General features: G+C 38.6%; 1 protein-coding gene across 2 annotated transcripts; it reads right to left on the reverse strand.

Moving 5' to 3' along the window:
- Positions 1–18,184: 18,184 nt before the first annotated feature.
- On the reverse strand, positions 18,185–21,463 carry LOC109238007. 2 transcript variants are annotated; one of them, XM_019404431.1, is made up of 3 exons: positions 21,110–21,463; positions 19,309–20,060; positions 18,185–18,780 (listed from the first exon to the last, which is right to left on the reverse strand). In XM_019404431.1, the coding sequence occupies exons 1-3, from the start codon at positions 21,413–21,415 to the stop codon at positions 18,246–18,248; spliced, it is 1,593 nt and encodes a 530-aa protein (XP_019259976.1). In that variant the 5' UTR covers positions 21,416–21,463; the 3' UTR covers positions 18,185–18,245. The 2 variants fall into 2 exon arrangements, with proteins under 2 accessions (XP_019259976.1, XP_019259977.1); XM_019404432.1 differs by having other exon boundaries at positions 19,309–20,046; positions 21,110–21,265.
- Positions 21,464–72,089: the final 50,626 nt, after the last annotated feature.

The raw sequence follows: 72,089 nt of genomic DNA on the forward strand, positions 1-72,089 counted from the left end.
CAACTTTCCTGCGGGAACCCCGAATGCACATTTTGCGGGGTTCAACTTTAAGTTGCACCTCCTTAACCTGTCAAGGAACTTTCTTAAGTCTGCTATGTGATTTGCGGCCCTCTTGGATTTGATAATGACGTCGTCAACATACACCTCTATTTCTTTGTGTATCATATCATGGAAGATGGTTGTCATGGCTCTCATGTAAGTAGCCCCAGTGTTCTTTAGACAAAATGGCATCATCTTGTAGTAATACACCGCCCATGGTGTAATAAAAACTGTTTTCTCTGTCTTCTTCATCCATCCAGATCTGGTGATAACCCACGAAGCAATCTACAAAGGATTAGAGCTCATGTTTGGCGCAATTGTCGATCAGGATGTGTATATTTGGTAGTGGGAAGTCGTCCTTGGGACTTGCTCTGTTTAAGTCTCGATAATCAACACATACTCTGACTTTCCCACCTTTCTTCGGAACTGGTACAGTGTTGGCTAACCAGGTTGGGCATTCAACCACCCTGAGAACTTTGGCTTTGATCTACTTAGTAACTTTCTCCTTGATTTTCAGGCTCATATCTGGTTTGAATTTTCTGAGTTTCTGCTTCACTGGCGGACACATTGGATTGGTGGGGAACTCCTGAGCCACTATGGATGTGCTCAGACCGGTCATGTCATCATATAACCATGCAAATATATCTTCGTACTCCATCAGGAAACGAATGTATTCTTCTTTCTCTGTCGGTGATAAGTGAATGCTTATGCGAGTCTCCTTGACGGTTTCAGCGTCTCCCAAATTTACTGCTTCGGTTTCATCCAAGTTGTACTTAGGCTAATTCTCAAAGTTCTCGACCTCTCTGACAACTTCCTCAGGTATTTCATCTTCTTCCACCGAGTCACTATCCTTATATTGCGTTGTCTCATTACATGTCACAGTCACTGGTTCATCGGGAAAAGTAATAATAATGCTGTAGAAAGAAAAGTGTGGTTTTGAAACAAATGAGTCTTTAAAACAAAATTACTAAAAATATCTTAGATGCCTAGCATGGCTATAGAAATAAAATTAGGTTGATTGCCAAGCTACCCAGGGACTCGGCGGGCCCGGGATGGTGTGGCAGTCCAGTTTCTGAGAACAGCTCCCTTCTCCACGGTCTGAATGGTGAGGCCTTCTTCCTCGTCCTCCTCAATTATTGCACTGCAATCCATATCCTCGTCCTCTAGGAACAAATTCCTCAGCCCAGCTAACGCTTCTTCCTCTGTCGTTCCCTATATTGTATCAGCCTGTGAAAAGTTTGACCCAGATGTGGCACTGGTTGCTCGAGCGGGTAATAAGTTCCACGCCATGGAGGCGACCAATCATCATACTCCTGCCATGTATACTGGTATCCGAGCCCGAAGGTAGTACCATGACGTTTCAGCTGTAAAGGTTTAGTAATGCCCTGGAGATTCTTCCCAAGCCCTTTGCCGGGTTCATACCCAGACCATGCTAGTATGCTTTCTATTTTGTTACTCCACCATTTGTCTTTCTCAACGACACTGACATGTTCGATATGATGATAAGTTTCCCCTCCTAGCCTTCTTCTGTTCCCGATAACTGGGATGGTTTGACTTGTGTAAGTGAGGTTACTCCCGTCTCCGTGAATGGCCACCTCCTGATGGTTCCATTCGAACTTCACGGCCTGGTGTAATGTGGAAGCCACAGCCCCAGCAGCATGTATCCAAGGTCGGCCCAACAGAAGATTGTATGAAGCTGATATGTTAAGCACTTGGAATTGAACATCGAACCAAGTTGGCCCTATCTGTAGACAAAGATTAATCTCCCCAATCGTGGCCCTTTGAGACCCATCAAAGGCTTTCACGTTCATGCTTCCTGCCCGTATTTCATAGAAACCTTTGCTCTATCTTTTCAGAGTATCCAACGGACAAATGTTGAGGCTTGAACCTCCATCGATCAGGACTCTAGCAATGAATTTGTCTTCAAATTGTACCGTGATATGCAATGCTCGGTTATGATTCAACCCTTCAAGTGGTAGTTCATCCTCGTGGAAGGTTATCTTATGACTTTCCAGCACCTACCCTACCATGTTGGCCATCTCTCCGCAGGTGATATTGTTGGGTACGTAAGCTTCGTTTAACACCTTCATCAAAGCATTCTTGTGCGCCTCTGAATTTTGTAACAGTGATAGGATGGATATCTGAGCGGGGGGTTTTGTTCAAATGATCAATGACGGAGTATTCCCTCGCCTGTACTTTCCTCCAAAGATCATCCGGCCCTGTGTCAATGACAGGCTGCTTGGTAGTGGCCTCCTTTCTTGATCCTCCCAAGTGTTCAGGTGTATAGACCCTTCCGGTCCTGGTCATTCCTTGTGCAGCATCAGATTCTTCCATCTTTGCCTTTCCCTTTCGCCTAGCTTCAGCAACGTAATCCCAAGGTATTGCTTTTGAATCGAAAGGGGGTGTGGTTGATACTGTCACTGTGAAAGGTGTGGCCACTTCTACTTCAAATGGAATAGGTGTGCTGCAAGTGGTGCTACCTCTACCTCAAATGGAACCGATGCGGCTACCTCAACCTCGATTGGCGACTGCGCCTGTACTACAATAGGAGTGAGTGTGACTGCAGGTTTAAAGTCATCGCCTTCTCGAATGAGTCCGATTGACCCCTCAGGATCCCATTCTTCATCTATCTCTATCACATGTATTCCACCGCCCCTATGATCTGGGAGAGGATTGTTGCGGACGTTGGGTGCAGCTTCTTTTTCATGTATGACCTTGTTGTCAATCAATGTCTGGATTTTATCTTTTAATGTTCGGCACTCGTGATAGTGTGCCCCTTCATACCGGAGTGATATGCACAGGTATTGATTGGGTTGACCCATTGAGACAGGTTCTCCACAGCTACAGCGGGAATAGGAGTGACGTAACCAGCGGTCTTCAACCTTTCAAATAGCTGGTCGATGGGTTCAGCTATAGCGTTGTATTGTCTGGGTGTTTTGCGGTCAAAATTAGGTCGCGGTATTGGGTAGTTTTGACGAGTTGTAGGTGACTGGAAATGAGATGGTTGGGAATTATAGGTGTGATAAACAGTGGCAGGTTGGGAATATCTGGGAGATGAGGATTGATATGTAGGTGGAGGTGTTTGGTATGTGGGCGGAGGTGTTTGGTATGTGAGTGGAGATGTTTGGTATGTGAGTGGAGATTTTGGGCCTTGGGCCACCATTACTGCCCCCACGTCTTTCTTCTTTGATATGCTGCCTGATTGTAATGCTTTGTTCGTGGCCTATAGTTCCTCAAAGTTTGTTACCATCCCGCTTTTGATGCCTTCTTCGATCCTTTCACCAAGTTTGATGATATCAGAGAACTCATGGTTTTCAATAACCATCAACGTTTCATAGTATTGTAGATCCTGTGCTCTTACTATGAATCTGTTCATCTGTTCCTCGTCCAATGCTGGCCTGACTTTGGCCGCTTCTGACCTCCAACGAGTAGCATACTCGCAGAAAGTCTCGGTGGGCTTCTTCTTGAGGTTCTGAATGTAGAAAACATCTGGTGCATTTTCTATGTTGAACCAGAATCGGTCCATGAAATCAGACGCCATACTCACCCAGTTGGACCATTTCTTAGGATCCTGGCTGATGTACCAGGACAAAGAATCTCCCATAAGACTCCTCATAAAAGTTTCGTCTGGATATTTTCATCCTTTCCGACCTCGACAAGTTTGCCACAATAGGTCCTTAGATGAACCCTGGGATCACCTATACTATCAAACATCTCAAACTTGGGAGGTTTGTAACCCTCTGGAAGTTCTACATCCGGCTGTATGTATAGGTCTTCATAATTCAAACCCTCTATCCCTTTGCCTCCTTCGACACCCTGAAATCGACTTGTCAATTTCTTGAGTTCCTCAGCCATGTTCTTGATGAGCAGGTCCTTCTCAGCGGATTCTGGTGTATAGAAGATTAGTTGAGTAGAGTGAGGTACAGTTTCCACATATATAGGGTTGTTTTGGTGAGTGCCAGGGACTTGGGTGTAGTGGTGATCGTTGGTTGAGTTTTGAGGATCGGGAATGGGTTGTGGTGTGTTCTGAGGAGTGTGATACGTAGCGATTGGTGGGTATTGGATTGTTTGATGATGGTGTTGTGGTGAGTTGGTATCGGTAAAGGATTGAGATTTTGAGGTGGAGTTGCATATTGATGCGGTGCAGGAGGGTTTTGTGGATGCTGGTTTGGTGTGTTTTGGGGAGGAGCTGGGTTTTTGGTGTTTTGTTGGGTGACATCGGGGACATTCAGGGTGAGGGATAGGTTTGCTAAGTTGCGAACCTGCTCAAGTTCTCCCTGTAACTCTAGTATCTTTTGTTCTAACCGTAAAACCGAATCATTTGGTGCCGGAGTACTCCGACCGTCTGAAATTTCCGCATTCTCCGTATTTTCCTTTCGAATACCACTTAAGTCATCAATTTTAGCTTTCCCTCTGCTCTTTGTATTACTTGGAGGAGGAGGAGGTGGAGGGCCTCTAGATCTGGTGTGATATGCTGATGATGCCAGTATGTGCGAACCAACCTTAGGGGGTGGGAGTAATAAAAAAAAAGAAAAACAAAAGGTAAACAAGTTAGTAAGGGTTCTGAAATGTTTGCAGTATTTAAACACATATTACGGGAATGTAAATTCGTGCCCTAATTTGGGAGCCTCTTTGTGCCCGAGGTAGGCCTAGCGACGAATAGATTTTGAGAAATTTAGTGCCAATAATTGCCTCATTTCATTAATGTTAAAAATAGACGATCCAAACGACACTAAATAAGGTAATGTTACTAATGGAACTTGGCCTTATTATATTTAAAAGAAAAGCAAGTAAACCTAATCTACTTGGTCCTAGAAGGACCCTCTCCAGACCGGATGCTATTATCGATCAATTCCCCTAGTTCGCGCAGGTTCAGCAGTAAGAATGCCCTTGTCAAATGTCCTCCTTCGTTTCACTCAACGTTCTGGCAATCGGTGACCCTCTTTCTTATTTTCCCTTCCAATTCCATTAAGTTGTACTCCAGATATTCCAACCTTTCGCTGGATTTAACAACTCTCTCTTTCCACTCATTGATCATTTCCATGTTGGCCTTATGCTACTCCATATGCTCAGCTTCAGACTCACGAACTCTTTTGCACAGCTTGTTATACTTCACCTCTGCTTCGGCAACTTCGTCTATGACCCTGTTTCCTGGACCAACCCTTGGCTCGAAGATCCCGGCTATGTTATCATCCAACCCCCAGGGGTAAAAGTATGAGTGACCCGCATGATATCGGTCAAGCTCGATGGTATCCTTCTCCACGATAATCTTCAAAGTCCACATATGTTGTGCCTCATTCTTATATGGGATGGTGTCACCTTGAAAATCAGCTATGAAGTGACTCATTTTAGCGGCTCGTGGTATGACAGGTCTCCTGCCTGCCTGTCTCATAACCCTGAGGGGAGCATAAGGGTATATCCCCCTTAACCCAATCAACACCAAGTGTGGGACATCCTTGGATCTGATGATGAATTCGTCGGTGAGGAACCACTCGAACATCCACTGGACCTGGTCCTCAGTTAACTTGTTGAAAAACTGCACCCATCCTACAGCATCCTTAGGTTGAGCAAACATGTCTGGAATATAAGTCATTCTCTTAGGGTGATGGAAAGCTATGTGATCATTCTACGGCCTTCATGGAAACTCTTGGCGGTATTGACCCCTTTGGAGATGCTCCAAACAACCAAACCTGTAACACCAAATTGCAACCTTCAAAGAATCCGAACCCCTTCTGATAGTGTTCCATGGCCCGGTACATATCTGTAATGATCATAGGGACAATGGTATATGTCTGCCCCTCGATCCCATCCATCAAAGTTTTGGCCACCATGGCCAGCCTAGTATGGATTCTGTCCCCTTGGATTGGGAATACCAGCATGCCTAAGAAACACATAATGAACACGAAGACCTTATGATGAACCCAGCCCAAGGAGGTGATTGAGAACTCATCATCAGAAATACGGTAAGAGCTACTGTGACCGTATCGTTCATAGAGGAAGTCGAAAGGTATGTAGGAGTTCTTCAGGCACTCCAAATCATCATTTTTCTTCAGCCCCATCATCTGAAGAAATCCTCTAGCGGTGCGATTTTCAGGTGCTAATAAACCAGGGCTATCCCAAGGCAACCCGGCAAATCCCCCTATTTCTTCTAGAAGAGGAGTCATTTATATGTCCCCAAAGCGGAACACTGCCCTTTCCTTGTCCCAAAACATAGTGGCAGCCTCGATTAACATTTTGTTTGGCTGAATGATCCAACAGAGAAGTCAAATTTCCTAAGACTCGTTTCACATGATTTTGGTCACTTGAGGGAAGATCCCTCCACCAATCTAGCAAAAGTGAAGGTACGCTACTGGCCATGTCGAACCGGGGGACTTCGTGCCTCATTTCTGCAAAACAAAAGATGGTTAGACCCTTTCCCCCTCCAGGTTCATCTATTTATACAATAATGATTAGCATATTGGCACTTATTTCTCCAAATTAATGCACAAAATTGTGGTTGCGTCCGTTGGGATTATAGAAAATCCGATGGACTTTTGGGTGAGGCTTGTCTTAAATGTGTGGACAACATATTAACCCGACTAGGTTTGACCATGATGCATGTACAATTAATCAGAGTAAGGTTGCTATAGAGGTCTAGACTGGGACCCTCAAGTGGACAACTTGAGGGGGAAAGGCACGGAACCGTGGAACGCACCGCTGATCGACTAGTTTTACCGCAAATACGCCTTTCCGAATTTAAAGGGTGATACATAGGAAGAGCGCAAACACTCATCTAGCGTTGCTATAGTATTGATAACGCACGAGTGGAATATGATGTTGAGCATGATTTATGCAACAATAAATAGCATGTTTTCAAGTATTTACACATTTTAAAAAATGATAAATGCGGTAATTAAATAATTGAAAGACAGTTACAAAAGGAAAACAAGGAAGCAAGTCAGTTTCGGGAAATAAAGGAAATCATAAATGCTTGAAAATAAGCAATTAAATCTAAGTAAAGGGGAAAAGGGAAAGGGTGCGCATGATAAAGCATGCTTAAGACTAATTCACAAAAACAAGTTCGTTATGGTAAGAGCCTAAAATGTCCCCAGCATAGTCGTCATGCTGTCGCGCTTCCTTTTTCCTCGCGGAGTCCGGGTTTCGACACTCATTGGGAACAACTCGTTTCCTTTTGAGAATTGGGTATTTGAAGAGTCGCCACCTAACGGATTAAGGTGCGTTAGGGCACCTAGAGCAATTAACTCATATAACTAGTTTGCATTACCAGAGATTAGGATAAGGGCTCAAAATAACCTTGAGGGGAAGGTGTGAGGCACCCCTCGCGGTCCACAACGATGGGTCTCGGCCGAACTCAGTTATGTGAATTAGTCATTTAACAGGTAGGCAGTCTAGGCACACATTTGCAAATAAAGGAAGTCTAGGGATAGGTAGTCTAAGCACACATATATAAATAAAGAAAGGGAAGTCCTATGTTGGTTAGCCTATAGGATCACATCTGTACAATACCCGGTAAGCCTTCCTCAAATAGAGGGGTTACACATGGCATTAACGCACATGTCATCATATCCTTTTACTACCCATTACCCTCCCCTTAGCGGTTATATAAGCGATTTTTAATTAACAAACTCTAAGCGTGCTTTATCCGTCCCTTCCTTATGGTCCTGGAGGTATTTAGGACCTCTAATTTTAGGTAGTTCTAGACTTTCTTAAGGTGTCTAAAGGGTAAAATCTAAGCGACAACAAAGAACATATAGGACTATCAAATAGATAAACAGTTAAGGGGGCTCATATTTACCTCTACGCATAAACAAATAAGCAGCACGTCTTAAACACAGATTTCAGGTAATTTCAGAGAAGTGGTAGAACAGGGTATCTAAATGAGCATCACAAACATAGAATATGCAGCATTGTTTTAAAGCAAGGTGATATAAACCTAATCAGTTTGCCTACTGATTTTAAAACCTGTTGAACCTGGGCAGTTTCACACATAAACAGAGCAAAATTTCACAGCTTTATAAGACCATTTAATTACCTAAGGCTTGCCTAGCCGTGGGCCTATAATACCCTATAAACACGCAATCCTAATTCTGGGGATTAGATAAAACAGCTTGAGTTTTATTAAATCAAATAGGCATCCTGGTCTAGGTGCTGATTGTTACAAGAGTTGATTTCATGCGCATTTGTACTAGAACATGATGTCTATGTTTTGGGGCTGTTTTTAAACCTCTTGATAGACATGATTCGAAGCAGATGCAAATACAGTCCTAAAGCAGGATTTCTAATGCACAGAGAGAGATGGTCATTTATTAAGCGTGATTACAGCAGTAGCTTAACGACAGGATTTCCAGGTGATGACAACTTATGCAGAATCAGAAATGAAGTGATGAACTATAACATGTTTTCTAATATGCAAAGGCAGTAAACGTGAGTATCCTAAGGCAGGATTTCTAATGCAAATAACACAGACCAATGACATGTTTCTAATGCAAGTAACATAACATATAGACCTAAAGCATGAATCCTATTGCAGATAAGCACAACATAATCCTAAAGCATGATTTCTATTGCAAATCATCATAATATAAACCTAAAGCAGGATTTCTACCCGGTTTCCCCACAAAAATCATATAGGAACCTTCCCCTTTTTACTAATTACCCCAGTATCTGTTTACAAGAAATTATTATTACAGACCAATAGTGAATAAATTACATAAATGTAAACTATGCTATAGGGAGCCTGAATCAGGCCCAAAATAAACCTAGGAGTGCCAAGCCTTCAGAACAGTCTCATATGCCAAGAATCTCATAGCCAAAAGCATGTCCTAGTATGTCAAAGTTCCCTAAGGACCTCAGGGATCCCGGGCAGTGCTCACACCAAGACCTTTCTTAAAATAAAGAACTGGTTATGTGCATTGTGGAAGGGCCAACCCCAGTATGCCAGAGTTCGGAGAAATCTCATGGATTCCTAGGCAGTACACACATTGAGGGGCAGAACTTAATAGTCTAAGAGTAGAGTGGGAGTGCTTGACATAGTTTTGAAAGACTTAGTAAAAACAGTATAGAGATAATTTTTATAAGTGGAAAGATTTTCAGGAACAGAAACAGTTTAAGAAAATACTAAGAGAGGAAAACAGTTTTGAAATCAGTTCTGAGAAGAGCAAGGATACAATCACACAGATTTAGAATGCTTAGAATCACAACCATTTAACAGGCAGTTTACACACAGGGGTGAAGGGGGTTGGGAACATATAGAGTTCATATCAGGGATACATGAAGGGGGAGGCATATAGACAACAAATGCACAGAACACTTAGGAGTCTATTGATTCAGAGACTTAACAAGTTAGCCATGATAATAGGCAGTTAAAACATAGAGCAGGAATATAGAAAAATCATGTTGAAAACAGGGGTGCATTGGACAGGATAAGCCATACAATTAGGGTCAATCAAGTTCATTAGGAGACTAAGTTGCTAACATGATCACACCAATTTGAAGGGAGTAAACAAAGACTAATAAACATGCTGGCCAAGTATTAAACAAACGAGTGAGACTTAGACATGTTGATTACACACTTGAACAAGAGAGGATAGAATTTAGACTTGTTGAATAAAGCAGTAAACAAGAAGACAAATTGAACACATAGCCAATTAAACTAGTGCAGGAATGGAACACATAGAGTTTGAGTTTCAGAATTGAACTAGGGACATACCAGTTAAAGAAGCAAAGTGCAGAATGTAAGCAAGTATAGTTCCACTATCTAGCCTTGGCTTTCAACCGGCTAGACCAACAATTAGCACAAGTAGCAGAGAAAGAAGAGAGAGTTTGAATATGTGTGTGTGTGTGTGTATTCTGAACTTAGTTCCTGTCTAGAGAGGTAAAAATAAGGGTGTATATATAGCAGTTTAAGAGCAGACCAAATAAGGTAAAAGGAATCAGCATTCAATCAATTAAGAAAATCACAAAATCCAATCGCATAAAGGAGTTTAGAATAGACCCCTTAATTAAGTGTAATTGATCAAACGGTAATAACAGGGGTCCAATTAAGGAAAGAATCTCAATCATACCATGTAAAGGAATCGGTAAAAATCCATAATTATACGGGCAATCAAATAAGGCAGGGATGACCAATTAAGGTCGTAAACAAGGAAACAAGCAAGAATTAAGCACACAAATTTCTAACAGAGTAAATCAATCAGCCAAACTTTCAAAATAATACCGATTTCTGGAAAGAAATATCAACTTCCATAAATGGAAAAATGGACTAAGTAAAACTCCACAGAAACATAGAAATTAGTCGGAAAATATAAATTCTAGCCCTAATAGAGACTAATTAGGGCAAAACCACAGAATAATGGATTTGACAAAGAAAAAATGTTTAGGTCCATGAAATAGAGCAAAGTAATATGGCTGGTAACACAGAAATTACCCAGAATTGGAGCAGAGGTTAGAAAATCAGAGAATCAACTATGGTTTAAGTATTTTTGCACAAATCAGTCATGAGGACGAAAAATAACTAATCAAACACTTTAGGAGTCAGAAAACCTTTGAAAACAACTTGGGACGAACCCTAGTTTTAGGGAAAAGCCGGAACAATCAGTTAAAACCAGATATTTTCAAAGAAAACAGGTAATAGTGCTCGATTTATCTCAGATCTATACAGATCTCAAAAGGATCAATAATATCAGACTAGGGTTTTTTCATGAAAGTAATAGAGGTGAGAGAATAGGCCAAGAGACCATAGATTCGTAGCAAAACAAGAGGAAACTCTTACTCACAGTCGAGAAAATAGCCCGAGACAGGCTAGTAAGCAAAGTGTCGAACCAGAGCCGCTTGGGTTCCTCGAGATCGTCTCAAGGATCTAAGAAGTCAAGGAGCCATGGTGCGTAGAAGGCCAGGACCGGCCGGAGAAGACATGGAAACATCACAGGCTTGAGATACATGCCGGTAACGGTGTTTTAGAAGTAGGGTTCAGTCGAGAGAGTTGAGAGAAGAGGGAAGGGGTGATGGCGGGTGAGAGGAGTGAATGAGAGGGGTTTGGGGGATTAGGTCTAGGTTTAATTAAGGTAAGGGAAATGTGGACCATTGATCATTATTGAGTGGGGTATTGGGTCGGGTAGGTCAGATTTGGGCCTGGGTGTGTTTGGGCTAATTTTAATTGAATTGGGATTGAAATTGGGCCATTTAATTAGTCTAGGTATGGAATAAAAGGGGTCATTTGTTAAATACTCATTTAATTGATAAAAATAATTTTTTAAAAATAGTTAATAAATTATAAAAAATGATTTTCATGCCTAGAAATGTTTTAAAATAACTACTTAATGTTCTAAAAATATAAAAGGCTATTTCCCGGTAAAATAATGTAATAATGCATGCATAAGCTATAATTGCAAAATAATTGCAATTGTAACCTTAAAAATACAAATGTGGCTATTTATGCAATAAATGAAACTCAGTACAAATGCAAATGATAAAATTAAGCCAAGAGTTATTATAAAACTATTTGTAATGCAGTCAGTGATTGTTTTATAAATAAAATGCTGGGATAAATTAATTAAAATCTTTTTAAAATGCAAATTCTGTGTGAAAATTATTAATTGATGCCAATGCATAATTTTGAAAATATTATAGGGAAAAATTAGGTATCAACAATGTTCCCTCCCAGTTAATATTTTATCGTTCTACTTGTTATTTCGCCGCTTCATGTATATATATAAGGGGGTGGGGGGAGGGGATTTGGGTAGAAATTGAAAATTTTATAAAATTGAGATTTAGACCACAATTGAGGTCGGATTACAAAACAAATCACATAACCGGTCTCGGGGATGAATGGGTAATCGTATTTTAGTTTGAACCTCGGGTTTTGACCAAGCGAGCCCAGGGTTGACTTTTGTTGACATTTTTAAAAATGATCAAAATTGAACCTTTTTCATTGATGGGTAGTTTCTAAAGCTTATTTTGAAGCATTTGACCGATAATTTTCTAGATTTGGTTGGTCTGGAGGTTTGTTCAAAAGGCCAAGCCATGGTTGATTGATTTCTTCGATTGTGGAGCAAGGTAAGTGTCGTAGTTAACTTTGACTTTAGAGATTAGGACTTGTTGACCTATTTGCTACATGTTTTATGTGTGGGGATAATGTATATGTGAGGTAACGAGTATTTATGCATTTTCATTGGGTTAGAGCATGCGGATGAAAGTTGTTTCTTTATATTATATTGTTTCATTGATTATGTTTTCCATATTTAGGTTAGAATGTTAATTCTTTTAATTATTCGTTTCGTATTTATTGTTTATTTCAAAGATGTCAAATATTTTGAAAGTTGAGTTTGATATCATGGTACTATAATTGAAGTGAAATTGTTTCTCACCTTTTTTTAATTATTCAGATATGTATTGTTCTTTGATAAGGAAGGGAGAAAAGCACGAAGGGTGTTGCAATGCCTTATTTGCATTCATTATCATATATTGAGAGATTTGAGAGTAAAAACACGCAGGTTTATACCGTGCAGGTAAGTAAAAGCATGAAAGGTGATGTCGTGCCATTATATTCATGATATTACATGGTGAGGACGAGAGTAAAAGCACGAAAGGTGATGCCATGCCATTTATCATTTCATTACCTTGTTTGATTTTTGGTTTTAGTGATTTTCCTTGGTTACATTGTTGCTTATTTCGGAAGATGTTATTTTGCAATTTCATACGTCCAGATTCAATGATATCTCCCCCTTCGTATGTCCCCTCCCAGTTAATATTTTATCATTCTACTTGTTATTTTGCCGTTTCGTATGTGTGTGTGTGTGTGTGTGTGTGTGTGTGTGTGTGTATATATACTTTTTTTTTACGTAAGTGTCTTGCTATAGCCTCGTCACTACCTCATTGAGGTTAGGCTCGGCACTTACGAAGTACATGGGTTGGTTGTACTCATACTACACTTTTGCACTTCTTGTGCAGATATTGTTATTGGTCCCAACGGTGCTTAGAGAAGCATTAGCTCGGATCACTTTGCTTCGCAGACTCGAGGTAGATCTAGTGGCATTCGCAGACCCTGAAGTCCCCTTTCATTCCCTATCTTTACTGTTTATCTCTTTCGAACTTGTATTATTTCAGACTATGCTTGTATACTTTTAGTTGCTCATGTACTTATGACTCCGAATTTCTTGGAGTAGTTAGTATCATGTTGCTTATGTTCGCACTGTGTTAAGTTTGGAGTTTATTTCTCGTGTAAGGTCATTATATAGAATTATTTGTTAAAAATTGATTAATTTCTTTATTAACGTCGTCTTTCCTAGCAAGTGGATGTTAGGAGTCATCATGGTCCCGAGGCTAGGAATTCCGATCTGACAGATACGGGTGGCTATTGTGTTATTGTCAGGGCGAAGTGATACGCGTGGCTATTGATATATTGCCTAGACGGAGCAATACATGTGGCTATTAATATATTGTCTGGGTGGAGTGATATAGTGGCTATTGTTTTATTATCAGGGCAGAGCGATACAAGTGGCTAATGATATATTGTCTAAGCAGAGTGACACGAGTGGCTATTGATATATTATCTGGACGGAACAATACGGGCGGCTATTATGATATTGTCAACGCAGTGAGATAAGGGTGGCTATATGGGGATATTATGTTATGGCATGTGGGCGTGCTGTTGGTGAAAGAAGAGCATTCTGGTTGATGCTTTTGACTTCCTTGTATTTGACATGTATATTACGTGATTTGTTGTGTTGTTCCCAATGTGCTACTCGGTGTCTCTAATTGATGATTTGAGATGTAATAGTACACTTGCTCATGCATATATCGTAATATCATTTATTTCAGTTCAGGAGTATGAAACTTGATGTTCATTTATCATGTACATGTATTCTTGTATATCTGCCTTCTCTGCGATATGGTTTGGACTGGTAGCCCGTGACCACGCAGGCGGATTGTGATATTGAGCATGTGACCACGCCGAGCAGATTGTGATATTGAGCATGTGACCACGCCGGACGGGTTGTGATATTGGCACGTGAGTTGTATGTGTAGCACGTGATTTGTCTGTGCGGTCGTGACTTTTATTGTGGCATGAGGTCTAAGTCGTGCAGAGTATGACTTGTGTTATGGCACGAGGTCTTTGCCGTGCGGAGTATAACTTGTGTTGTGGTTCGAGGTCCTTGCCGTGCGAGTGTGATTGATAATGTGGGCACGAGGTGTCATGTGTGTGTGATTCTATTTGATGGCTTATTGTCAGACCGGGACCTTTAGTTGTTCTAAATGGGTATCACTTAATTGATGAGATTACAATCGTTGCTTTCTATTATTATTCTTTTTGCCGATTTGTGATATTTTCACAGGTTATTTGACTAGTGAGTGTCTCGACTTGAACCTCGTCATTACTTCATCGAGGTTAGTCTTGATACTTACTGGGTACCGACCGTGGTGTACTCATACTATACTTCTTCATATTTTTGTGCAGACCCAGGTGTTAGAGGCAGCAGACCCAAGAAGAGTTAGCTTCTTGATCGCGAGGATTCAAGGTAGAGTCGATTGATCATGCAGTCCTTTGGAGTCCTTTTCTGATGAAAATGAAGAATCTGTGTTAAATTTTATTAATTATGGCCAAGATCAAGTTTTAGAGCTCAAGTCCAAACATATGGAGTTAATTTCAAGAAGCAAAAGAAGTCCAAGAAGCTCAAGATTGATTTCAAGAAGACAATATTCTTTTCCTTCTTAAAATAAGATTTATTTTGTTCCTTGTAGAATAAGGATTTTTCTTTATGTAGGATTCTAGTTTCATTTCCTTGTAGAATATGGATTTTACTTTCCTTGTCTTTAGTTATTTTATTTCCTTATTAGAATAGGAATTGTAGTCATCAAAGAAGAGACTCTAGGCCTATACAAAGGGTTCTCTTTACTTGTAGAAGGTAATTCACGTTTTTTAGGCTTGCCCTAGTTTTACAATAGTGTTTTTCTCTATTTTATCTTTTTATCCTTATTTTTGGTTCCAAGCAAGGTGGTGATAGTCTCTATCTTGTTTTCAATTGCGTGTGGTATATATTTATCACGTTAATTGATTCCAAGTGGTGACTTTAGGAACTTGTTTAGTTCTTGATCTTTCAAGAACACGTTTCTTGATCTAAATTCGTTCTTTTGATATTATAGAATCATAACTTTTATTGAACTGGTGCAACATCAATATTTACTTGTTTTGAACGAGTAAATAGTCTTTCTTATAGTTTAGATCGTCATCTTTCACCTCGTTTTTGAATCATCAGATTCCGAGTCCTAAAATTTGAGATACGTTATTTCTTGAAACCGGCCTACAAACTACATTTTCGTTTCAAGATCTTGATCCTGGTCGGTTGGTTCTTTGTTAACTCGAAAAATCACATCAAATTGGTATCAGAGTTATATTCCATAGGTCCCAAATTGATGAATTCATCACATCACTTCCTTAAGTTTATACTGTCAATTCTCTACCAGAATAGTGTTGTATTTTTCGGTTTTGAGATATTTCTATGTATGCAGCTAGAGTTCGTGAGTCTATACTACCTAGTCTTAGGAATTTATTATGATTAACACCATGTTGTCTTGTATCACCTTTATTTTCTTATTCATATTAACCTTTGCTTCATAATATTATATTTTATTGGTTTAATTGTTGTAAGTAATCCACTTACCTAGTTTTAGAGACTAGGTGTCATCACGATCCTTAAAGTGAAATTTTGGGTCGTGATAGTGAGAAAGATGATTGGTGGTTGTGGTGGTTGGATAATTGTTGCTAGAGTCATCGGTGCTCTGTGGTGTGCGATGGAGGTAGTGTGGTGGTTTTTTGGTGATATTGGATAGAGTAGAGTTAAACGATCACTTCCAGAGGAATTTTTGAATGAATTACTGGTTTTAAGATTTTGTACAAGATTTTGATTCATCAAACCGAGCAAGTAAGGGGTTGTAAAAGAGAAAAAACAAATGCACTTAATAAATTGATATATGAATAATTAGATTCAGACCTTCATGAAGCGAAAATAAATCAAGTAGGTTTGTATTAAGGGTACTTTTTGCTAGGTTTAAGCTTGTTAAAGCTTAAAATAGAGTGAACAGGAAATGAAGGAAAAAATAAAATATTTGAATTTCCGGAAAAGAGTTTTGATGGGTATATATACAATTGCTCTTATTCTAGCTCTTAAAGAGTTGAGAAGAAGGCAAGCCTCGCGTCGTCGTCGTCGTCGCTTGTTCGGATTCTAATTCAGTCAAATGATCTGATTGATTGATTAATTTTTAAAGCTTAAAATAGAGTGAAAGAAAAATGAAGGGGAAAATGAAATATTTGAATTTCCCTCTTTGAGAAAGGGACATTGGGTATATATACAATTGCTCTTCTTCTAGCTCTTAAAGAGTTGAGAAGAAGGCAAGGTTCGCGCCGTTGTCGCCGCTCGGCTTCGGCTTGGGCTCGAATTCGTTCAAATGATCTGATTGATTGATTATTTTTTTTGACCAAATTTTTGTAACGGTAATTTAATTTTCCTCCTCGTTTGATTTTCCCGTTTTATTTTGCGTAAATAGCCATTTACGTAATGTCCACTTTACGCGAACAATCATCCTGAACAGTTGCACCTCTTCGTTTGAACCCAACCTATCGGCTATAAATACTAGGCCCTTTCCTCAGATTTTCTTTACGAAATTCTGAATTCTCCTTCTTTCTTCTATATTGTTTTAACTGAAAGTAAGCAATAGTAAGTGTGATTTGCTACCGATCATTGCGTTCGATGAAACGTTGGGGTTTGAAGTATCGCTACACCAGTGTGTAATTCGTTCTATCCTGGGAGGAAATAATCCACAACCTCGGGTTCTGGGAGGAGATTAAGTTCCTTAAGGAAACACTGTGAATTCATTGGGCTCGAATTAAATTCTGTTTCTACTACATTTCCGCTTTTACGTTATTTTATTTCAAGAATTACATTGCAAATACAGAGTACTCACACTTTTATAGTATTCTATACACATCTAGTTTAACTGTCAAATATTTTCCTTTAGTAAATTTCGTGATCAATTAACATTGTTAAACAAATTGGGAGTGAGGGAAAAAGAAACCTACCTTCTTTTAGCTGAAGAAATCTAATCATTATTGTCAGTTCCAGGTATACAAACAGTTAATCTTGAGAACATTAACTATCACATATATTACCAAGTTACCAGAAGAAAACACAAATTATTTCCAAAACATTAGCTATAGTGTTAATTTTTTACCAGCAACCAAGCCTTAGATGGTCCGGGCATGTGAAAAGAACAGGGACAGATGCCTCAATTAGGATGTGTGAGAAGTTGGTCTTGGAGAGCCTAAGGAGAGGTAGAGGCAGGCCGAGGAGGTATTGGGTAAAGATGGTTAGGCAAGACATGATGATTCTACAGCTTACTGAGGACATGGCCTGGAAAGATAGGGGTGGAGGTCAAAAATTAAGGTAGTAAGCTAGGTAGTCGAGCGGTGTCCTTACTCGTTCCAGTAGTTTTAATGCATCCCTCAGAGTTAGTGTTGTATTTTCTTATTATTAGATTTCTGTTATTGCTTAATGTTTCCCTTGTTTCGATTTTCTGTTTGGTTTGCTGGTGTTGTTGCTTGCGGTTACTCTTTCCTCTCCATCTTTTCTGAGCCAAGGGTCTTCCGAAAACAGCCTCTCTACCTTCTTCAGATAGGGGTAAGGTCTGCTTACATTCTATCCTCCTCAAACCCCACTAGTGAGATTACACTGGATTGTTGTTGTTGTTGTTGTTGAACCAAGCCTTAAATAGAGCTGTATCCAGTTCTCTCTATAATAGGTTTCGATATCTTGAGAGAGGATCAGATAAAACTTGTTAATATTTAAGGACTGAAGTTTTGGTCAACACTAAATACTACTAACAATTAGAAACCTTTATCTGCAATGTAAACGATAAGCAACATCACGAGTTCTTTTCATCTTGTTTATTTCTTCTTCCTCTATTCTAAGCATTATACTAGATCAATGTGATTCTGATAACTATAGTAAACTGTCAAAACTGATACTACTGTAAGTTGATAGAGCTTGATTTGACTCGTCATCTACTGTGAATCGTGTTGGCGAAGTTTTATTTTGCAGAACATTTGATTGGTCATATGACAACGTTCACAGTATGATATTGATGAAGTGAGTTTCATTTTCTTAGTCTGAAAGTTGTATCCGATATTCACAAAATTTGCTGTTCCATTTACTCTACAATCTGCTGCTATCAGAGGATTTCAACTGATTTTGGAGAAGCCTTTTCTCATCATTCTCATCATTGTCAAGTATCTCTTCTACTTCATAATCTATATCAATCGCGGTTAGTTCTTTTCCATGCAGTGCATCGGATTCAGAAAAATGAAGTTTGACATTTCCTTCTTCAGAAGGATGATGGCCTATTTCATCAATCCATTGCAACTCTGTGTCTATTAGTGCATCCATTTTAGCATGGTCCCTGTCACGCGGATATGTACAATAAAGGAAGGAATAGATGAAGCAACAAATTGCCATTGGAATGCCTATAGCAGTGTAGAGTGCCTTGGCAAGCGGGGCTGCATTCTCTCTATCCGTTTTAATTTCCTGCGAGCCGGTTGAGTCCTTGGGGATTGGTTTAAAACCATAAACATGTTGAGCCAAAATACCAACAACTGGAGGAGCAAATGATGCCAGTATAGACTCAAACGATCGATCCAGGGCATAGATGCTTGTTCGAGCTCTCTCAGGAACTATCTCCGCAAAAATTGGACTGCAAGCATGTCATGTGTGAATATATTAGTAAATCATGCTGAATTATTTTTTGAAAATCTTTTCTAGCTGAACAGGTGCCAGAAAATCAACTTAGAGAAAAACATGTACAGATTGAAACAGCACTTTCACATAGTTGGATTAAGGCTATTTCTGCAAGTCCACATCTACAAGATATACAAACACTACCTCAATTTCAAATTTTCTTATCGGACTTTCCCCTAGTCTATGGATTCTAAGAAGAAAATGGCAAGGAAGGAGAAATATTTTCCTCTTCTTGAAATCAGAAAACAAGACAGTATCCGAAATTTTCAGTTTGCTCTTTTGAAATAGTTTTGAACTATAGCCTAATGGCTAATAGACACTCAGTATTAGCACTATCGCGTTGAGATTAAACATCATGCGGCATTTCTCTGAATTTTTCAACATTCAGAAAACCCCCTCCCGCATGTAAACGGATATATGTATATATATATGCAAGAAAATCCAGGTAATGAAGAATGATATAGTTTTTCCAAAGGAAACATACTTGTTTGTCGCTGGACCATTCCACGATATCATAAATCCCATTATGAACAAGACTAAACCATGTATTGCAGCTGAGGAAGGGTCATCAGGCAATCCAAGAAGCAGAATTGCAGCTAAAGGGATTGCCGAACCAGAGCTTATCTGAGAAAGAATAATTCTACCAGAATTTGGCAAGTGTTTGGCAAGTATATCCCCCATCTTTCCTCCAAACAATCCACCAATTGATCCAGCAACATTAAACAAAGTCAAAAGGAATGCTGTTGTCTTGTGGGAGAATCCAATAAGCTCCAACCACATAGGAGCAAATGACAATGATGACCAAGGGAATGAACCTGAGACCCCCTGAGCAATAAGAATTTGAAAGGAAGGCACTTTCACAACTGCTTTTGCTTCTTTTAGCAGCTCCCTCGCTTCATCTCTAAATGGTTTTTGGGGAGGTTGCGCTTTTGCATTGCCATTATTGTCAACAAAGCGAGGATCTTTGGCGAAGAGACGCACCAATATACCAACTATAACGCTTATAAAACCGACCAGATGGAAGGAGATTCTCCAGCCAGCAATCCCCATGAATGATGTTTCAGCTAGAATCACTGATAAAAGCCCACCAAGTATAGAGCCAAAGTTTCCTGTTAGTTGTAACCATCCAAAAGCTATGCCACGGTTGCTTTCGTCAGTTGAATCAGCAACTAGAGATTGGATTGCTGGTGTGACTATTGCAAGTCCTATTCCATTCAATCCTCTGGATATGGCAACCTATTGAAGAATATGAGCATTCTAAACAGTAATCATAGACCTCATATCAAGAAAGATATATATTGCTTCTCTTATCAAATGCCAATCAAGGATTGAAAAACTAAAGTGGAAAATATAGTAATCTGAAATGCCTTATAAGCATTGTGAAATTGTAAGAAATATGAATACTGGAAAACCCAGGAAATCCCCCTAGGTTAAAGATTCAAAAGGAAAAACAAGAAGAGAGCAATTGTATTTTCTAATCTAAGAAACAAAAAGATTAATACAAGCATCAACAACAATGTACAGTGTATTCACAAGTGGGGTCTGGGAAGGATAGGATGTACGCAGCCTTACCCCTTCCTGAGCAGGTAGAGAGGCGGTTTCCGGATAATAATCTTTCTAAACTGTAACACATTGTCTGCCTCAAAATTTGACTTGATAAGCTAGTCAACTTGTAGGATCTGTGAATAACAAAAGGTAACAACTAACAAGCACAGATTCATAAATGCTTGATTCAACTATTCTCATTGATTAACTTTCTCCCGGGCTTGGGGCTCCTAACAAACAGGGGACACCTTTCAGAAACTAGACAAGAACCAATAGGAACATAACATTGTCCATTTCTCACACAAAAGAAAAAGTCTATCTCAAGTATGATTTACTAAACTTTACGTATTATGACAATAAACTCACTAAAATATTTTTTGTCACATTAAAGTACTCTACTAAATTTTGTACTAACTATAAAAGTTAATTTAATGAACTTTACTCACTATAGTAAAGCTACAAAACTATTTTTTGTCACGTCAAAGAAAATGACAAAAATGATCCCTTGTGTTTGAGGATAGGTTCAAAATAGTCCCTTAAGTATGCACTAAGCAGTTTTGGTCCTTTAAATTTGCCAAGAGTTAACACTTTTGGTCTCCGATCAAATTAACGCAAAATTATAGCGCAAGGATCTAAATAAAACCTTAAAATTACAATATCAATTTTAGAACAAACCCAATATCAAGTAAATTAATAAGAACGTAATTGTGCACATGTAGAAGGATAAAGAGAGAATTAACCTCAGTAAAAGTGGAGGAAATGGCAACAAGAAAGGTAGCAGCGGACCAGAGGAAAGCACCAAGGGCAATAACATGGGTGCGGTTTTGACGGCCGGCGAGGTAAGCAGCGAGAGGGTAACAAAGGCATTGAACTATGGATCTGAAGAGAGTGAGAGAACCAAGTCCCGTTGGATCAGTATGCAATGCTTTCCCTACTTCTTTATACACTCCCGGCAACAATGACTCGTCGGCGCGTTCCATTATTCCGGCGAGGTTGACCAGTAATAAAGTCAACGACTCTGATCTTATGTTCTTGAACTTCTTCATCGGCTCCGGCGAGTTTGTAAAAACGTTGACTAGTGTTTGGTGATGGGGTCTTTTAGTAACAGTCATTTGGAAAATTTAAGAAATGGATATGTGGGACCCAGACAGATTTTGCCACGTGTCAAGTGGAGGGTGTTGTTGATGACTTGGACTGATTTGTGGGGTTAGGACAAGAAGTTTTAGTGTAATTGTCAAAGTATTTTAAATTTTTTAGGGGATACATTTTGTGTTTTTGTGGAAGTTAAGTGGAATTACGGGAGATTTTGGAATAAACTTGTTTAATGCTGATTTTATGGGTTAATTAGTTAATGTGATCTTGAATATTGATTGAAGATCCCTTCTCGAATAGATATAGGAAGATAATGGTGCTCCTCTCCGGAACGTGTGAAAAGTTAACGATAAGCTTTTTTGTATGTTCCACTAAAATAACTACACTTATAGCCTGTTTGGCCAAGCTTTTTTTTTTTGCCAAAAGTGTTTTTTTTTTTTTTGCCAAAAGCACTTTTGGCCAAAAATTGAGGTGTTTGGCCAAGCTTTTGGAAGGAAAAAAAAGTATTTTTGAGGAGAAGCAGAAGCAGTTTTGGAGAAGCAGAAAAAAATAGCTTCTCTCCAAAAGCACTTTTGAGAAAAATACACTTAGAAGCAGTTTTTTAAAGCTTGGCCAAACACTAATTGCTGCTCAAAAGTGCTTTTCAAACTAATTAGCTAAACAAAAACTGCTTCTCACCAAAAGTACTTTTGAGAAAAGCACTTTTGAAAAAAAGTACTTCTCAAAATAAGCTGATTTTTGCAGCTTGGCCAAACGGGCTATTAGAGTCTAATTGGCCAAGTTTATGGCAGGCCAAAAGTACTTTTTTTTACTTTTTTTGTTCTTCAAAAAAGTACTTTTTAAAAAATTTGAGTTGTTTGGCCTATATAAAAAAGTACTTTTTGTCAGCAGCAGAAGCAGTTTTTCTGCTTTTGGGAAGAAGCAGAAAATTCTAGCTTCTTCCAAGAACCAAAAGCAGAAGTAGAAAATTAATTTATTCAAGACAAAATTATCCTCACCATAAATTTATATTTTCCAAATTATCCCTTACTAATTTAAGTTTTTTCTTTCATTTTTGTTTCTAGTTTTTACCATCCTATTAAAATTAAAGATATCATATATATGAATCATATTGTAACTTTTCAATTTTTTTATTGACTTTTCTTGTTTTTTATCTTTTCTTTGTGTAATGTCTCGTAACTTTCCCAATTATCTTCTTCTTTTTTCACACTAAAGCAAATTATCTGCATCTTCTTTGGATTATCAATTCTCTTCCTACTAATAGTTATTTATAATTTCTTCTATTAAATGCTATTAGTTCCCAAATCTTTAAATCAATTATCAAATATGATTTGTGAAAATGACCTACAAATAGATAATAAATTTACAATTGCATTGCATAATCTATCTTTATATTATTAAAAGTAGAAGAAAATGCATCCATATTTAGTCAAGTGGCAGCCTCACAATAGGCCACTTGGCATTTTAGAACAAAGTTAGTAAGGTTAGGTAATAATTAGTTTCTTTTTGAATATAAACTTTTTTAAAAAAAAATTATACATTGTCTTTTTAATAATTAGTTACTCTTTTTGAATTAGAATTTAAACATACTTAACTATTTCTTTTACGATTTTTTTATATATTTAAAATTATTTTTATTTTATGCTCAATGCCATCTTTCAAGTTTGACACTCAAAATCATCTAGTTACAACTACCATGGCTATCCATAATGACAACATTCTTTTATCGATAAAGAATTCAACTATTATGCTAATGAAGACATTACTGTAGAGATTGATGAAGGAGATCAGCCTTCTGATATTCCTTTAGAAATACGAGGCATGTCCTCTACTAATATTGAAGCTTTGTGTGATAGAAATAGAGATGAAATTATTGAGAAGTATTATCATGTGTGAGTGACTTTACTTATTATTTCATGATGTATTATCAATATATATAGTAATTTGTGGATAGACTTCTAATTTATACTGAATGATGTTATTTTAATGATTCAAATCATCATATAAAAATAAGTAAATATACTAGATAATATCATATACTCTAGTATAACTATATATGTAAAATTAATTTAAATCTTTAACATATTTTTTTACTTTATGTTTTATATTTTAATTAAATAAAATTAAAATAATAATAAAAGTCTCTTACGATAAATATTTAAGTTCATTTTTATGTTCAAAAGAATTATACGACTTTGGCACTATCCTTTTTGGTAATTTGACACTCAAAAGCACTTTTTGAAATGATTGGCCAAATTATTTACCAAATATTCCAAAAAGTACTTCTTAAATGAACTGGCCAAACACAAATAGTTTTTTTCAAAAGTACTTTTAAAGGCAGCTCGGCCAAACGGTCTCATAATATGAAAAATGTTCTTTTGGTACCGATGGAGTACTTTTATTTGTATTAATTGTATCTTTTTCTAAAAATATGGTGTAGACAATAAATTACGTTGAGAAAAATAGAATCGAGACCGAAAAATATTGCAACAATCATAGTATTTTATTTCAAATAATATGAGCGTACAATCTCTATGAATCTTCTGATTCTTCTTTCGAATAGTAAAAAATTCAAGGGTACATGAGCTTGATCTTAAATCTATATTTGTTGCTACGGATGATGATCTTGGATTCAACTAGCACAAACTTTGATTTGAACTCGTACTCCTTGAATCTTGATTTGTTCTTTGTTCTTGAGCTTGAACTTGATTTGTTCTTCGTTTTTGAGCTTGAACTTGAACTTGATTGCTTGAAGCTTGAAACTTGTAGAGAAATTTGCGGCGTTTGATCCAGAGCTCTCCCTTGCTTCTTGTTATAACTTCTGGTGTCCTCTCTGTATTATGAAGACCCCTATTTATTGTTGTGGGAGGGAAGAGTTGTGATGAGAATAAACTCTTTCCGGCAATCAGAATGAAGTGTGACACAACCGCATTTGATTGGCCAGAACATGTCACTTACACACGTGGCGCGGTTTCAATGGCCTTTATATATGACTTGGCTTGCCTTGTCATTTTGACATGTGGCATGATCCTATTGGCTCTTCCGTTTGACTTGGCATGCCACGAAATTTGACATGTGGCACCAAGATGGGCTTCTAGGAAGATGACATACTGGGCCTAATGAAGTGGGCTCAACATTTGTAGCCCAACTAAATGGGCTAGCCCAGTCAGCATTTATTGGACTTAAGTAATTAATCTAATTATATTAGCCCATAATATTTATTTGGACTAAAATATCCTGAATTTAAAATATACTTTAAATTATTTATCGATTTAGATTCGATAAAATTTAAATGCTTACAAATGCCCCCTACTTCAAGACTTGTCGGAGTACGAAATCATCAAATGTCCGAGACTAGGCTTGAAGTATCTTTGAGAAAATAGCATACATATAGAACATTTATAAATCCTTTATATATATGGTGTTATAAATATATTATATTATGGATGTTCATTTAGTACTCCGTTGTAAATAAGCTTCCTGAAGAAGCTTATCCATATGGGACTCCGCCGTAAATATGTTTATCTATTGAGTACTCTATTGGAAATAAGCTTCCTGAAGAAGCTTATCACTTCGGTACCGGTTATGGATAAACATTACCCCTGGTAGAAGATTATCCATACCGGGTATAATAAGCTTATCACTTCGGTACCCGGTTATAGATAGACATTACCCCCGGTAGAAGATTATCCATACCGGGTATAATAAGCTTATCACTTCGGTACCCGGTTATAGATAAATATTAACCCCGATAGAAGATTATCCAGACGGGGTATAATAAGCTTATCACTTCGGTACCCGGTTATGGATAAATATTACCCCCGGTAGAAGATTATCCATATCGGGTACTATGAGCTTATCCTTTCAGTACTCCGTTATAGATAATCATTGTCCCTGGTAGAAGATTATCCATATCTGGTATAATAGCAACTTACACAGCATCTTGCAGTAGCAGCTTACACAGCAACTTGCAGTAGCAGCTCACACAGTAGCTTCCTTTCTTCTATAAATAGAAGAGATTTCAGTTCATTATGTACATCAGTTTGAATTCGAATAATATATCAGTTTCTCTCTATACTTTTCTTTACTTTACAGTCTTCACTTTATAACACGTTATCAGCACGAGACTCTGCCATCTCGAGCAAATACTTTGAAAGTATATGAGGTACGAACTTTCTTTTTCTATATAATGTCAAATCTTTCTAAACTTGAATTTGTAGCCCTGGATATATCGGGCAAAAGCTACATGTCTTGGGTGCTTGATGCTGAAATTCATCTTGATGCGATGGGTCTGGCAGACACCATCAAGGATAAAAATCAAGCATCAAACCAAGACCGTGACAAAACAATGATATTCCTACGCCATCACCTTGATGAGGGCCTGAAAATGGAATATCTTACTATTAAAGATCCAGTCATACTGTGGAATAATTTGAAAGATAGATATGACCACCTGAAGATGGTCGTTCTTCCACAGGCACAATATGATTGGACTCATCTAAGGCTACAAGATTTTAAATCTATCAGTGAGTATAATTCTGTTATGTTCAGAATTATTTCCCCAATTGAAATTATGTGGTGATAATATTACTGATCATGATATGTTGGAGAAAATTTTCACCACTTTCCATGCCTCGAATATGCTCCTGTAGCAGCAATATCGAGAGATGGGATTTAAAAAGTATTCTGAACTTATCTCACATCTTCTTATAGCCGAGCAACATAATGAGCTATTAATGAAAAATCATGAAAGCCGACCTACTGGTTCTTGTCCATTCCCTGAAGTGAATGAGACGAACTTCCACCAAGCTAAACGTGGAAGAGGTCGTGGCCCCAGTCGTAGTCATGGCTGTGGTCGGGGAAGAAATTCCAATCATGGTAATAATAATGCACCAAAGAAACCTCCTCGCCACCAGCAGTGGAAAAGGAAGGAACAAAAGCATGAAGCGGTGCAAGCACCAAATGCAGAAAGTGCATGCTATAGATGTGGAGGAAAAGGGCACAGGTCACGTACCTGTCGTACGCCAAAGCACATGGTTGAGCTTTATCAAGCCACCCTGAAGAAGACAGAGAAAAATGCTGAAGCAAATTTTATTTCTGAAGATAATTTAGACTTCATGCACTTGGATGTAGCTGATTACTTTGCACTCCCAGAAGGAGAAACAAGTCATGTAATCGGTGGTGAATCTGCAGAAATATAAATATTTTAATTTTTGTTGTTTGTAGTAGATAGTATGGTTATGTAATTGTTGTACATAAAGAAAAATTATGATTTGATAATGATGTTTACTATAATATATCTTATTTATGTTATTTTGAAGAATATTGATAACATTATTAGATCAACTTAAACTCTAGCAGAGTTTGCAAGAAATATACAACCACCAGAAGTGGTTTCGTATATCTTATTGTAATTATATTTTGTTAACCACTAGAAGTAGTATATGCATATGATCACCAGAAGTGATAATTTAGGCTTTCTATGATTACAATTGAAGATAAGCTACATAAATATTCTCTATATTTAATGCACGCCTCGATTTGCTCCTGAAGTAGTAAATATTTTAAAAGAGGTTGAGGCATCACAATTTGATGTGATTAATGCGCATTCAGATAATTATGTTTGATTTTCCTGAAGGATGAGAACTTTTAATATAATAATCCATTCCCTGAAGTGAATGTGACAATATTAATAAATCTGGTAAATATGAACGCGCTCTTGATGTAAATATATTACAATTCACCTCCAGAAGAGGTAATATGATTGAGAGAATATATACTCAATATTTCGTATTTTAAATTTGCTCCTGAAGAAGTAATACAATTGAAATTGCCTCCTGAAGTAGGAAAATATTATGAAGAGGAGTTTTCTTGTGCTTAAACAATTATTTATTTGATTGTGATTTTCTCTTATGATACCAGAAGTGTCTGAGCAATATTTGATAGTACAAAATGTATCAACGACTCCTGAAGAGCTAAGTGTTTGCCTAGAAGAAACATGACACCAGTAGTGTCCGATAAATATTAGATTGTGGATAATAAATGAAGGCTCTCGAAGAGCTTATTTACAAATATGTCATTCATATTATATGATATGGTCAAAACATATGTTGTAGTAAACCCGAAGTTTACTAAAATAAATGGCTATCATATTGAGACTATAAATGATTGGAAGATTGAAAATATTCATGTTTCCACAATCATAGGGGGTAAAATAATATGTATATGAGAAGTTACTCGCCTTATTCTTCGATTAGTACTACATCATGTATCACGGTATACCAGAAGTTTACTAATACAAAAGTAGCCATAGTAAATCAGAAGTTTACTAATGCAAACTTTATGTCATAGTAAACCAGAAGTTTACTAAGAGATAGCACATGCCATGATAAACTTGAAGTTTGCATTTGCCATTTTTAAATGAGCTATTTGAGAATTTAGATAAGCATATACTAAAGAACTAGAAGATTCTTCAAGAATTCTCCTGTGTTGCTTGTTCTCATAATAAATTAATTATACCAGCTAAAGTTGAGACTAAGACCCCTGATTCTGAAATATATAAAAGGTGAATATGGGCCCATTCACCTATCATGTGAACCACTTATAGATGCATATATAAGATGGTTACATGTATGTTTATTGTCAACCTGCAGTTTGGCATTTGAAATTGTTTTTCTCACTTAAGAGCATAATTTTCAGATTATGAAATCAAGACAGTTCATCTTGATAATGGTGGTTTATATACAAGCTAGTTTAGCAGTGAATACCTCTATTAGTGGCTAAACTATTGTTTATGAGAACAAAGCTTCATGTGTTGGTCTAAGATTTTCTAAATTGCATATAGCAGCACTTGTATGCATCAGACCAACCATATATGATAAGTCCTCCCCTCACAATTGGTTTAGGATCAGAAACCAAATATTTTACTATCTTTTGATGTGTGGTATATGATTAATTTCTCTACCACAATGCACAAAGATATGTTTCCCAAAAAAAGATTGGGAATATATGTTAGTTTTTCTAACATTTGGGGAATGGAATAAACAGCTGAAAAATATGCTATATGAATCGAATTATCATTAATATGATCCTCACTTAGAAGATAATTCAACTCAAATGCCAGAAGCATTTGCTGATCCAAAATCAAATATCATATTTCAGCTACAAATGCTCCTATTAAAATTTAAAGTCCCTAAAGGATAGAGTTTACTGTACGCATGAAGCGTGGATCGGTTCCAAAGGTAACAATCCTTGAAAATGATAAGGAGCTAATGATCAAAATGATCATAATGAGGAGGAAATGAGCTCTAGAAGAGCCCACGACATAACATTTCATGAAACTCCAGAAGAAGTTGAGGTACCTGAAAATAAAGAAAGTGATGAGATCTCAACAAGTTATGTCACTTAGGAACCGATGCAAAATGATCGTCGACGATATATTTGATATAATATAGTGCACAATACTGTAAAATATTGTGAGGATCAGACCAGTAGTCCAGACACGTGAAGATGTCATGCCATTTAAATGCGAGTCATAACCTATATGACTCATTTGATTAAATCTCTATAAAGATCCCTGAAAGATTTAAAATGCCTGAAGCATGTAGTTCAAAGTCTCGAGAAATGTACTCGATCAGATTATAAAGATCTTTGTACGGTTTAAATCAATCCGGGCGCATGTGATATAATTGCCTCATTGAATATTTGCTGAAAGAAAGTTACATAAATGATGTTATTTGTCCATGTATTTTTATAAAAAAAATGTCATCAGAGTTTGTTACACTTGCTGTTTACGTTGATGACATAAATCTTGTTGGAACTCCAGAAGAGCTCCAAAGGCAATTGAATATCTTAAGAAAGAATTTAAGATGAAAGATCTTGGAAAAATAAAAATTTATCTTGGTCTGCATATTAAATATTTAGCAGACGAGATCTTTATCCATCAATTTGCCTATACAGAAAGGGTCTTTAAACGCTTTTACATGGACAACGCGCATCCATTAAGTACACCAATGGGTGTTCGATCACTTGAAGTAAATAAGGACCCGTTCCGACTTTCAGAAGAGGATGAGGAACTCCTTGGTCTTGAAATACTCTATCTCAGTGCAATTGCTATGCACTTATGTATCTTGCTAATGCTAACAAAGGTGGTGCAGATCGTATTGGTTATGCAGATACAAGATTAGAATGCAGAGACTCATATATTTGAAACAAGGTTTTCATCAGGGGGAGTAAAATACGCGATGCACTCTTTTTTCCTTATTAAGGTTTTTTTCCCACAGGGTTTTTCTTCTAAGGTTTTTAATGAGGCACCTAGAAATGCGTATTACTAAATATGTGTACTCTTTTTTCTTCACTAGAATTTTTTTCCACGGGGTTTTTCCTAGTAAGATTTTAATGAGGCACATTATCTTTTAATGAACATCGAAGGGGGAGTGTTATAAATATATTATATTATGGATGTTCATTTAGTACTCTGTTGTAAATAAGCTTCCTGAAGAAGCTTATCCATATGGGACTCCGCCGTAAATATGTTTATCTATTGAGTACTCTATTGGAAATAAGCTTCCTGAAGAAGCTTATCACTTCGGTACCCGGTTATGGATAAACATTACCCTCGGTAGAAGATTATCCATACCGGGTATAATAAGCTTATCACTTCGGTACCCGGTTATAGATAAATATTACCCCCGGTAGAAGATTATCCATACCGGGTATAATAAGCTTATCACTTCGGTACCCGATTATAGATAAACATTAACCCCGGTAGAAGATTATCCATGCCGGGTATAATAAGCTTATCACTTCAGTATTTGGTTATAGATAAACATTACCCCCGGTAGAAGATTATCCATACCGGGTACAATGAGCTTATCCTTTCAGTACTCCGTTAGGGATAATCATTGCCCATGGTAGAAGATTATCCATATCTGGTATAATAGCAACTTACACAGCAACTTGCAGTAGCAGCTCACACAACAGCTTCCTTTCTTCTATAAATAGAAGAGATTTCAGTTCATTATGTACATCAGTTTGAATTCGAATAATATATCAGTTTCTCTCTATACTTGTCTTTACTTTACAGTCTTCATTTTATAACAGGATCTAAAATATGCTGGGAATTTTTAACATTTTTTTTCCAAAGAAAACGTGCACCTCTATTTGGTATTACTTCAAATTCATGGTTCCTAATCAAATAAGCATGACCTATTTTCCTTCGCTGAAGAATATTTTCACAACGATTGGGGCAATATGTATCTTTTGAACTTATGCGACTGAACTTAGAATGGAACTCTAAGCTGCCTACGTACCTCGGTGAAGATGACCAAGTCATGCCGTAGTTCACAATGGGTGAGTTCTTTTTTATATCTTTTTTATGTCGTCCTAGCTTTTGCCTAGGCTGCCTTTTTCGAGGTTTTCAACCTAGCAGACTTTTCGTATGCAGTTTATACTCTTGCGGGCTAGGAGTAACATGCAGTTTATGCTATTGCGTTAAGGAGCGTAGCGACTTGCAATTTAAGCTCGTATTTGGAGGAGCTTTGCAAGTTGAAGATTTTGCTCAAATTTGAAGAGCTTCATGACAATGCAGTTTAGGCTTGTGCGTCTAGTAGTGTTGTATTTTGAGATTTAGCTTACAATTCGAAATGCTTCGCGACTTAAAGACTTGCTCAATTTTGAAGAGCTTTGCAACTTGAAGTTCCGCTCGAATTTGAAGAGCTTAGAGACTTGAAGATTTAGCTCAAAATCTAAGAGCTTTGCAACCTGAATACTTTTCTCGAATTTGGAGAGATTTATAACTTGAAAATTTTTCTCGAATTTGAAGAGCATTACATATTGAAGTTTGGCTCGAATTTAAAAAGCTTTGCAACTTGAACTCTTTGTTCGACTTTGATGAGCTTTCGACTTGAGTCTTTGCTCGAATTTGAAGAACGTTGCAACTTAAACACTTTGCTCAAATTTGAAGAGCTTTACAACTTGAAGATTTTGCCCGAATTTGAAGAGCTTTACGTCTTGAAGTTTGGCTCGAATTTAAAAAGGCTTTGCAACTTGAAGTCTTTGCTCGACTTTGAAGAGCTTTCGACTTGAGTCTTTGCTCGAATTTGAAGAACTTTTCAACTTGAAACTTTGCTCGAATTTGAAGAGCTTTACGTCTTAAATAAATAGTTCAAAATTGGGGAGTTTTGTGACATACAATATATACTCATGTGCCAAGAAGCATTACAACTTGCTGTTTAGGCTCGTGCATTGAAGAGTATTATAACTTGCAATTCAGGCTCGTGCAATGAGGAGCAATACGACTTGCAGTTTAGGCTCGTGCGTTGAGGAGATTATAACTTGCAGTTTAGGCTCGTGCATTGAGGAGTGTTGCAACATGAGTAGATGCTTCGTTTTCATTTTCGGATGTAAACTTGCCCCCATCCTCATCTTCGTGTTTTCTTCTTCGTTGTCGTAAGGCTCAAAGACAGATAGCCCTTGGTCTCCACTTGTAGCCATACTTAGTTCCATATCATAAGCACGAGTTGCTAGATCTTCAAATATTTTAGGCTTTATGCCTTGTAAGATATAGAAAAGAACTCAATGTATGCCTTAAATGCACATTTTGATGCTAGAAGTTTCGCTAAGGCGATCTTCGTAGTTGAGGCTTAAGCTCCTTCGACGGTTGATGAAATCAATAACTGGATCATCCTTTCCTTGATGAGTGTTTGTAAGTTCAATCATGCATACGATGCGTCTTGTGCTATATAAACGATTGAGAAACTCTTGCTCCAATTGCTCCCAACTATCGATAGAACCAGGTTCCAGATCTGTGTACCAATCGAATGCATTAACTTTGAAATATCGAACGAACTGTTTGACAAGATGAACACCATAAGTTCCAACGTTGTTGCATGTCTCGACGAAATGCGCCACATGTTGCTTAGGATTTCCTTTTCCATCAAATTGTTGAAGCTTTGGAGGTTGATATCCAGTAGGCATCTTCAAGTTATTAATTCGTTGTGTGTATGAGTTTGCATATGAGAGGAAATATTTAATCGGAGGATCAATTTTATCTTCATTTGTCTCCATGATAAAATCCTTCACTTGATCAACATGAATTAGACCTTTTGAAGAAACTCGGATCTCTTTGACCACGATCGTTTGACTCACAGAGGATTCTTCCTCTTCTTTATCTTCGGAAAGCTCCACAGATGCTCGAATTGATTTTGCTTCTGCTAAGCTCTCGATCTCAATACTTGCTAACTTTTCGAGGCAAGTATCTCGATCCTCCATATACTTGGTCAACTTCTCAAGTGCTTTGGTCAAATTTGCAAGTTGTTCTTCCATGACCGAATTGCTAGATCTTGCTCTTGAACTTTGAAAAGAAGAGATGAGAGGTAGAGATCGTCCCACTGGGCGTGCCGGCATTTGTAGATAATAAATTGCGTCAAAAAAAATAAAATCGAGACCGAAAAATATTGCAATAATCATAGCATTTTATTTCAGATAATATGAGTGTACAATCTCTATCTGATTCTTCTTTCCAATAGTAAATAAATTCAAGAGCTCTTGAGCTTGATCTTAAATCTATATTTGTTGTCGCGGACGATAATCTTGGATTCAACTAGCACGAACTTTGATTTGAACTCATACTCCTTGAATCTTGATTTGTTCTTCGTCTTGAGCTTGAACTTGATTTGTTCTTTGTTCTTGAGCTTGAATTTAATTTGTTCTTTGTTCTTTGTTCTTGAGCTTGAACTTGAACTTGATTGCTTGAAGCTTGAAACTTGTAAAGAAATTTATGGCATTTGATCCACGAGCTCTCTCTTGCTTCTTGTTTTAATGTCTGGTGTCCTCTCTGTGTTATGAAGACTCCTATTTATAGTCGTGGGAGGGAAGAGTTGCAATGAGAACAAACTCTTTTCAACCAATCAGATTAAAGCGTGACACAATCGTATTTGATTGGCCAGAACATGTCAGTTGCACACATGGCACTGTTTCATTGGCCTTTATATGTGACTTGGCTTGCCTTGTTATTTGACATGTGGCATGATCTTATTGGCTCTTCCGTTTGACTTGGCATGCCACATCATTTAACACGTGGCAGCAAGCTGGGCTTCTAGGAAGATGACATACTGGCCCTAATGAAGTGAGCTCATCATTTGTAGCCCAACTAAATGGGCTAGCCCAGTCAGTATTTATTGGATTTAAGTAATTAATCTAATTATATTAGCCTATATATTTATTTGGACTAAAGTATATTGAATTTGAAATATAATCTAAATTATTTTATCGATTTAGATTCGATAAAATTTGAACGCTTACAAGTGGAATGAGCTTTTATTTAGTTTTGGAAAAATTTGTTGATTCTAAGTGCCGCGTTAATTTAGGCAGAGGTGGATCCATAATTTAAAGTTTACGGTTCTGAATTTTAATTCTTTGGAGTTATTGAGTTCAAAATTTATAACCTATCCATATTAAATAAATTTGTTAAGACAACATAAAATTTAGTCAAATCTACTAAAGTTTATACGGTTTATGATACGAGCAGCTTTATCATTACTACTTGGCAGAATGGCCTAAATGACACCTATACTTGTGCCACTTTGTCATGCCGGTTCTCCTACTTCACTTTTTTTATCCAGACACTTTAACTTGTTCAAAATCTATATTTTAAACCCTTCTGACTGTTGACCAAGCACATGTGGCAAAATAATGGTTGAGCTGGACAAAGTGGGTGTAATTCACGCGGATAATGAGCGTGAATATGAACAGTTTGAACAAGAAATAATTAAAATAAAAAGAGAAAATCATTAAAATAAGAACAAAAAATAAATAAAGTAAAAAAAAAAAAGAAAAAAGCAAAAGAGAATTTTGTCCCTCCCTTTTTGTTTCCCCACCCCCTCCTGTACGCTTCTTCTTCTTCTTCCCCACTCCCCCCCCCTTCCCAAACAACACCCCCTCCTTTTCGTCCCCCCGTACGCTTCTTCTTCTTCTTCTTCCCCACTGCCTCCTCCCCCAACAACACCCCCCTTCCTTTTCGTTCCCTCTCCCCCGTACGCTTCTTCTTCTTCTCCCAAAAAAAAACAAAGAAAAATAACTCAATTACTAATTTTTGAACTAACACAGAATTAAGATCGTTTATGGAAGCATTACGGAAAAACCCTTATGGGAGTACAAATTAATAGAAAGCACAGAATTAATTTGGGAGGTCTACTTTTGCAAACTACTAATTTTGGTATTGTTTATCGTATATCTTCAAAAGTGATGACAATACCCAAATTCGGAGTATGCTAGCTATAGGGTTAACCAATTAACTTATCACAGATGTAATTGTTTACCAGAAAAAAGGTAAAACGTATCTCCTGTCCAGGGAAAACGCATCCTTTTCCTTCAATCGGGAATTTAACATCCGATGGTAAGTGGGTAATTAGAGGCTTAAGCAGCAGACCAGGTCTTTAGAAGAAGCAGAACGTGAAGGAGATTCATGGAATTGACAAAATGGATCAAAAGATTAAAGCCATCTCTTTCCTTTTTCATCTCTCATTTTGTAATGAGGCAACAATATCTCCTTATGCTTGCAGTTCAAAGAATTCTGACCCGAGTCCCAGAAGTCCTTGCCACTAATTGGGAATGATTTTCTTTTTCTTTAAGGAAATAGTATATAATAAGTGTTTTTAGTAGATAAAATATAAAAAAATGACGTGAAATATGATGTGTCATCCACGTCAAGCAAGTGAGATACACACACGTTTAGAGGGGTTTAAAATATAGATTTTGAACAAGTTAAAGTGTCTGCATAAAAAAAAAGTGAAGTAGGAGAACCGACATGACAAAACGGCACAAATATAGGTGCCATTTAGGCCATTCTGCCTTACTACTTTTATGAACCTTTTTGCCCATATTCTTGCTCCTCGGAAAGGATAAAAGTAAAAATCATAACACGAAAAAAGAAAATTGGAGAACAGAGAAAAGCAGAGCTGCAAGAAAAGAAATCAAATTCAAAAGCTTATAGTAGGGATAGCGTATATGTTGGCTTTTAGCGATTCTGTTTGGAAACTAGAGAAGATAAAAGAAAGGAAATTAAGATATTTACCAAATTTTTCCTAACGGTGAGGAGAAAGGGTGGAAAGAAATATGTATTTCTTTCGGTTCCACTATTTTTTATAATCTCCCAGTTTTGCTAATACGAAAACTCCAAAAATTATGCACAAATTTTAATCCAGGTTGTGTACAAACACGACTCTCAAACCCCATATGGCTATATTATGGATGTTACTAAATGAGAATGAAGGATCCTCAATTTATAGAAGTACAAACCTTTTTATACAAGAAAAGGGACTAGCCAAATATGAAAGATTTATAATTTTCTTCTACAAGAAGGAAAAATCAATTATGATAAATATGTTGCTCTTTCATTCAAGAGATAGAAAAATCTAATATGATAAAAAAATCTAAGACAATCCTAGTTCGCGGTGAGCTCGTGTCGCGAGAGAGATCAGGACCTAGGCAACAAGAATGGCCTAGGCATGAGATATCATACTGGTGCCTTAGCGAGCTCCACCACGAGCTGAAAATCTAAAAATACCATAGGCTCACATCGCAAGCATAACACGAGCCATCCGGAGCTAAGCTGAATTTAGAGAATGCTCTAAGCCATTGCGAGCCCCATTGCGAGAAAAGGCTGGGCAGGCTATTTCTCCCACGCGATGGCTATCTTCATGCGGCTGCAAAATGAGATTCATTCTAAATTGGCCTCTGAAGTGCTTTAGCAGCGCTGCATGCGTGCTAAATTTTTTAACTTTTTAAACTTGCTGTATGGCTTTAATTGACATTCTTGAATAGCTATAAAATATCATAATATGTTTAAGAATAAAAGTTTTACAGATATTTTGCATACGGTAAAAGCAAATGATGCACCTATAGTGATAAGAGGCTAAATCTAGGTAATTTGGTGATTGTTTATGCTCCCGCTTAGTTATATTCCGATGTCATAATGTGGTTAATTGATTAAAAATGGGCTCTAATTGTGAATTGTATACATTGCAGGATGAGGAGCCTATGTGATGCCTTAAAGAGGTGATTGGAACTACTTTAGAGCAAAAACAACCCCTCGGAGCTGAGTACGCACGAAGACTAGGAAAAAAATCAAGGAAGTAAGGACCTGGGCCAGCGCGCCCAGGTGTGCGCCCGCGCTAATTTTAGCGCGCCCTAAACAGAACGTATGCCAACTAGCGCGGTCAGATGCGCGCCCATATGCGCGATCGCGCTAGTCCAAATTCTGGAAAGCGTTTGTCAAGGGTATAATTGGAAATCTGGAGGAAACCCCACTTAACCTATATAAAGTCAAGCTCGCCCAAGGATTATTTATCAAGGTTTTCATAGTCTAGTGAAGGAATAGAGAGGCAAGAGGCAAGACAAAGATTTTGATCATCAAGTTCTTCTTCCCTTGGTTTTTGCTAATTGTGATGAAATTGAACCTTGTTGTGATGAACACTAGTATGAGTGGCTAAATACCCATTGTTCTGGAGTTGTGATTTAGCCATGAATATTGTTGTTTGATATTAGCTTGACCTTGATTATAATTCACTAATATATGATTGTTTCTTCAATTCTGTGTTTAATTGCTTAATTGTCTGGCCAACAGTTAGGTTCTATTTACTATCTATGCTATGCTTGGGAAAGCCATTTTAGATTAGAGAAGAATTGAAGAGAGCATGATCTTAACCCTTAGGGGGAGCGGATTTGTGGTTAGGATAGGAATATACCTAGTCACCGTACTTAATTAAATATCGTAATCTCAATGCATTCTTAATAGATTGATTTCATAGGAATATAGGTGTTAATCTATTGAGAATAGGTGAGTAGTACTTCGGGAGAAGGCTATGAGAGCATTTATCGATTAATTAGCAACCATGAGTGAATTATATGAAAGGGAGAGTTAATTAGAACACAATACGAATGGTGAATCGATCACAACCCTGGAATACTTATCTCTACTGAATACACAACAATCAATTCGTTACTTGATAATTTAGTTATTAGTTAGAATCGTAGTATAATACAATCATATTATTGGACTTTGATTTTAGCTGGACTGAATAGCAATTTTAGTAATTCCGTGAGTAGTTTACACAAGTCTCTGTGGGTTCGACACTCAACTTATCATTATATTACTTGTCGACCACATATACTTGCGTGTGCGTTTGGGAGCAACAAGTTTTTGGCGCCGTTGCCGGGGACTTGAATATTAGCTACTTGCTAGTTTTTGCTTTGATTGCTTATTTTGTCTAGTCTAACGTTACTTAATTGTTGCTCAGATCTCAGGAATTTTGATTGAATGCGTAGGGTCAGAAGCCGGGACCGACTTCAAGGCTTTGATCCTGAACCTGAGTGAACATTTCACAGGAGGTTGAGGGAAGCAAGGGACACGAATAATATTCAGGCACTTGTTCAATTTCCTGTGGACATGGCAGAGGAGCAACCCATGGCTGTTCAAGAGGTGGCAATGCCCCGCATTGCTAATGTCACCTCCAGTATAGTGAAGCCCAGGATCACTGGGCACTTTGAGCTGAAATAGAGCACAATCCAGTTACTTCATGCAAACGGGCAATTTGTGGGTCTTCCACACGAGGATCCACACCAGCATATTCTGAACTTCTTGGAGATTAGTGATACTTATATCACTAACGGGGTCACTCCGGATTATGTGAGGCTCACACTTTTTCCATTCTCTCTGTTGCGTGAGGCTAAGAGATGGCTAAAGGCAGAACCAGCTAATTCCATTACATCATGGAATGATTTGGCAAGAAAATTTCTGGCAAGGTTCTTTCCTTCAGGCAAAACTGCAAAGATCAGAAGTGAAATAGTGGCCTTCAAACAGAAAGAAGGAGAATCTTTATACTCAGCTTGGGAAAGGTTCAAGGGGCTACTCAGAGACTGTCCTCATCACAATCAGACGAATGAAGTGTTAGCGCACACTTTCATAGAAGGGCTACATTCTGAAACAAAGATCATGGTAGATGCTGCAGCTGGGGGTCAAGTGTTGGAGAAAATCTTTGACGAGATATATGCATTATTGAACAAATTCTCTAAGAGCAATCCGGATTGGCAAGGAGAGATGGGCAGACACACAGTGCAAAAGTCTGCAGGGGTTCTTGAGTTAGATGTCGTCTCAGCATTATCAGCGCAGATTGCTACACTGGCCAATCAAGTCAACCAGATGAACTTGAGTATCAACAAGCAACAAATACAACCGGTATAACAGGTTCAAGTTTTTTGTGAAACATGTGGAGAGGGGCACACGAGCGACATATGCCCCGCAAACCCAGAATCTGTCTGCTTTGTGGGTAACTCAAATAGGGGCCAAACAAACCAATATGGGAACATTTACAATCCCAACTGGAGGAACCACCCAAACTTCTCTTGGGGTGGAAACCAGGGCACTCAGTATCAATACAGGCCTCAAACACCTCAACAGCAATATAGACCACCTCAGGTTGAACAACAAGCGAGTCCTACAAGTCACCTTGAAGACATGTTAAAAAAAATGATGACTGAACAGCAAGCCCTCGCCACAACAGTGAGAAATTTGGAGTGTCAAATGGGACAGCTTGCTAGTGTTCAAAACACTAAACCAGTTGGAGCTCTTCCAAGTGACACTGAAGCCAATCCTAGGGCGGCCCTTAATGCCGTATCGTTGAGGAATGGGAGACAACTAGAGGAAGTTCTATCTAAAAAGAGGAAACATGTGACTTTTAATGAGATGCCAGCCATTGTAGAATCAACATCAGAGAAAACCAAGGAGCCAGAGAAGCCAGCTGGAGAGGCGGTGGCTGAGCAATCCCCACAATTGGTTGCAAGGCCACCACCTCCATGCCTTTAAAGACTGCAGAAATTACGAGATAATGCCACATATAAAAAGTTTCTTGATATCTTGAAGCAGGTACAAATTAGTATTCTATTGGTTGACATCTTACAAAAGTACCCAAATATGCAAAGTACATCAAGGACATTGTGGCGAATAAAAGGAGGCTGACCGAGTTCGAGACTGTGGCACTCATTGAGGAGTGCAGTTCCAGAATTCAAGGCAAGTTACCTCAGAAATTGAAGGATCCAGGTAGTTTCACTATCCAAATCACGATTGGTAAACATGCTGTTGGGCGAGCTCTATGTGACCTTGGAGCAAGCATCAATTTGATGCCGCTATCTATATTCAGACAGTTGGGGTTGGGTGAACCACGCCCAACAACAGTTCTTTTACAGTTAGCTGACCGCTCCCTTGCTCATCCTGAGGGAGTGATTGAAGATGTGCTAGTTCAAGTAGGGTCTTTCATATTCCCAGCTGATTTCATCATCCTGGATTACGAGCCTGATCAGGAAGTCCCATTTATTTTGGGGCGTCCATTCTTAGCCACGGGCCGAGCTATTATTGATGTTTGTGAAGGAAAGATGACGATGAGAGTGGGTGACCGAGTGGAGGTCTTCAATGTTTATAGAGCACTCAAGTTACCAGCCCATTATGAAGAGTTATCCATGATCTCTGTGGTGGAAGGTGATGCCACATCGTTAGTACCCTATATGAGCCCTGCAGATCCTGTTGAACGAGTATTGATTGGGGACGTAGAAAATAGTGAAGATGAAAGGATGGGAGAAATTGAGCAAGTGCTGGATATGTCATGCAGTTATGTACATGGGGTTAGAAAATTTGAAGAGTTGGACAGGCCTGTCACTCTGACCCTCCCCAGGCCATCTATTGAAGAAGCTTCGAAGCTAGAACTCAAGCCACTTCCAGCGCATCTGCGCTATGCTTATTTGGGGAACTCAGAGAAACTGCCCGTGATTATTTCATCCAGCTTGACCAACACTCAAGAAGAAAAATTTCTCAGGGTCCTCCGCGAGCATAAAAGGGCCATTGGGTGGACTATAGCTGACATCAAGGGTATTAGTCCATCGTTTTGCATGCATAAAATCTTTCTAGAGGACGGACACCGCCCCAGTGTAGAGCAGCAAAGGAGATTAAATCCCATTATGAAAGAGGTGGTGAAAAAGGAAGTAATCAAGTTGCTCGATGCAGGTATCATTTTTCCTATTTCTGATAGCAACTGGGTAAGCCCGGTTCAATGTGTGCCCAAAAAGGGAGGAATGACTATAGTTGAGAACGAGAAGAATGAGCTAATCCCCACTCGCACTGTTACGGGCTAGAGAGTCTGCATTGATTATAGAAGGCTCAATAAGGCAACTCGCAAGGATCACTTCCCACTCCCATTCATCGATCAAATGCTAGACAGGTTAGCCGGGCATGAATATTACTGCTTCCTTGATGGTTATTCAGGATACAATCAGATTGTCATATGCCTAGAGGATCAGGAGAAGACTACTTTTACTTGTCCTTAATTACTTGTTCTTATGGCACTTTTGCCTTCAAGAGAATGCCATTTTGGTCTTTGTAATGCACCAGCCACATTCTAGAGATACATGATGGCTATTTTCACCGACATGGTGGAAAAATTCGTGGAAGTGTTTATGGATGATTTTTCAGTTTTTGGGTCTTCTTATGATAATTGCTTGAGGAATTTAAGCAAAGGTGCTTGGCCCGTTGTGAAGAAACAAATCTGGTATTAAATTGGGAAAAGTGCCATTTTATGGTACAAGAAGGCATCGTGTTGGGTCACAGAGTTATCTAGGAGCGGCATTGTTGATAAAGCGAAGGTGGAGGCGGTTTGCAAAATTACCTCCACCTATCTCAGTGAAGGGTGTCTGGAGTTTCTTGGGACACACGGGTTTCTATCGGCGCTTTATTAAAGATTTTTTCAAAAATTGCTACTCCTTTGTGCAGGCTGCTTGAAAAAGATGTTCACTTTCAATTTTGATGATGCTTGCCTCAACACATTTGAGGAACTTAAAAAGAAGTTGGTGACTGCCCATATTATTTGTGGCACCTGATGGTCTCTACCATTTAATCTTATGTGTGATGCGAGTGACCTTGCTATTGGGGCAGTGCTAGGCCAGAGGAAGGACAAGATGTTTTATTCCATCTACTATGCGAGTAAGACTCTTGATGATGCACAGTTGAATTACACCACCACTGAGAAAAGAGTTGTTAGCCGTTGTTGTGGGCCTTTGAGAAATTCCGGGCATACTTAGTGGGAACGAAAGTCATAGTCCAGCAATCAGGTATTTGTTTACAAAAAAGGAATCCAAAGCTCGTTTGATGCGCTGGGGTTTTGTTGCTGCAGGAATTTGATGTTGAAATACGAGATCGAAAGGGGACAGAGAACCAAGTAGCTGATCATCTATCACGGTTGGAAAATCATGATCACATGGAGGAGGGTGGCCAAATTAAAGAAGTGTTCCCTGATGAGCAACTTTTTGCTATAACCCAAGACTCTCCCCCATGGTATGCAGACTATGTGAATTATCTTGTGAGTGGAGTACTCCCGCCCGAAATCCAATCTGAAGCTAGAAAGCGGTTCTTACATGATGTGAACTTCTATTACTGGGATGAGCCCTATTTGTTCAAGCAATGTGCTGATCAGTTGATGAGGAGATGCATTCCTGAAAAAGAGGTGGAATTAGTGTTGTATGATTGTCACGCATCACCTTATGGGGGCCATCATGGAGGAGATAGAACAGCTGCAAAGGTGTTACAATCCGGTCTCTTTTGGCCAACCTTATTCAAGGATGCGCATGCATTCGTTAAGAAGTGTGACCAATGTCAGAGAACGGGAACAATCACAAGGAAGCATGAGATGCCTTTGAATAATATTCTAGAAGTTGAGCTTTTTGATGTGTGGGGGATAGATTTTATGGGGCCATTTCCATTGTCCATAGGAAACAAATACATTTTGCTAGCCGTTGACTACGTGTCAAAATGGGTGGAGGCGGTTGCTTTGCCAACAAATGATGCCATGCTGGTAGCTGCTTTTGTGAAAAAGAACATATTCTCGAGATTTGGGACTCCACGGGCCTTGATCAGTGATGAAGGGACTCATTTTTGCAATCGATTGTTGAATAACCTTCTTGCTAAATATGGAGTTCGCCACAAAGTTGCCACAGCATATCATCCGCAGACAAGTGGGCAAGCTGAGGTGTCAAACAGAGAAATCAAGCAAATATTAGAGAAGACGGTATGTGTGAATAGGAAGGATTGGGCTGCAAAATTGGATGATGCCCTATAGGCGTATAGGACTGCATATAAAACACCAATTGGAGCGTCCCCTTACAAGCTGGTTTATGGGAAGGCCTGCCACTTGCCCGTTGAGCTCGAACACAAAGCATATTGGGCCATTAAGAAGCTGAACATGGACCTTGAAGCCGTAGGGGAGAAAAGACTTATGCAGTTGAATGAGTTAGACGAGTTCAGGTTGCATTCTTATGAAAATGCCAAGCTATATAAAGAAAAGACCAAACGATGGCATGACAAGCATATCAAGCCACGTCACTTTGAGCCTGGCCAACAGGTATTGTTATTCAATTCTAGATTGCGACTGTTCCCTAGGAAGCTAAAGTCGAGATGGTCAGGTCCTTTTGAGGTGGTGAGAGTCACCCCTTATGGTGCAATCGAGCTACAAGCTTTAAATGGTGAGAGGACATTCTTGGTGAATGGTCATAGAGTCAAGCATTACTGGGGTGGAATGATTGATCGTGAAAAGACAAAGGTTGTACTCGCTGATGAGTAAGCGAGACTCTGCGTCGTGCCGCGACGTTAAATCAGGCGCTGGTTGGGAGGCAACCCAACATGTATATCTTTTAGTTATTGATTTTTTTTAGTGTCAAGTGTTGTGTTGTTTTTATTTTGCAGAGTAGGGGAAGTCTGAGTACCCAAGGATGAAGCTGAGGAGCATGTTTGAGCTTAAGTGTGGGGTCGTCCCGACCCTTAATATTGGTGATCATGACCGAGCTAGGCCCGAGAGGGTCTCAGGGAGTATTTCTCACCGTTGTTTTAATATGTTTCTCTGTGATCATGCATCGAGGACTATGCATAATATAAGTGTGGGGTGGGGAAACTACTTTCTAAAGTGTAATTGTATAAAACTATTTTTTTTAGTTTTTTTCTTTTAGAACTCGTAGTAGAAATAGTCTAGGTAAAAAAAAATTTGTGAAAAAGTTCAGACTTTTCCCGACGATGGAGCTTTTGGACAATTTTCTTGAGGGATAAAAGTCTGATTTAAAAACACCAAAAAGATTTTTGTTTTCTTTTATATTTTTTTCTATTTTTTTTTAGAATAGCTAGGTAGTATTCCTTGGTTTTTCTTTAGGCACCGATTCTTTTCCAAGGATGTAACTCGAACCGGGCATTTTAATTTCTTTTTAGGAGTAGTTTAGGAAGAAACTGAGTCGTTCTGAGATACTCGTTGACATGATTGATGCTGGCACATTAGGCTATGACATACATTCTGTTTTCCCGTGTACTTGGTTTGAATTGTGAAGCCTAAGTAAAGTAAATAGCCTATTTTGTGATGCCTTTTCTCAGTTTTTTTGACTTGTAGGCTGCATAGTGCAATATTGTTTAAATTTCTCAATTATGTGTGCTTGCTTGACTTGAGAGTTGAACAGAACCGTCTTGATTGAGTCATGTGCAAGGTGTGTGTGAGGATTTGTGATTTTTTGTGCTATCCTGTATAGTCTAGAACTTACCCCGTGTGTTAATTGAAGCGAAATTGTAAGTTGTGCTAATCTAGGAGATGACGTAGGCATTTTCTTGCTTGATCATGGATGTGCTTGTCACATAAAAATAAATTTTTCCGTTGCTAGCCCCTTTGAGCCTATAGACCTTTCTTTTGGCACCCACATTACAAGCCATACCCCCATTTTGTTCTTAATTTGATATTGATTGAACATGTACCTCCTAAGACACTTAGTCGCTAAAAGAAGTAAGGTTAGAGATTGGGGAGTAGCTTTTGAGTGGAACCATGGAAGGGCCCGTTGGTGCACTAAAGTTGAAATTAAAGGTCACTAGCCGATGAACTTTATTGTATGGAGTGTGTGGAGAAAAGAAAAGAAAAATGATAGTGAATGTATATAGAAAAAATAAACTCCTCCAATTCTTATTGATTTGTGCTAGTGAAAAATAGAGAAGTGCTTAATTGAAAAGAGGGCTATGTTGTATGTGGCAAGTGGGTTGGTTGAGAAGAATATGAGCTTGAATTGTAAATGTAGTGTATTAAAGTGCTTAGGAGGGTGAGTCACTATTTCTAAATATATCCTACCCGTCCCATAGCCTACATTACAACCTAAAAGTCCTAATTGATCCTAGATTTGGCTAGCTTAAATTAGTAGAGATATACACTACGGGCAAGCTTATGGTACGACCACGGGATGCATATGAATTCTTTGTGAGAGTGAGTGAATTTTATTCAAGTGTGTGATGTCCTTAAATTATATTCAAAAGTATATTTGAATGTGTGGACCAATTTATACTCATTCTTTCGTTTGTTGGTGAGGGCACATGATCTCNAGCTTTTATTTAGTTTTGGAAAAATTTTGTTGATTCTAAGTGCGCGTTATTTAGGCAGAGTGGATCCATATTAAGTTTACGTCTGATTTTAATTCTTTGAGTTATTGAGTTCAAAATTTATAACCTATCCATATTAAATAAATTTGTTAAGACAACATAAAATTTAGTCAAATCTACTAAAGTTTATACGGTTTATGATACGAGCAGCTTTATCATTACTACTTGGCAGAATGGCCTAAATGACACCTATACTTGTGCCACTTTGTCATGCCGGTTCTCCTACTTCACTTTTTTTATCCAGACACTTTAACTTGTTCAAAATCTATATTTTAAACCCTTCTGACTGTTGACCAAGCACATGTGGCAAAATAATGGTTGAGCTGGACAAAGTGGGTGTAATTCACGCGGATAATGAGCGTGAATATGAACAGTTTGAACAAGAAATAATTAAAATAAAAAGAGAAAATCATTAAAATAAGAACAAAAAATAAATAAGTAAAAAAAAAAAAGAAAAAAGCAAAAGAGAATTTTGTCCCTCCCTTTTTGTTTCCCCACCCCCTCCTGTACGCTTCTTCTTCTTCTTCCCCACTCCCCCCCCTTCCCAAACAACACCCCCTCCTTTTCGTCCCCCCGTACGCTTCTTCTTCTTCTTCTTCCCCACTGCCTCCTCCCCCCAACAACACCCCCCTTCCTTTTCGTTCCCTCTCCCCCGTACGCTTCTTCTTCTTCTCCCAAAAAAAAACAAAGAAAAATAACTCAATTACTAATTTTTGAACTAACACAGAATTAAGATCGTTTATGGAAGCATTACGGAAAAACCCTTATGGGAGTACAAATTAATAGAAAGCACAGAATTAATTTGGGAGGTCTACTTTTGCAAACTACTAATTTTGGTATTGTTTATCGTATATCTTCAAAAGTGATGACAATACCCAAATTCGGAGTATGCTAGCTATAGGGTTAACCAATTAACTTATCACAGATGTAATTGTTTACCAGAAAAAAGGTAAAACGTATCTCCTGTCCAGGGAAAACGCATCCTTTTCCTTCAATCGGGAATTTAACATCCGATGGTAAGTGGGTAATTAGAGGCTTAAGCAGCAGACCAGGTCTTTAGAAGAAGCAGAACGTGAAGGAGATTCATGGAATTGACAAAATGGATCAAAAGATTAAAGCCATCTCTTTCCTTTTTCATCTCTCATTTTGTAATGAGGCAACAATATCTCCTTATGCTTGCAGTTCAAAGAATTCTGACCCGAGTCCCAGAAGTCCTTGCCACTAATTGGGAATGATTTTCTTTTTCTTTAAGGAAATAGTATATAATAAGTGTTTTTAGTAGATAAAATATAAAAAAATGACGTGAAATATGATGTGTCATCCACGTCAAGCAAGTGAGATACACACACGTTTAGAGGGGTTTAAAATATAGATTTTGAACAAGTTAAAGTGTCTGCATAAAAAAAAAGTGAAGTAGGAGAACCGACATGACAAAACGGCACAAATATAGGTGCCATTTAGGCCATTCTGCCTTACTACTTTTATGAACCTTTTTGCCCATATTCTTGCTCCTCGGAAAGGATAAAAGTAAAAATCATAACACGAAAAAAGAAAATTGGAGAACAGAGAAAAGCAGAGCTGCAAGAAAAGAAATCAAATTCAAAAGCTTATAGTAGGGATAGCGTATATGTTGGCTTTTAGCGATTCTGTTTGGAAACTAGAGAAGATAAAAGAAAGGAAATTAAGATATTTACCAAATTTTTCCTAACGGTGAGGAGAAAGGGTGGAAAGAAATATGTATTTCTTTCGGTTCCACTATTTTTTATAATCTCCCAGTTTTGCTAATACGAAAACTCCAAAAATTATGCACAAATTTTAATCCAGGTTGTGTACAAACACGACTCTCAAACCCCATATGGCTATATTATGGATGTTACTAAATGAGAATGAAGGATCCTCAATTTATAGAAGTACAAACCTTTTTATACAAGAAAAGGGACTAGCCAAATATGAAAGATTTATAATTTTCTTCTACAAGAAGGAAAAATCAATTATGATAAATATGTTGCTCTTTCATTCAAGAGATAGAAAAATCTAATATGATAAAAAAATCTAAGACAATCCTAGTTCGCGGTGAGCTCGTGTCGCGAGAGAGATCAGGACCTAGGCAACAAGAATGGCCTAGGCATGAGATATCATACTGGTGCCTTAGCGAGCTCCACCACGAGCTGAAAATCTAAAAATACCATAGGCTCACATCGCAAGCATAACACGAGCCATCCGGAGCTAAGCTGAATTTAGAGAATGCTCTAAGCCATTGCGAGCCCCATTGCGAGAAAAGGCTGGGCAGGCTATTTCTCCCACGCGATGGCTATCTTCATGCGGCTGCAAAATGAGATTCATTCTAAATTGGCCTCTGAAGTGCTTTAGCAGCGCTGCATGCGTGCTAAATTTTTTAACTTTTTAAACTTGCTGTATGGCTTTAATTGACATTCTTGAATAGCTATAAAATATCATAATATGTTTAAGAATAAAAGTTTTACAGATATTTTGCATACGGTAAAAGCAAATGATGCACCTATAGTGATAAGAGGCTAAATCTAGGTAATTTGGTGATTGTTTATGCTCCCGCTTAGTTATATTCCGATGTCATAATGTGGTTAATTGATTAAAAATGGGCTCTAATTGTGAATTGTATACATTGCAGGATGAGGAGCCTATGTGATGCCTTAAAGAGGTGATTGGAACTACTTTAGAGCAAAAACAACCCCTCGGAGCTGAGTACGCACGAAGACTAGGAAAAAAATCAAGGAAGTAAGGACCTGGGCCAGCGCGCCCAGGTGTGCGCCCGCGCTAATTTTAGCGCGCCCTAAACAGAACGTATGCCAACTAGCGCGGTCAGATGCGCGCCCATATGCGCGATCGCGCTAGTCCAAATTCTGGAAAGCGTTTGTCAAGGGTATAATTGGAAATCTGGAGGAAACCCCACTTAACCTATATAAAGTCAAGCTCGCCCAAGGATTATTTATCAAGGTTTTCATAGTCTAGTGAAGGAATAGAGAGGCAAGAGGCAAGACAAAGATTTTGATCATCAAGTTCTTCTTCCCTTGGTTTTTGCTAATTGTGATGAAATTGAACCTTGTTGTGATGAACACTAGTATGAGTGGCTAAATACCCATTGTTCTGGAGTTGTGATTTAGCCATGAATATTGTTGTTTGATATTAGCTTGACCTTGATTATAATTCACTAATATATGATTGTTTCTTCAATTCTGTGTTTAATTGCTTAATTGTCTGGCCAACAGTTAGGTTCTATTTACTATCTATGCTATGCTTGGGAAAGCCATGTTTAGATTAGAGAAAAATTGAAGAGAGCATGATCTTAACCCTTAGGGGGAGCGGATTTGTGGTTAGGATAGGAATATACCTAGTCACCGTGCTTAATTAAATATCGTAATCTCAATGCGTTCTTAATAGATTGATTTCATAGGAATATAGGCGTTAATCTATTGAGAATAGATGAGTAGTACTTCGGGAGAAGGCTATGAGAGCATTTATCGATTAATTAGCAACCATGAGTGAATTATATGAAAGGGAGAGTTAATTAGAACACAATAATGATGAATCGATCACAACTCTAGAATACTTATCTCTACTGAATACACAACAATCAATTCGTTACTTGATAATTTAGTTATTACTTAGAATCGTAGTATAATATAATCATATTATTGGACTTTGATTTTAGCTGGACTGCATAGCAATTTTAGTAATTCCGTGAGTAGTTTACACAAGTCTCTGTGGGTTCGACACTCAACTTATCATTATATTACTTGTCGACCACGTATACTTGCGTGTGCGTTTGGGAGCAACAATAAGCTTATAAATGATCAAGATGATTCGAATCATAATTCAGGCTAAGTGCCATTTTACCTAGGCAGTGATTGACAGTCAGATTTATGTTCTTGAAGATGATGCATATGTAAAGGCTACATATGATGAATATGATTAATATATATGCAAGATTGTGAATTCTTTTAGTTGTTGATGATATGAAGTGCTTTACTGCTCAATGGTTTTATAGAGCTAATGATACTCTAATTAAAACTGATGGCCAGTTCATCTCTCTTTTGAGATTAAGGATAATATTGCTTTGTAAAGAAAATCAAGATCGTTAATATTCTCTAAAATGTAAGGTTACAGTTCAAGAAATGTATAAAATCAACCGTTGACTATTATTATGACATGACTTACCAGCTTTTATACTCATCAATTGTTAGCTCACAACCAAATATTTAAGTCTCTCATAGTATATCATACATCCAATGAAAGTGAGACTGTAGAGGTTAAAGAAATGAGGCTAGAAAAGAAGGTCTTGGAAACTCTATTTAGGATATTGAGCAATGTCCACTGGGTTGTGCCTGCAGTGCTGATATTTTCAGTGTTAAACGTAAATCTGTGATTGTTTGATCAAAAGTTATCGAGATCTTTTTGGTTAAATCAATTAATGATGATGGAGGGTAAATCCTATTTAAGGATAATTAACTCTAGATTTGAGATGAATAACATGAATAGAAAAGCATAGCTGAGTATGAACGCTGGCAGTGATCATGGCCAGATTTAATAGCATAAAGAGAGATGCATTAAGTAATATTAAATGGCAATAAAATGTAAATAAAGGAAAAGTTTCACCCGATCTTGAGTGAGACGGGTCCTCTTTCGTTTGATAAAAGTGAAAGATAGACAAATACAAGAACCTTAAGACCCTTTTTTTGGATCTGATGAAGGTATGGGATCACCGATCCGCTAATCTCTTTAGAGAGGTGTGTTTACATATTTTCTAGAGAGAGGGAGAGGGAGAGGGAGAGAGAGAGAGAGAGACCCCCCTTTGGGAAGACTTCTCTTCCTATTTATAAGGGGTCTTCCTAGAAAAAACCCTAAAAGAAAAGGTACAATTAGAGGGAATATTCGGTAGAATATTTCTTTTGAGGATTCCAAAGCAAACTAGTTGTTTCATCACTGCCCGACCTCAACCTTATTGATGACTGTCCGACCTTGGCCTGCTCGACCTCGGCCTGTCCGACCTCGGCCTATCCAACCTCGGCCCTATGTCTCCGCGTGCCGAATTTCTTTGATCTAATTTTGACCCATACAGTTAGTCCCTCCGCTTATCAAGGTCGTCTCTTGGTCGAGCTCGGTGAGCGGACTTCATTAACCGTAGTTCGAGAAATTCGGATGGGGAGGTCGACTAGTGTGGATCGCGACTGAGGGTGCTGATCTTTAGGTCAAAGTGGTATCCCCGCGGGCTGAACTTCAGCAGAGTTTGATCAGGGCCAATGACTCGAGTGATGAGTCGATCGAGAAGACGGTAGAGTTGGAGAAGGCCGTCGAGGCAAGGATAGCGGCATCGGAGGAGGTCATTCGCGACCTTGGATCTGGACGGGCGAGGAGGTCAAATGTGAATTCGGACGAGGTCGCCGAATGGGAATTCGGCCTCGGTCGCCAAATGTGAATTCAGGCGAGGTCGCCGAATGTGAATTCGGATGAGGCCAAAGTTGATTCGGACGAGGACGAATGTTTGTTCGGACGAGGCCGAAGGTTATTCGGACAAGGTCAAACTCTTCTTTTTTGGCGACGGCCTTTGGCCGTCGGGGTGTTATTTTGAGCTGGTCGAAATGTTAACCCGTCGTGGTTCGAACGAGGTCGAACTATTCTCTTTTGGCGATGGCCCTTGGCCGTAGGGGTGTTATTTCGAGCTGGTCGAAATGTTAACCCGTCCTGGTTCGAACGAGGTCGAACTCCTCTCTTTTGGTGATGGCCCTTGGACGTAGGGGCGTTATTTCGAGCTGGTCGAAATGTTAACCCGTCGTGGTTCTAACGAGGTCGAACTCTTCTCTTTTGGCGATGGCCCTTGGACGTAGGGGTGTTATTTCGAGTTGGTCGAAATGTTAACCCGTCGTGGTTCGAACGAGGTCAAACTCTTCTCTTTTGGGCGATGGCCGTTGGCTGTAGGGATGTTATTTTGAGCTGGTCGAAATGTTAACCCGTCGTGGTTCGAACGAGGTCGAACTATTCTCTTTTGGCGATGGCCCTTGGCCATCGAGGTGTTATTTCGAGCTGGTCAAAATATTAACCCGTCGTGGTTTGAACGAAGTCGAACTCTTCTTTTTTTTGGCGATGGCCCTTGGCCGTAGGGGTGTTATTTCGAGCTGGTCGAAATGTTAACCCGTCGTGGTTCGAACGAGGCCGAACTCTTCTCTTTTGGCGATGGCCTTTGCCGTAAGGGTGTTATTTCGAGCTTGTCGAAATATTAACCCATCGTGGTTCGAGCGATGTCGATCTCTTTCCTTTGGCGACGGCCTTAGTCGTAAGGGTGTTATTTCGAGCTTGTCAAAATGTTAACCCGTCGTCGTTCGATCAAGGTCGAACTCTTCTTCTTTGGCGAAGGCCATTGGCCTTAAAGGGTGTTATTTCGAATGTATCGAAATAATAACCCGTCGTCGTTCGATCAAGGTCGAACTCTTCTTCTTTGGCGATGGCTCTTGGCCATAAGGGTGTTATTTCGAGCTTGCCAAAATATTAACCCGTCGTGGTTCTAGCGACGTCGAACTCTTTTCTTTGGCGACGGCCTTAGCCGTAAGGGTGTTATTTCGAGCTTGTCGAAATATTAACCCATCGTGGTTCGAGCGATGTCGATCTCTTTCCTTTGGCGACGGCCTTAGTCGTAAGGGTGTTATTTCGAGCTTGTCAAAATGTTAACCCATCGTGGTTCGAGCGATGTTGAACTCTTTCCTTTGGTGACAGCCTTAGCCATAAGGGTATTATTTAGAGCTTGCCGAAATGTTAACCCGTCGTGGTTTGAGCGATCTCGAACTCTTTCCTTTGGCGACGGCCTTAGCCGTAAGGGTGAATTTCGAGCTAGTCAAAATGTTAACCCGTCGTGGTTCTAACGGGGTCAAACTCTTTCCTTTGTCGACGGCCTTAGCCGTAAGGGTATTATTTCGAGCTTGTTGAAATGTTAACCCATCGTGGTTCGAGCGATGTCGAACTCTTTCCTTTGGCGACGACCTTAGCCGTAAGGGTGTTATTTCGAGCTTGTCAAAATGTTAACCCGTCGTGGTTCGAGCGATGTCGAACTCTTTCCTTTGGCGACGACCTTAGCGGTAAGGGTGTTATTTCGAGCTTGTCGAAATGTTAACCCGTCGTGGTTCGAGCGATGTCGAACTCTTTCCTTTGGCGACGGCCTTAGCCGTAAGGGTGTTATTTCGAGCTTGTCAAAATGTTAACCCGTCGTATGTCCCAATTTTTTGGAGAATTTGGGTGTCCTCTGGGGGAGTCCTGGTTTAGCTTAACTTGTGTGTTTCCTGGGTGAGTCCCAGTTTGCTTAATTTTGTCTGTATTGGAGAGTGCAACGTGTTTCCTAGGTGATTGCTCCTGCTTCTATTCCACTTAGAGAAATAGTCAGTTCAAATAAAATGAAAGCGTTCATTACCTCGATTTGATCGGTCGACGAGTGGAGATGAGTGATCACGTTCCCTTCTTCGATTACGCTTTTAGTGGCCGCTACCAGTTTGGCAAGAAAGCTATTACGACGCAGAGCCGATTGGATTGTAGGGTACTCTGCATTTCCGCTAGAAAATGACGGTCTGAGAATTTAAAAATTGACAACGATGATGACGATCCACCAATCTTCGATAAAAGTGCTCCCCTTTAGATTGAAGCTAAATTTGTCCTCTTTGTAGTTTTCTGTATTTTACTTATCATTTTTCTGAAGCTTTATTTTCAAAAACTGCGTTTGATTAACGAGGATGAAAGTCATATGACACGTGCATGACATGTTGCATTCCGGGTCCCATGACGTAGGTGTTCTATTTATCAATTGAATTTGGATCTAGAGGAAACTAAAATTTTAACTAGAAAATCTCCGCAGACGGCGCCAAATTGTTTGACCAAAAGTTATCGAGATCTTTTTGGTTAAATCAATTAATGATGATGATGGAGGGTGAATCCTAGTTAAGGATAATTAACTCTAGATCCGAGATGAATAATATGAATAAAAAAGCATAGCTGAGTATGAACGCTGGCAGTGATCATGGCCAGATTTAATAGCATAAAGAGAGATGCATTAAGTAATATTAAATGGTAATAAAATATAAATAAAGGAAAATATTCACCCGATCTTGAGTGAGACGGGTCCTCTTTCGTTTGATAAAAGTGAATGATAGACAAATACAAGAACCTTAAGACCCTTTTTTGGATCTGATGAAGGTATGAGATCACCGATCCTCTAATCTCTTTAGAGAGGTGTGTTTACATATTTTCTAGAGAGAGGGAGAGGCAGAGGGAGAGGGAGAGAGAGAGAGCCCGCCCCTTTGGGAAGTCTTCTCTTCCTATTTATAAGGGGTCTTCCTAGAAAAAACCCTAAAAGAAAAGGTACAATTAGAGGGAATATTCGGTAGAATATTCCTTTTGAGGATTCCAAAGCAAACTAGCTGTTTCATTACTGCCCGACCTCGGCCTCATTGATGACTGTCCGATCTTGACCTGTCCGATCTCGACCTTATGTCTCCGCGTACCGAATTTTTCTGATCTAATTTTGACCCATACAGTGGTATCTTCAAGCAAAAGTTAAAGAATTAGACTAATTAATGTAGTCTTATTACTACTTTAGAAGGAATGACCAGCTTTGTGCATCTTGCTCCTTGTTAAAAAGCAATTCCTATCACACCCTTGCTGAAAATAAGAGATGAAGATGTAGAAGATGATAATGATGGATGATGGTGGAGCTGAGGATGGGGTGATTTGCTGATAATAAATAAGGTGAGATTTTAAGGTGAAAAAGCTTTAGAAGCTTGATAAATATGCATGACCTTATCTTTAAGGTATATTGAAAGGGTTGTGTCCTACATGGGAGCCAGTTAAAGGCTTAGAAAGTTGTTAAAATAAAATTGAGGACTTTGTGACCAAGGACTTCAAAGCAAGTATTATATTATATCATTACATGTACGTTAAATTTATAATATGGTTGAACAAACAACAAGACTTCTGTGTTTGACCTCAACATTAATAGTGGAGTATTAACAAGAGATACGCACCAGACTTTTGTCAAATACGTTATGAACAAGAAGAACGAATAGAAAAATTGGTAAAATTTATTAACCCTGCACTGGAAGATTTATACACCATTAAGTACATTTAAAATCTCAAAATACTACAATTAACAAAGTCCTAAACCCATGACATAATTGGCATCTACCAACTAACTAGGAACTACCCTTAAAATTAGGAAGTACTAAGTTGACTTATTTAGATAAACTAATTACTAGAAAACACAAAGAATTAATTGATTTTTGCATTATCTTTAGTACTCTCCCTTAATGCAAAAAATTATAACACCAATCATTCCCTAAAATATTTAAATTATGCCATAGGCAATGATTTTGTGAACATATCAGCTAGCTGGCCAAGGTGGATTGATTTTCAGCATTTGTGATGTTTTATACTTCAATTCCACACAAGAGAGGGTGATTTGTGCGGTGTCCAATTTTCCCGTGCACAGATTATAGAAAGACCTGGTTCTTCTATGTGTTCCTTATACTACTGTTGCGAAAATAGTGAATGCGAAAAGTAAAGAACACAAGAATTTTTACGTGAAAAACACCCGGCTCATAAGGTAAAAAAAAACACGACCTACTACCCAGTAGGATTTTCTCCAAACACTTCACTACAACTCCGAGCCAACAACAAAGTTTACAAACTCTTGCAAACCTAAGGATTAACTCTAACCCTTATAGCAATCAGCCACAGGCTGTTGCGACTGCTGCAAGTTAACTCTAACTTGAACAATACAACTCAAGTTTACAACCTCTTGCAAACCTAAGAAATAACTTTAACCCTTATAGCAACAGGCCATAGGTTGTTGCGAACGTCAAGTTAACTCTAACTTGAACAATACAACTCAGGTATCTAGTACAATTTGCTTTTAAGAAAGCTGAAAGGTACAACTCAAAACGCCTACTACATTTGAACTAGAAATAAAGAAAGAGACATAAAACTCTTTATGGAGCTGGTTCTTCAATATGGTTTGTGTAGCTTCAGGATCATACTCTTAAATCTCACAGGAATTGCTCACAAAACGCCTTGCTATTTTGCTCTCAATTCGTGCTTAACTTCAGTATGTGTGCATCAACTGTAAAAGAGAACACAACTTATATATATATATATATATATATATATATATATATATATATATATATATAGAGTTCGTAAATAAAGATTAACTAGGGTTCTAATGCTTTAATCTTCCTTGGTGGAAGAGTTCTAGTCAACTTCAACTTCTAACTCTTCCCTTATCTTGGATAGAGTTCTCTTCAAGTAAGGAGTCCTGCTCCTTATCAATTATGCAACATTTTCATTCAGGGAATATCAGATATAACCACTTATACTTATCCCTTTCACGTGCAAGCTTTTTGCTTGATTCTGTCCGTCACCTGTGTACACTGTCCATGGACCTGGTTCATGCTTGAGTTCCTTTGTCAATCTTCAAAACCAACTTCACTTGGGCCAACAAATTCCCCCTTTTTGATGTGACAAACTCTGTGCTTTTCATAAGCGAGGCCCTATTGCAATCTTGGCTCAACATCAACACAAAGTTATAATATTTTTCTTTTTAAAGTCACTAATCATCAAGGACCAGGTTCATTAGGTTATAAACATCGCAGTCCAAAGTAAAAGCACAACCTAATTTCCCTTTTGGCATCATCAAAAAGTTGCATAATTATGTGAGATAACCAAATTTTAGCAGATATACTCATGGCCACTGGGGCTACATCAGATGCATTCATGGATCCAATTTTCTCTTATCAATCTAAGAATATTAGCCATCTAAGAAATATCAACAAACAATTAGAGCAAAAGTAGTAAATTTCATTGATTGATAAGATCCTACCACAAAGCATAAGAAGTAGAACCATGAACAAAAAATAGAGAAATCTCACTTGGGTCACTGCTTACAACTGGTCTAGGAAGAATTTAGGACCGGGAAGGACCAGGTTCTTGGTTCTTAGCTTGAAGCATTTCAGCATATCTTGAAGAATACTATCATTCTTCTCCTTTTACTTTGCAAGCTCACACTTGAGATAGTCTCTCTCAGCTTCTACTTCAACCAACCTAGTCTTCAATCGTTCAATCTCAACATCCTTAACCATTTTCTTCTACTATTTGAGCCTTCTTGATCCTTTTGGTAGACGTGGTTGTTTTAGTCACAATTGAACCCTCTGCAACAACCTTTGTTTCTTGAGAAGTCTTTCTCTTTTTGGAACTAGGTGTGGGTACTTCCACATCCTCGTATTCATATTCAAGAACCAGGTTTATCCCCTGAATCTGGACTACTCCACTTGGTTTACCTGTTTTTTTTTTCTTTCGAAGCGATTTTCTTGGCACTCTCAGCTAAGGCCCTTTTTACATTTGCCTCACTCTGCTTCGTTTGGATCCTTGTAGTTCTTCCTCTTGTGGGAGGAGTTGCTACAGGGATAGAAGGAGCACTTTTTCTCTTAGTGCCACCCATGCCCTTTCCTGCAGTTTTTCTAACTTTGCTCTTCTTCTTTTGATTGTAACTATCTGACACCTTTTACAGCAGATTGGGACTCTTGTCTATTTTAGCAAGAGAAGGAACTGGTTCATGAAACCGTTACCTTAACCTAACCAGCCTATCTTTTGTGATTCTATTCCCATACTTTCATTCATAGTCTCTTCATTATCGCTAATCTCTTCACTCCATCCAATCATTGCTCCAGCTTCTTCAGTCAAACCAACAAGAGTGGCTGAAGGAGCTCCAACCACTCTTTATTCTCCCTTTCCCCTCACATTTCTTTCAGCACCCTCGCTCTTTTTTTCTTTTTATTTGTCATTTTCGCCACCATTGTATTCAATAACAATATTTCTCTTTTCAATACCAGCCAAAGACCCAACGAAACAAACTGATTCTCAAGATTTTTTGCAATTTCCTAACCAAACTAAGTGGTGGGAAACTTAGAGGTTAACCTATTCAGTTTCAGAAGAAATTGGTTCTTCCCCTCTCAGTCGCGGACCAAATCATCAGAATTTTATGGTTCTTCTGCTTGACTGGCTTGTAGCCTCCCATTCAATTTCTTGGCTTGTTCTTTGCTTGCTACTGTTTTTGGTGCAATCATTTTGATATGCTTTTTTCTTGGGGGTTTGGGTGGTTTAAAATATGGGTGAAGGTTCTTTGAATGGTGAGGAAGGGTTTTAAGAGGGAAAGGATGAGTGTATACGGCACCTTTTTGAAGTCTAGAACTCTAATCACATTAGAAGTTTTGGTTTGAAAAGACGTTAGACTCATCCCTAAATATTTTGACAATTATGGTGCGTGGGATTCTTGATGAAACTAGTTCGTTTGTAACTAATTGGTTCAAAAGTAGTTGGGATAAAGTGGGATTCTTTTCAGTTCATGATCCATATGCAGTTATTTCAGACTATGCGGTGTGTAGAATACATACCTTATCAGCTCGATCAACCAGGTTCCTCATTAAAAGTTCTCTTGTGTAAGGCTGATATTTTTCAAGAAAATAAGGATGATATAATTAGACATCAGTGAGACATTTTAGCACATGACACAAGAGTACACTAATAAAAGTATGAGACTGAGAAATATCTAATCTGATTATTTACAAAATTCACAAATTATCTAACCAATCATTGAGTTAGAACTGGTTCCTCTTAGGTGATCTTAATCATCCCTAATTCTAACATGTTCCTTTCAAAATGTTTTCTACTTAGAGCTTTTGTGAATATGTCAGCTATTTGCTTGTCAGTAGCACAAAATTACACAGTGATCAAACCTTTTTCGTAGTTGTCCCTCAAAAAGTGATGCCTAACATCTATGTGATTAGTTCTCTTGTGATAAACTGGGTTCTTGGTCATACTAATTGCACTAGTGTTATCACAAAAGATGGGGATACAACCAACAATAATTCCAAAGTCCATTAATTGCTGTTTGATCCACAATAATTGAGCACAACATGAGGCAGCAACAACATGCTCCGCTTTAGCAATAGATAACGCCACAAATTGCTTTTTGGTGGCCCAAGATATAAGACATGATCCAAGAATATGTGCCATACCCGAGGTGCTCTTTATATCCACAAGAAAACCTGCATAATCAGCATCAGCATATCCCACTAAGTTGAAATTGCTACCTTTTGGATACCATAGACAAAGGTCAGTAGTGCCTTTTAGGTATCTCAAGATCCTCTTCACAGCAGTCAAGTGAGACTCCTTTGGATTTGCCTAAAATTTAGCACAAAGGCCTACACTGAAAACAATGTCAGGTCTGCTGGCAGTGAGATCTAACAAAGAGCCAATCATTCCCCTATACACCTTCTGATCAACAGATGAACCAGGTTCATCCAAATCCAATTTTGTGGATGTTTCAATAGGAGTGTTAATTTCATTGGATGTTCCTTCCTAGTTTTTTACTGATGAATACGTTCATGGACAAGTTCCTCGAGGTATGAGGATCAGTTCCTCCCTAGTCACTTCCCTCTGTCAGGTTGCCCTGGGTGGAAGGACATGTTCCATTACCTGTTCCTTCCTGTGATGCAGCTTCAGGCTGGACTGTGACTTCATCATTTGAGTTTCTTGTCAGTCCAATCTCTTCATCATCTTGTTCCTGCCTCTCAGAAAGAATGTTAGTTTCTAAACAACATGCACACTTTCTTCTACACACATAGTTCTTTTGTTATATATCTTATAAGCTTTACTATGTGAAGAATATCCCAAGAATACTCCCTCATCACTTCTGGGATCAAACTTACCTAGGGAGTCTTTTCCATTATTGTGCACAAAGCACTTTCAAAGCATATGACAGGAAGCAATAACCAGTTCCTTTCACTTGAGGACCTTAAACGAGGTAATGTCTCCTTTGGAAATGGAAAGAAATGTGAGATCATTAGGGTTGGTAAGGTAGGTAAGACTGACTCCCACTCTATTGAGAATGTCTACCTGATTGATGGACTGAAATACAGTCTAATAAGTGTATCACAATTGTGTGATAGAGGTAACATGGTTGCATTCACCTCTACAAAATGCTTTGTGATTAACCTCATCACTGACAAGATAGTTTTGCAGGGAAAAAGAGTGAACTATATATATATATATATTGTAGATCTATCCACACTCTCAGATAATGAACTCACTTGCTTCAGTGTGTTGGATAATGATCCCCTCCTTTGGCACAAAAGATCCGGACATGCCAGTCTAAGTCAACTCAACAAACTAGTCTCTAAGGACTTGGTGATAGAGCTGCCTAACATTAATTTCAAGGAAGATAAAATTTGTGAGGCTTGTGCAAGGGGGAAGCATGTAGGATCCTCTTTTAACCTCATCACTGACAAGATAGTTTTGCAGGAAAAAAGAGTACACAATATATATATATATATATATATATATATATATATATATATATATATATATATATATATACAAACACACACACCCCACACTCTCAGATAATGAACTCACTTGCTTAAGTGTTTTGGATAATGATCCCCTTCTTTGGGACAAAAGACATGGATATGCCTGTCTAAGTCAACTCAACAAACTAGTCTCTAAGGACTTGGTGATAGGGCTGCCTAACATTAACTTCAAGGAAGATAAAATTTGTGTGGCTTGTGAAAGGGGGAAGCATGTAAGATCCTCTTTTAAAAGCAAGAAAATGGTAAGTACTACCAGGACGATGGAACTGGTCCATATGGATCTTTGTGGACCAATGAGAACATTGAGCAGAGGTGGTAAGAGATATGTTATGGTGCTTGTTGATGGTTACTCTAGGTTTACATGGAAATTGTTTTTAACATCTAGAGATGAAGCATTTGACATATTCACTTCATTTGTTAGAAAAACTCAGAAACAACTAGGTAATCAACTTGCATCAATTAGGTCTGGTCATGGTACTGAATTTGAGAATGTTAAATTTGCTGAACTGTGTAATGAGCATGGCATAGGTCATAACTTTTCTGCCCCTAGGACTCCACATTAAAATGGAGTAATTGAAAGAAAAATAAGACATTTGAGAAAATGGCTAGGACTATGCTACTCGCTAGTAAATTGCCTCATAGCTTCTTTGTAGAAACTGTGAACAGTGCATGCTACATCATAAATTGTTACATGACTAGACCTCTTGTTAAGAAGACTCCCTATGAGTTACTTAAAGGGAGAAAGCCAAATATATCCCACCTTAGGGCATTTGGATGCGAGCAGCCGCTATCCATGTACCATATTTGGCCGTCCCCTTCACTTGGACTTGTAAAAGGAAATCAGGGGTTAGTCTTAGGAATCCAAACTAGTTTGGATCGCTTTCTATAGGCAAATGGATGAATCAAATTCTTTTTAGCCCAACTTTGCAGCCTATTTTTCCCTAGAACAAAATTTTTGTTCTTTTTACTTGCCTTTTCTTTTGCAGCGCATTCACTCTTATAGTGACCCGTGTTACCACAATGTGTGCAAATTTTATTCTCAGGGAGTGCGAGGTGCGTGCTTTTGGGATCCCACTTAGGTGCAGAGTTTCCAAAGCCAAGTCCTCTTCTGTTGCTACTATGGTGTTCTTGTAGCCATGAAAGTGCATTAGAGGACCTGTTCCATTTACATGTTCTATCTTACTAATGCTTAACCTTAGTCAAGTCCTCCTTCAGGGTTCTTACCAATTCATTCCTTTTATAAAGCTCATCTTTTACCTTTCCTAGATCCTTTTCTAGTGAGAGTTGTGTCACTAGCTATTTCTTTACCTGTTCCTAACTTCAATTTCAGATTTTTAGATCTAAGTTCTAAGATAGATGTATCAAGTGCATGAACCTAGTTCTTCAAAGTAGTATTTTCCTTTTCAGTTTTACAAATGTTTATTTCCAGGTTTTTGCATTTTGGTTTTAAAAAGTTACACTCTTTTGACAACTATTCTTTTTTCAGAACTTATATTCTTGGATTCATCAATTAAACAAAGTTAGCAACAATTCTGATAGTATATCTTTAGAATGGTGTTTAATTTTTTCCTTAAGGTCCAGAAAACTTATCTCATATTCTTCATCAAGTTCATCTTCAGATTCTCGAATTGCTACGAGAGCTCGTTCGGCATTATCATCGGTGTCCTCATGTGAACTATCTTTCCAAGTAGCAACCATTGCTTTGGATGTCCTTTTGTTGTAGTTCTTCTTGTCATGAACCTGTTCCTTCTTTCTGTTCCTTTTTTCATTATGTCTTCGTTGAACCCTAACCTTAGAAGGCTTCCATTGTTGATACCTTCCCTAGTGCTCTTAGCAGGGGCAGAAAGGGAGGTAGGCACCGTAGTTCGGGATCTGCACGAGGCCCTTCTGTTTTATCTCCTGGTTCTGGCCCTTCTTCCAGAACTAGAGGTTCCCTTTCTCAAAAATCTTCCTCTAGGTGTAAAGAACCCTTTGGATCATTACGTGAACCTTTAGTAGCAGAGATAGTCCCTACGGAATTGTCTTTTTATCATGACAGGGAATCTTTTAGGAATCAGGTTTCTACTTTAGATCGTGCTGATGCTTTTCCCACTCAGATTACAGAAATTTTGGCTCCTGTAGTTCGCAAAGATTTCCATTGGAGTGATGACTTTCCTATCATTATTCCTAACCCAAATCAGAGAATCACTTCTTACTTGATGGGGTTTTCTTTTGTTTATACATACCCTTTCACCTTAGGGTTCAAACCAGCTATTGACCCGGTCATTTGTGATTTTTGCCGTTTCTTCGATGTTTGTTTGGGTCAAATTGGCCCAATCATATGGAGGGTTGTTGCCTGTTTAAGGCATTTAACCAATTCTGTTGGTGTTCCCTTCACTTTCCCTCACTTAATTCATCTTTACTCCCCTAGGCTTTTTCGCAATGGTGTTTTCACACTAGTAGCCAGGAGTAAGAGGGTTTTGGTGAGCCCTGAGGATGACAAGGACCGTGGCTGGTATGCCCGGTTTGTTGCTGCCCCCACTGCTAGTTTAGTGGGTGAAGATAACGTTCCCTTCTCTGAGAAGTGGAACTTTGCACGTAAATCTTTTATCCTGTTCGTGACTTTTTCCTTCAAGTTTATCAACTTTTCTAATTTTGCTCCTCTTTTTTCTTTTTTTTTTGGGGCAACCATGGGAGTTGTGGGAGATGTTCCCAATTTCAATGGCTGGGTAGACAGATTACTGAATACCGCACCAATGGATGGGAGGTCTTGGAAGACACTTTATAACCGTTTTGGTTGGAAAGTAAAGACTCATGGTAAGAGCTTCTTATTTTGTTTCATCTTTCATACATATGTTTCTCTTTATGGCTCTAATTTCAATCCATCTTTTTATCAGGATTTGCTATTCGAGGAGTTACTGCCGAGGCAGTTGCGGCTTCTCGTGCTTCTTCTGGAACCGATATCTCTTTGGAAAGGGCTCAAGAAATAGTCTTGGGTTCTTCGAAGAGAAAAGCCTTTGAAGAAGAAGATTTCGAAGAAGAGGAGGATGACGGGGGCTCTTTAGTGAGACGGACTCGAGCTCGAAGACGCATCATTTCTGATGACGAGGCTGAAACATCCCCCTGCCAATCTGTGTCTCTCACCGAGCCTACTGATGCCCCGGTGGTAATTCCCGTATCTGATGATGACGTAGCTCCCCTAGATACTCGTGAATCCATTGAACAACTTTTCATCAGTGGCTTTGGTAGTGGAAGTTTAGGACCCGTTTTAGATGAAACTCCCCTAACCTCTTTTGCAACTCCTGTGCCTATGATTTCTTCCTTACCAACCCCAGCTGTTTCTATTCCTTCTTCTACTGTTTTTACTCCTTCTATCGCTCCTCCTTTGACAATTCCCCCTCCTATCGTTCATCATACGGAAGTGGGCTCTTCAAGTAGAAGTGCCGCCATGAGGAGGGTAACTATTGAAGTTCCTGCTGATAGCAGCCTTTTGAGAAAGTCAGGTCAGGCGGATGTATGGCTAGAGCCTTTAATAGGCCCAATTGAAAAAGCAAAGCTGGAGAGCCATAGTTCCCTGACCCTAATGAATGATATCGTGCACGCCACTTTGAAGGTATTTTCCTTCTCTCATTTCTTTACTTTGTAATAAATTTTATCTTTGGGATTCTTACTCCTCTTCCCTTCTTTTTTAGGCCAATCTTATCGGCACAGAAATGATGAACAGAATCCCCCTCTCGGAGAAGGTAGCACGTGATTCTCAGTTGGAGGTGATCAATTGGAAGGAACAATTTGAGAGTGCACAAATTAACATGGAAGATTTACTAGAGAGCATGAATACCTTAGAGCAGCAGGTGCGAGCTTTAACCTCGGAATTAGCAGTGGCAAAAGCTTCCTTAAGCCAAACAGAAAAAGAAAAAGAGCGTCTCGAGTCTTCCTTCTCAGAACAACTATCCAAGGCCAGTGAAGAGAACAAAGAGTTGAAGGTTCTCTTGAGTCAAAAAGAGACTTACTCTGGGGAGCTCGTGCAAAGCTTAACTCAAGCACAAGAAGACCTTCGAGTCTCTTCTGATAAGGTGCGTGCTTTGGAAAGCTCCCATGCGTCTCTTCAAATTTCTTACAACTCTGCCCTGGCTGAAAATGAAGAGCTAAAGAATGAGATTGCTGATTGGGAAAAGGATTATGAGACCCTTGAAGAGAAATCTGCTATTGAGGCAAGTTGGGCGTTTCTGAATTCACGCCGTGATACCCTTATTGAAGCCGGCCAAGAAAATTTCAACTTAGAGTCTGAATGGGCTAAGGTTAATGAAACCATTGAGAAGGCTCAACAAACTCAAGATTTTCCTTCTCCTGCGGCCGAAGCTTCCGTGAACGTTGAAGTTGATACGGGTATCGCAGCTCTTCCAAGCCCTATCGAGCCTGTTGCTGCGAGTCAAGATCAACCCGCAACTATTGATACACCTGCTCCAGTTGAGCCCGTTGCCGTTGATGCACCTTCATCAGTTCCCTCATCTTCTTAATGATAAATTTGAACTTTTTGAATTCTTTTTTGCAGGTACTTTTTTGGAAGGTTATGTTTAAAACCCTTGGTTTCATTTGAGGGTTTATTTTGGAGACGCAAGTCCCCAAGTCTTTTTATGGGGCAATCTGTATAAATAATTCGTAGTTTTTCGACTAAGTTCTTACTTAGTCTTAAGCTTTTTAATATTTTAGAAGTTTTCTCATTACTATCTTGAACTTCTATTTAGTTTATTCTTGCCTATATTTCTATGGACTTATAGAATAATCTGCATTTTTATCCTTTAGAAAATGCATTTGTTAACTTCATGAATAACTAAAGTAAACATGAGTTTTATAAAAGAGGGCCCTTTTATATTTCGACACTTAATGAAGAAGACGTCTCAACTTCATAATGGTGTTAACATACGGTAAAAGAAATAGGAACACACATGTTTCTTTTGAAATAATATTGACAAGTTTTTTATTTGAACTTTGTCTAGTTTTGAATAATGCTTTACATGTATTTGAATTACATCTATAACTTTCTCGTAACTGTTTTTCTCATAACAAATTTTTAAGAAAAAATAATAAACAAATAATAAACACGAGATTTTTTTTATAGCCCGCTTTAGAACAATAAACACAAGGTTTTTCTTTATAACCTGTTTTAGTACAATAAACACAAGGTTTTTCTTTATAACCTGTTCTAGTACATAACTTTTACCCTAACTACAGTAAGGTTTTCTTTAGCCTTGGCTCGTGACTTCGGGACTTTTACTCTGCACTTGAATTTTTCAGGCTTGATTTTTCTTCAATCTTCCTTGCCTTCTTTATATACATACTCATGTATATTATGTAGTCCCCCAAGTATTTGAGTGTTGAAGTATGAAGCCTCGAGCACTTGATCGTTTCCCTCATTTGGTCCTTTTCCTGAAAAGGAAAAGCATACGGGACTCGGAGGTTCGATTTTAGATGAAGACTGCCTAACCCGTTTGTATTTCTATCAGAATAATTGTAACCCTAGGCCAGGAATTTTAGTTTATTCCGTATGCCTTTCAGGTCGTGACTCATCATTTAGTACGGGTTAGTTTTTTTGCCTATCATCTAAAATCGTTAGTAAAATTTAAGCAATTCAAAAATAAACTTTAAAAGATGGATACCTGACTGTGGGTATTCCTTAGAAATAATATCTTTTCAGGTGAACAACATTCCAATGCGAAGGTAGCACTTTGCCATCCGTTGTTTCCAACTCATATGCTCCTTTGCCTGCAATACCACAGATTCTATAGGGTCCTTCCCATGTTGGACTTAATTTTCCTGTATTAACTATCTTCGAAGATTGGAAAACCTTTTTGGGTACAAAGTCCCCAATTTTGAAAAATCTGAGGCGTGCTTTCCGGTTGTAGTACTGTTCTATGACTTGCTTTTGTGCTGCCATTCTTACTAATGCAGCTTCCCTTCTTCCTTCAAGTAAATCGAGGCTTATGCGCATTTCTTCGTTATTAGATTCTTCTGTTGCATGTGCAAACCTCGTACTTGGCTCTCCTATTTCAACTGGAATTAAAGCTTCTGCTCCATAAACCAACGAAAATGGTGTTTCTCCCGTACTTGTTTTTGTTGTTGTGCGATATGCCCATAAAACACCAGGTAGCACTTCTGGCCAATTTCCTTTTGACTCTTCTAAACTCTTCTTCAAATTGTTGATGATAATCTTGTTTGTTGACTCTGCTTTCCCATTACCCACCGGATGATAAGGTGTTGATGTAATCCTTTTAATCTGCCAGCTTTGAAAAAATTCTGTGATTTGAGCTCCTATAAACTGAGGACCATTATCACATACGATTTCCTTTGGTACACCGAATCGGCATATGATATTCCGCCAAATAAAATCTCTGACTTCCTTTTCTCGTACCTGTTTGTATGCTCCTGCCTCTACCCATTTAGTAAAATAATCAGTGAGTACGAGCAGAAATTTTACCTGTCCAATAACTCCGCGGGTCTATGCATATTGTTACCATACCTTTGACATTTGTCACATTTAGCCACGAAACTTTCTGCTTCTTCTTCCATTTTAGGCCAGTAATAACCTGCCCTAATTAAGGTTCTTACCAGCGATCTTCCTCCGGCATGATTCCCACAATGCCCCTCGTGTGTTTCCCTCATTACGTACTCCGTCTGAGAGGGTCCGAGGCATCTGGCTAAGGGGTCACCGAACATTTTACGATATAGGTTGCCTGGTTTAAGCAGTACCGGGCAGCCTTTTTTCGAAGCGCATGAGCTTTTTTCTTGTCATCAGGGACGGTTCCATACTGCAAAAAAGCAACAATCTCATTCCTCCAATCCCAAGTTAAATTATTAAAATTTACCTCATTCTTGTCAGGGTCGAGAACTGAATGAAATAAATGAATAACTGAGGAGTTTGCATCACTTGCCACATCAGCTGCAGATGCGAGATTAGCTAAGGGGCCTGTCTCGAGATTTTCATCCCTTGGTATTTGCATAACTTTCCAGGTTTGAAACTGCTTTATTAATTCCCGCACCTTTTCTAAATACTGTTGCATCCTTGTTTTCCTGGCTACATATGTCCCCATCATTTGATTAACCACGAGTTGTGAATTGCTTTTGATTATAATCTGATTTATGCCAAGTTCTCGTGCCAATTCTAAACCTGCAATCACAGCCTCATACTCTGCCTCATTGTTAGTTATAGAATGACATTTGATAGCTTGTCGAATGGTTTCATCCGTAGGTGGTACCAAAACAATCCCTAAACCTTCACCCTTTACATTAGATGAGCCATCAGTAAAAAAAATCCAAGTTCCCGGGTTCGCTCCATTGAATACCTGTTATTTTTTGTCTGCCTCTAATTGCATCCCCTGGCTAAAATCAGCCACGAAATCAGCTAACACTTGTAATTTTATAGCAGTTCTAGGTTGGTACGTGATTTCGTATTCACTTAACTCTATTCCCCACTTAACCAACCTACCTGATAATTCATGCTTATGTAATATATTACGCAAAGGGTAGGTGGTTACTACAACAATAGGATGACACTGAAAGTAAGGCCTTAATTTCCTAGATGCCATGATTAATGCAAGTGCAAGCTTTTCTAATTGAGGATACCGCGTTTCCGCATCTAACAAAGATTTACTAACATAATAGATAGGGGATTGTTTACCTTGTTCTTCTTGAACCAAAACAGCACTTACCGCTACTTCTGAAACAGCAAGGTAAATGAGCAGTCTTTCCCCAGTCTTTGGTTTCGCTAGCAAAGGTGGATTCGATAAGTATGCTTTCAAATTCCTGAGTGCTTGTTGACACTCTTCGTTCCATTCAAAGTGATCCTGCTTCTTAAGAGCTGAGAAGAATTTAAAGCACTTCTCTGATGATTTAGAAATGAATCTTCCCAAGGCTGCAATCCTCCCTGTTAATCTTTGAACTTCTTTCTTGCTCGAAAGTATATCAGGGATTTCTTCAATGGCCTTAATCTTTGCAGGATTCACCTCAATACCACAGTTAGAAACAAGAAAACCCAAGAACTTACCTGATGCAACACCAAATACACATTTTTCGGGATTTAACTTCATATTAATTTTCCGCAAAATTTTAAATGTCTCAGTCAGATGCAATATATGGTCTCCTGACTGCTGAGTTTTAACGAGCATATCATCTATATAGACCTCCATAGTTTTTCCCAAATGCTCTTGAAACATTTTGGTAACTAACCTTTGATACGTTGCTCCTGCATTCTTTAGACCAAAAGGCATTACTTTATAACAGTAAGTCCCCCTGTCTGTTATGAATGAAGTTTTTTCTTCATCTCCCAGATCCATTTTAATCTGATTATAACCTGAATATGCATCTAAAAAACTTAACAACTCATGCCCTGCAGTAGCATCAATTAGTTGATCTATATGAGGTAATGGAAAAGAGTCTTTAGGACAAGCTTTGTTAAGATCTCTATAGTCAACACAGACTCGCCATTTACCATTCTTTTTAGGTACCACAACGGTGTTGGCCAACCAATCAGGATACTTTACCTCGCGAATAGATCCATTCTTTAACAAATTTTGCACCTCATCCTGAATCACCTGATTTTTGAAAGTGCCCTACTTTCTTTTCTTTTGTTTGACAGGTGGATGAGATGGGTCCTCATTTAACTTAGAGTCATTACCTTCGGTGGTATACCTGTCATATCAGAATGGGACCAAGCAAAACAATCCGNAGCTCTTCTATTGTCGTTTTGATGTTTTCATTTTCTTCTGGTTCTTGAATGGAATCGGGCTTGAATCTACATCTGTTTGCCCTTGATCAGTTGAGGTTGACCCTATGTTATCCTCAACTGAATTCTGTAATTGCTATTTTTCTTCACCCTTAACACTTGAATCTGTCACGGAGTTGATGCTCCTGGATGTTTGTTGATCTCCCCTGATTTGACATATTCCCCATGGCGGTGGAAATTGAATAACTTGATGCTAGGTTGAAGGAACAACATCTATTTCGTGGATCCATGGTCTCCCAAGAATCATGTTGTAAGCCATCTCCATATCTACCACCTGGAACTTTGTATCTTTGACGACTCCTTCAGCGAATGTGGTGAGTGTTACCTCTCCTTTTGTGACAAAACTAGAATTATCAAATCCAGATAGAGTATGCGCCTTTGGTATCACTTTATCTTCAGCTTGCATCTCACGTAATACTCTTACCAAAATAATGTTCACGGAACTACCTGGATCAATTAAAACTCGTTTCACGTTAGTGTCATGTACAAGTAAAGATATTACCAGTGCGTTGTTATGTGGAGTTAATAGACCCTCAGCATCTGCATCATCGAACGTAATATTTTCTTTCTCCAAGACATGCCGAGGCCGCTTCTCGTGGGTAATTGTTACTTTGGAAACCTTTTTATATGGTACGCCATTGATCTCTTCACCCTTACTTATAACGTTGACAGTTCTTTTGGGAGAAAGTGGTTTTGGAGGCTCCTGCCTGTTCTTCATGTATGCGTGTTTACCTTTCTCACTAAATAACTCAGTGAGATACCCTTGTTTTAACAAATGATCAACTTCACCCTGCAAAAACCTGCAATCTGCTGTTTTATGCCCGTGATCGTTATGATATTCGCACCAATGATCAGGGTTTCGTCTGTTTTTATTTGATCTCATCTCCTTTGGCCACCGCACCTTATCTCCTATGCTTCTTAAAATAGCCACGAGTTCAGAAGCGCTCACGTTGAAATTATAACCGCCAAAGCTTGCCTTTAGACCTCCATCATCATCTCGTGGCTCATGTGTGCTTCGGTCACTCCCAAATCTTGATGATGAGCCTGACTCTCTATTCCTTGATCTGTGATCGTACCTCTGATTGTCCTGTTTTGACCGTGAGTCTCTTCCCGCAAGTCCTATATATGGCTCAATCCTATTTTTACAGGACCTTTTTTCGTTTTCAGCCCGTCTTGAGCTTACCTTTTCTTCTTTTTGATGTCGTAAAATAATATCTTCTTCAATCCTCAGTTTTGTGCTATAACGGTTGTAAACATCATTCCATGTTGTAGCTGGGAATTTACGAAGGCTTTCCTTGAGTCGCCCCGTAGCTTCTGAGCTTTTTTCATTCAAATTGCTCGTGAATGCTATAGCTGCCCAGTTATCTGGTACACGTGGCAATGTCATTCTTTCACGCTGGAATCTGTCCACAAACTCCCTAAGCAATTCTGAGTCCCCTTTTGATCTTGAAAATATCTTCCATTCTTGTTTCGACTTTTTGGGCTCCCGAGTGTGCTTTGATGAAAGAATCTGCAAGCTCAGCAAAAGAATTTATAGAATTTTCGGATAAAAGAGAATACCATGTTAGTGCACCCTTAGTGAGCGTTTCACCAAATTTTTTGACTAATACAGATTCAATCTCCTGCTTAGTCAAATCATTGCCTTTTATGCCTGTTGTGAATGCAGTCACGTGGTCTCGCGGGCCTGTTGTTCCATCGTATTTTGGTATATCAGGCATTTTGAATTTCTTTGGGATTGGAAGGGGAGCAGCATTTGGCTTCCAGGGTTGTTGGGAATATTTATCCATATCTACCCCTTTGATCACAGGTGGCACCCCGGGTATTTGCTCTATGCGATCACTTTGCTCCTTGAGCTGTTTCTGCAATGTTAGTACTAAATTTTGTAAATCAGAATTAACTAAGTTACCTGGTTCTCCCTTTTGTGATTCGCTGGGGGTTCCACCACTAGCTGAATTAACAAGCCCGGAACGTGGGTTCTCCAGAGTGTTGTTATTTAGAGTGAGTGTAGGTGGTGCAGCAGGTAATTGGCTAACAAAAGCCTGAAGAGCTTTATTGACTTGTGAGGCAATAAGTTTTTGCAAAGCCTCATCCATAGTTTCAACATTTTCGAATTGAGTTTGTCCATCTGTATGAGACCCATCAGGAGTGCCTTCACGAGACCGCCGTGGAGAGCCTCGTGGAGAAGTAATCAGTACGTTATTGTTCTGTGGATCTCCCTGAAGTTGCTGGGTTGTTTGATTTTCTTGGTTTGCCTGAATGTTGTCATTGTTGTTCGACATGGTTGATGCAACAAGGGAAGTCAGGCTAAAATAAAATGGATTATTAGATTCCCGATAACGGAACCAATTTGTTTAACCAAAAAATAGAATTTTGACTAAAGCTATAATTTAGAAGAACACGGGTTACTGATAATCGCAAGAATGTATAAAAGAAGTAATTTGGATAGCTAGAATATAATTGAATAAAGCAAGTAAACCAAAGTATATTCAGATGATCTTTCGTGTCCCTACAACTGCTCAGTCCTCTCCTTTTATAGCTATTTCGGATGTAAGTGCCTTGCTTTGGTCATAATAAGGTTATTATGAGCAATAAATGACATTGAATGCTACGTTACATAATCATTACATTTAAGACATATTCTCTAACGTTTTCAGCATTTAATACTTATCAAATACTGTATTTGGACCCTCGTATGCTGTCAGATTCATTCCCTTGACTCATCTTGATTATTGAACTTAAATTTCTTGAATAGGTACGGGCGCTGAATCCTTTAAATAACCGCCCGTGCCTCTTCCTTTGCTTTTGCTCGCATCTATTACTACTCGTGCCTCTTGGCTAACTGTAACTCTTTGACTATTTGACCAGCCTACGTGTCATGACACGTCATCTTCACACTTTTTTAATATGTAAACTCAATTTTTCCCAATACACAAAGCCACTCCCTTTAAAAAACAGAATCAGATAAAAAGTTAAATTCGTACTTATAAAATTATTTTCCATCTCTTGTCTAACCTTGCTCTTTTTTTTGAAGGGAAAAGATAGTTATATTAATATTAATAATATAGGCATTTACTAGGTCACAAGACCCATAAAGATGCCATTAGTACATAATTGTGCCATGCCATATAGGACATTGTCATTACCTAGAGATGCTAGAGCATTGCATGCATACATACTAGTCGAACGGAAATAGTTACAACCTTCCTGATCCTTACAATACACATCTATTGCAAAGTTAGGTGGTTTAGCAAAATAGCGGATTTTATTATAGCTAGGGTACTTTAGTGCTTCCTTGGCCATCTTGTGTGCCACCATATTCCCTTCACGGAAGTTGTGCTTCATTATGATCTCTCCCTGCTCCGTTGCCTTCCCCATTAAGCACCTGCATTCATAAATTAAATCACTGTAAGTAGGATAATCCTCTTCTAAAAAATGAATCACCTCTGTGGCATCCGCCTCTAGTTCACAAGGTGTGAACTTTTCCTTGATAATTGTTTGGAGTGCCTGTCGAAGGGCTAACCTTGCTCTTATATCAAATATTAATTTTAAATCTGGTTATGATCAAATAATAAGACTTCTCTGCTTGACACAAGAGAATAACACACAGAAGTTTTTGTGAAATTATGCAATTAACAAAGCACTAAAACTATATCTCCTAAAATAATTATCAGATACCAACTAACTAGGAACTACTAAGTTGACTTAATCAGATAAACTTCTGACTAAGAAAATACAAAGACTTAGCTAGCGTTTGGCCATAAATTCCCAAATTTGTTTTGAAAAATTCAATTTGGGTAAAATTTGGTTTGAAGATTGAAAATGTGTTTGGACACCAGTTTCAAAACATATTTCACTTTTTTTTTGAAAAAAACATGAAACATGACTTATACCCACAAGTTCTAACAACTATCACAAATATCCAAAAATATCTTCATCAATAA

Source organism: Nicotiana attenuata, unplaced genomic scaffold (genome assembly GCF_001879085.1).
Source record: "Nicotiana attenuata strain UT unplaced genomic scaffold, NIATTr2, whole genome shotgun sequence".
NCBI classification, from domain to species: domain Eukaryota; kingdom Viridiplantae; phylum Streptophyta; class Magnoliopsida; order Solanales; family Solanaceae; genus Nicotiana; species Nicotiana attenuata.

Coding starts and splice junctions, on each gene's coding strand:
- LOC109238007 (XM_019404431.1), bottom strand. CDS start 21,415: ATGAAGAAGTTCAAGAACATAAGATCAGAGTCGTTGACTTTATTACTG. Junction 20,061..21,109: donor TTTCCTCCACTTTTACTGAG/GTTAATTCTCTC, acceptor ATTCTTCAATAG/GTTGCCATATCCAGAGGATT. Junction 18,781..19,308: donor AATGGTCCAGCGACAAACAA/GTATGTTTCCTT, acceptor ACATGCTTGCAG/TCCAATTTTTGCGGAGATAG.